Here is a 72089-nt window from a genome sequence, read left to right on the forward strand (position 1 = left end):
TATGTATATAGTGTTCTGTCTGTATGTATCCCTTCAGGCCAGAAGAGAGCACCTTTGGAAGACCAGCTAGTGTTCTTAACCACTGACCCATATCTCCAGCCCCTGGCTCCTTCTTATACCACATTCTACTTACTTTTGTGTGCACAATGTTACAAACATCTCTACTTGATGACTTCTCTGCCATAATCGATTGTGAGCCAAAGGGAAGAAATTCTCCCCCTTAGGTTGTTTGAAGTATTTGACATTAATTAGCAATAAAAAAAAAAAAAAAAAAGAACAGACCCTGTCTTGAAAAACCAAGAAAAAAGAAAAAAGAAAACAATCAGTACAAACATCAAAGATAATCCAGGTATGGTGGCACATGCCTTTAATCCTAGCATTGGGCAGGCAGAGGCAGGTAGATCTCTGAGTTATATGTCAGCCTGGTCTAAGGAGCTAGTCTCAGGACAGCCAGGGCTGCACAGAGAAACCTTGTTTCAAAAAACAAAATCAACCCCAGCACCAACAATATAATAAAAGAGAAAAAACATCAAAGAAGCTGCCACATGATATCAATGGAGAAATTCTAAGAATAAAACTTCATTTTTCAATAGCTCATTAATATTACTCTAAAATACATTAGAAATACATTTGATTTACATATGGATCCACCATGAAAAGAAATATACACAACTTGAGTAAAAAAGACACTATCTTTTAAATTCATTCCCCACTGCTTAAAGAAACCTTAGAGATTAAGTCATCTGAAAGTTTATTTACAAGAGTAAAAAATTAGATACATCCCAGAGACTTATCTTCTGAATTATTGACCAATTAATGCAATATTCTTTCTCAAACTCATTCAAAGGAAGCATAAAAAAATTATCTTTTCACAAAACCTTGGAAACTGTTTTATAGCAGATAACTTTGCTATACAAGTTTTGATACTGAGTACATTCTTAGAGGTCAGCCAACTGAAGACATGTGCACACCCATTTAAGATTATTCACTATGATATATAATATTATGTCTGTGAATACAACCAAGATGACTAAAGGCATTTCCACAGACATGACACTGGTTCTGTTTTATGCATTACCATGTTAAAAATACTTTTTCATGTTTTAAGGTTAGGAATTCCTTCTAGTGTGAATCTTCTCATGTATTTTAAGGGAACTGGAACGAGTAAAGGTTTTCCCACATTGCTTGCAAATGTAAGGCTTCTCACCAGTGTGAATTTGTTCATGTCTCTGACAGTCACTTAAAGTATAAAAGGATTTCCCACACTGTTTACATACAAAAGGTTTCTCTCCAGTGTGAATCCTTTCATGACGTCGAAGGGAACTGTGACCAGTAAAGGCTTTCATACATTGTTTACATTTATATGGTTTCTCTCCAGTATGAATCCGTTCATGTATTCTAAACTTACTAAAAGAAATGAAACCCTTCCCACACTGCTCACATACATAGGGCTTTTCACCACTGTGAATCCTTTCATGATTTCGAAGGGCACTGGGATTAGTGAAGGCTTTCCCACAATTCTTACAGACATAGGGTTTCTCACCAGTGTGAATTTGTTCATGTCTCTGACAACCACTTAAGGAAGAGAAACCTTTTCCACAATGCTTACATACATAGGGTTTTTCTCCACTGTGAATTCTTTCATGTCGTCGAAGTGAACTATGATCAGTAAAGGCTTTACCACATAGTTTACATACACAGAGTTTCTCTCCAGAATGAGTTGATTCATGTTTTCGAAAATTACTGGAAGAAATAAAACCTTTCCCACATTGCTTACAAACATAAGGTTTCTCCCCACAGTGAATCCTTTCATGACATCGAAGGGAGGTGTGACGAGTGAAGGCTTTTCCACACTGCTTACATACATAGGGTTTCTCCCCACTGTGAATCCTTTCGTGGTATCGAAGGGAACTGTCAACACTAAAGACTTTACCACATTGTTTACATTTATAGGGTTTCTCTCCAGTGTGGATCCTTTCATGTATTCGAAGCGTACTGGAAGAATTGAAACCTTTTCCACATTGCAAACATACATGGGGTTTCTCACCACTGTGAATCCTCTCATGATAACGAAGAGAACTGAGAGTAGTAAAGGCTTTATCACACAGCTTACATACATAGGGCTTTTCTCCAGTGTGACATCGTTTATGTGTTTGAATGGAATTGTAATAACTGAAGGCTTTCCCACACTGCTTACAGACATAGGGTTTCTCTCCAGTGTGACATCGTTTATGTGTTTGAAAGGAATAGTAGTAAGTGAAAGCTTTTCCACATTGTGTACACACATATGGTTTTTCTCCAGTGTGAGTTCTTTCATGGTCTTGAAAGTTAGTCAAATAACTGAAAGCCTTACCACATAGATTACACCTGTATGGTTTCTCCCCAGTATGAGTACGTTCATGTCTTCGAATGTTACTCAGAAAAGAAAAAGATTTCCCACATTGTGTACACAAATAGGGTTTCTCTCCAGTGTGAGTTCTTTCATGTTCTTGAAAGTTAGTCAAACAAGTGAAAGTTTTATCACACTTATTACATTTGTATGGTTTCTCTCCACTGTGAGTTCGTTCATGTCTTCTAATGTTACTCAAAAAAGAAAAGGTTTTCCCACATTGTTTACATACATAGGGTTTCTTTCCAGTGTGGATCTTTTCAACATACTGAAGAAAATCAGGATAAGTAAAAGAATTATAATGCTGCTTATCCATACATATTTCCTCTCTAGTTTCATTATTCACATGTATTTGAATGTAACCATTGCTTTTGAAGATTTTCTCACACTGGTTAAAGTCATAGGATCTCTGTCTAGTATCAGTGTCTTCATGCTTCAGAAAGCATTCTGGATAAATGAAGGCTTTCTCACATTCCCCAATCTTATAAAGGCTCTCTCCACATAGCTCATATTGATGAGGTTTTTTTGTAGTCTGAAGAGGCACGGACACATTAAGAGACGAATGACTGATGAGCACGTTGTCTTTATACACATGGCTTTCACAAATCATTGTTCTATGAGACATTTTCCTGTTCAAAAAGGTATTTGGAATCTGTCTGAAGATTTCTTCACATTCATTTCCTTTGTTATGTTCCAACAGTCTTTCCACAACTGCATTTCTATTAAAAAGAAAGAAAGAGAGAAAGAAAGGAAAGTTCACCAATAAAGTTATAAATTCCCTACCAGCAGAATTTCTGAATATGACTGAAGGTTCTACAGGATGAGGAGACATGCAATATCAAGACACTATATTCATATAGGGTTTCTTTTTGTGTTAACTTTTATTTATTTACTATTTGTAAATAGTATACATGTACTATGTACCATGGTACACTATAGTACCATGTACACATGGTATGGTGTACATATGGAAGTTAGAAGACAGCTTGGATGATTTTCTTCTACTATATGGTTCTCAGGGATTGAACTCAGGTCATCAAGCTTGGTAGTGAATACCTTTACCTGGTGAGTCATTTTCCTAGCCCAATCACATGGCACTTCTTAGAAAGTCTAGGTCTTAATTAGTTTTGAGGTCAATCTCTTGCTATGATGCATGGGCTACCTTCAAATTCAACATTCCTTCAGACTCCAAATAGGTGGGAATGAGGGCATGAGTGATCATATTTACTTCTCCATCACAGGTAAATGTACTTGATTATTCCTTATGCAAAATGCTTAAGCAAAACTACTCTCTATCTAAATTTTTTTCATATATATATATCTTGAAGATTGTTCCTAGAGTAAATATAAAATTTCTTTATATTTTCTATATACTGCATACTCAAAGCCTGAAGGAAGGAACACACATTATTTTTCATTAACTTTGTTGCTTGGAAAAAAGATTGTATATATAAAACTATTAGAAAGTATTACTTACATCATCATGGCAAATGTATAAATATTTCTAATCCTATATGCACATTTGGAGATAAATACTTTAGATTACATCACCTTGAAGCTGGGTCTATTTGGATAGTTGTTTTGATTTTAAAAACAAGTGACAATTTCCAGATTATGAGACACATTATCATGGGTTGGCAAAGTTACCTTTGATTTCTTCTAGAATATCTGTGGTCATTGTCTATGTGCTGCTCTTCTGGTGTTCTTCCTAGAATGTAGATCCAGAGATATCTGATTTACTTACGTACGTAGTTATTACAGAAATACCAGATTCTATGTAGATTCATGGTGTAACATGATCATGCCTGATATAGTCAACAAATTTACTCTTTCCATATTCCAAATCATGGAACAACATTTTTGAACAAGACAGACTTATTATAATCTGATTGACAAAGTAAAAGTATGATCTCATTCATACCTATAGCAGTCAGGTTTCTGAAGGTTTCCTCCATAACATCTCTGTGCAGTTTCTTTTGGGAAGGATCTAGTAAAGCCCACTCATCCACAGTGAAGCTTACAGCCACATCTTCAAAGGTCACAGAATCCTAAAATGACCGAGAAGTTTCCAGAAGAAAAGATAAGACACACATCACTGAAAGTCTGAGTGTGCTCTAAATGTTCAATACATATCCTGATCATCATACTTTTATTTTATATCCATATCTGTGCTCTCTAACACAAGAATTCCCACATTAGCTTTGAACTCTTGGTAAAGCACAGCACAGCAATAATAAAATACCAAGTATGCTGCTGAAACTTAAAATTTCTACTGGTGTACAGACCTTTATCATTTCCCCCACAATATTACTACTAGTGAAGACATGTGTTAAGAACCAGCTGCTAGCCAGGTGTTGGTGGCCCACACCTTTAATCCCAACACCCAGGAGGCAGAGGCAGGCTGACCTCTGTGAGTTTGAGGCCAGCCTGGACTACAGAGCTAGTTCCAGGACAGGTTCCAAACAATACAGAGAAACACTGTCTGGAAAAACAAAACAAAAAACAACAAACAAACACACACACACACACACAAAAAAAAACCCCAAACCAAACAGAACCAGCTGCCTTAAAAATCACATATTTTAGGAATAGATTATGAGAGTCAGTGTCCTCATCCAATACTAGTTCCTATGACCATAATTAATGTTCCACCTCATTGTAGACCCAAAGCGATGGACCTAAGTGACAAGATTGAATTATATGAACCTCGCCATAAAATAAACCTTTCAAAAAGTTTAAGTTACTTTTCTCATCACTATGACTAAATAACAATTCATGAAAGGTTTATTTTGAATCATTTCTTAAGAGGGTAGAGTCTGTTGTTGGGGGGGGGGAACAGACATGGCAGAATTCATGGGGATAGGATCATGCACCAGAGATTCCACATCAGTGATAATCAGGAAACATAACAGGGAATGCTGGTTTCTACTTGTATTTTTCCTTTTTCCTCTTTTATTTAGTCTGGCATCTCAACCCATGGTTATGTGTAATTGTTAGTGATGAATAACCTGGGAGATGGGCATCTAGGTACACCTGTAGGGATTTATCATGATTATACTAATTGATGTAAGATAATCCATTTTAATTGTAGGTGACACTATCCCTTGGTCATGAGATTCTGAACTGTATAAAATGAAGAAAGTGAGCTGAACAGTAGCATACATTCATAAATTTCTTCTTCTGACTTCAGATGTAATATGACCAGCCACTTCAAGCTCCTGCTTCTTTGACTTCTCCATCAGGATGAATTACATCTTGAAGTGTGAGTTAAATCCTTCCTTTTTAAAATTGAATTCACTTGGGCACTTTTTCATAACAACACAAAAAGAAAATAAGATAGGCACACAGATTCAGAGTGAGTATTCCGTCCTCAGTTACCTTTTTACAAACATTCTCACAGACCCAAAGGTGTGTCTCCTAGGTGATTCCAAATTATCAAAAAAACCTTCAGTTGCTTTTCTTAGGTATATTGGATAGGAATGCAAAGCTAATTAATACCTCATTATTCAAGATAACATTAACAGACTGATTAATAGCTTATTGGTGCCTAGCCCATTTGTTATCAGGTTTTCTCTGGCAGCTGATGGGAATAGATGCAGAGACCTACAGTCAACATTAGGCAAAAATTGGGTAACCCTATGGAAGAGGGGGAGGAAAGACTGTAGGAATCAGAGGGGTCAATGACACCAGGAGAATGTGACCCACAGTATCAACTAATCAGATCTCAAGGGACTCACAGAGACTTAAGTGGCAATCACAGGGCATGCATGGGTCTGTGCAAGGTTCTCTGCATATATGTCATGGTTGTTAGCTTGGTGTTTTTGTGGGACCCATAACAGTGGGAGCAGGTGTGTGCTCTTGGGACTCCTTTCTCTTACTGGGTTGCCTCACCCAGTCTTGGTATGAGGGTTTGTGCCTAGTATTATTGTATCTTGTTATGTCATGTTTAGCTGATATCCTTGGGAGGCCTGCTCTTTTCTGAAGGGGAATGAAGAAGGAATGGATCTGGGGGTAGGGGAGATGGGAAGGGAACTGGGAAGAGTAGAGGGAGGGGGAATTGTAATAGGGATATATTGTATGAAAGAATTTAAAAAAGGATAGTGGAAGGGTCTAGGCGATGGCTAAATATATAAAGCACTTGTTGTGTAATCCTGAGAGTGAACTCCCAGAACTCAAGTAAAGCCAGACATGGTAAGGCATATTTATAATTTCAACTGTGCAATCCTGTAAAATAAAAAAAATAAGTTAAATATTTTCTTACTGAAACAGAAAGAATTAAGGCATAGTTACAATAAAATCAAAGCAAAAAAAAAAAAAAAAAAAAAAAAACCAAAACAAAACAAAACAACAAAAAAAAAAAAAAAAAAAAAAAAAAAACCCAGCACCCAGAAGTGTAAGTGTAAGTCAAATCTTAGAGTTTAGTGTCAAAGGTCTAGAACTCCTGTGGCTTGATGGTATGTAGAGACAGGAGAATTTTAGGAAGCTGGTTGGTGAGCCAGCTAGCCTGGCATATAAAAGGAAAACATGACTGGGAAACATGTATTGTATTTCCGCTTTCTACCAGTGTATACCAAGCTATTCACTGAAACAGGAAAAAACAATTTCAGTATTTTGAGATCACAGTAAAATTTTAAATTTAAGACTGTAAGAAATGGATGGAAACATTTAAAGCTGTGAATATTGGGTTAAGCTTTAAGATAGGAGGACAGGGATAGTCAGCCCTAGTTTGATTCTGTACAGGATGAAAACAAGGTAACAGATGAAACTGAGTGGCTGTGGGCGATAGCCCAGAAAAAGCAAACTTGGTATATTTAACGGATTAGGGAGAAAAAACAAAGCAGAATTCCCTAACCCAAAGCACTTTTACTTGTGAAAGGAGATGATCCTCTTTGTAGGGGTTAGGTGAAAGAGAATACAGTCTGGTGAAGAAAGATGCAGGCTTGTGAAGAGCACAAATACACAAATATGTGATTGACAGGGAACAATTAACCAAAATGACTTTACAATCCTGAACATATGCAAAGGCTCTGATGCACTTAATTTTATAAAAAGCATAGCAACGGCTGGTTCCCAGAACCCACATGGTGGCTCACAAACATCTATAACTCCAATTCCAGGGTACCTACAATTTCAGGGAATGCTCTTTTCTGACCAGACAAGCATTTGGGGCTTGTGTGCTCACACATGCACATGCGCGTGCACGCATACACACACACACACACACACACACACACACACACACACACACACACACACACAGGCCAAGATATTCATACATATATAATAAACACATTAAAAAGCATACTACTGATGCCGGGCGTTGGTGGTGTACACCTTTAATCACAGCACTTGGGAGGCAGAGGCTGTGAATTTGAGGCCAGCCTGGTCTACAGAGTGCCAGGACAGGCTCCAAAGCAATAAAGAGAAAACCTGCTTCAAAAAAACAAAACAAACAACAACAGCAACAAAATACTACTGGAATTAAAGACAGATTAACACTAATCCAATACTATTAGGTGATTTTAATTCCCCACTGTCTCCAATAGACAGGGCATCTGGACAAGAAATAGAAAAACATCAGAATTAAGTGTTAGAGTTATAAATCAAATCAATGTAACAGATATCTATAGAATATCCTGCCCAAATGTCAAAGAATATATATAATCTACTCAGCAGCCCATGGAAGCTTCTCAAAAATAGACTAATCCTGGGGCACAAAACAAATCTTAACAAATCCTGAAAGACTGAAATAACTCCATGTATCCTACCTGACCACAATGCAATAAAATTAAAATCAACAGTAAACAAATATTTAGTTAGTACACAACTCAAAGAGATTAAACAACTCATTATTGAAGGATGAATGGGCTAAAGAGGAAATCAAGAAAGAAATCAAAATTCCCAGAACTAAATCAAAATGAAAACACAAAACCTGTGCGACACATAAAAAAATAAACAACAAAATAAAACATAACACAACCTTCTTGAATAGGGAATTTATAGCTTCAAGGGCTATAAACTTCCTGGTTAAAAAACAAAACAAAACAAAAAAAAAAAAAAAAAAAAACCAGGAAGCCCGTTTCACTTACAGTTCACAAAGGAACCCAAACTCAGGTTAAACCTGTCTCTGAGCTTTGAGACTCCCTCACCACAGCTCATGATATATCACTGTAGAAACTGGGCAGAGGAACTCTTAAGTGGCCAAGAAATTTCATTTGGGGATCTCCACACATTATTTTCCTTCCTTCCATTTCCCTTTTGGTAAACAGCACCAGCTACAAGCTGTCCATCTCACAACATCTCTCTAGGAACCTTTCCTCCCTGTTCTTAGATGATGACATTTAAAATATCTATCCATTTTAAAACCTATATTCAGTTGATACAAACTAGCCAGAGACCCTCAAAACAACCACCTTAGCAGTAATAACAAAATACGTATGTAATGTTTCCTTTAGTTTCTCTCGTTTCTTCCAATCTTGTCACTTTTCATTTTCATTCACCCTCATCCTGAGACAGAACAGGACACATCATTCTAAAGACAGTGTGACTTCAGAGGAAACTATTTAGAGCTGAAGTTGCTACAGTTCCAGCTTGTCAAAAATTGTCGTCCGTCCCTAAAAACAAAACTCCTTTTCTTCCCAATCCCCGAAGATGCTCGCACATATTATAATTGAGACTTCCCCGCTACTGCCAGTACTCGCTTGAAACAGGTCATGCCCCACCTCGCCTTTCATCCTACTTTGGATCGGGGACAAACTCATGGATTTTAGGATTGCTCCTACAGACCTTCGGAGACTCTCAGCACCCTGGCACCCCCAGAGCCAGGCCCCTCTGCTGCCCGCTCCTGCGCAGTCGGGAGTGCAGTGCACGGCGCAGGGGCCGCCGGGGTGCGACACCCCGGGAGGAGAGGGACTGAGGGCTGCCCGCGCCGTCCGGCTCCCGCCCCCTCACTCGGCGCTCACCATGTCTGCGCCGGGGCCTCCAGCGGGCTCGCAGCGGCGCGTGGGCTCGCCCGTCACACAGCCATTGAGGCCCAGTCCCCCGGGCTCCCAGGGCTGACGTGAAGTCCCAGGGACTTCCGCTCCTCTCGCTGGCGCGCCTGACCGCGACGGCGAACGCACGCATCGGACCCCAAGTCTGCTCCCGCGCCTCAAAACTGTCCCTGCCACTAGGCGTCACTTGGCTGCGGAGGGCGAACCATCCCGATTCCCTCTTCTGTGAGTGCAGAGCGGCGATTATGGCAGCACCAGGAAGAAAGATGGCGGGTGAGAGACTTCCGCCCCACCCACCGGTGCGCCCGTTCCCACAGCTCGCCGTCCACCCCGCGGTCTTCACCATTGCTCCCAAGGTTGGCGGGCCCACAGCAAAGAGGCTGTGACCCCTGCTACCTCAGGGGCCACAGCAATGCAATCCTGCGACTATCCTGGAGCAAGGAAAAAGGATGGCGGGTGAGGAACTTCCGCCCTGCCCCTGGCTATCCTGATTGCACAGCTCACATCGCCTTTTGCCTTTTGATCAGTGCTCATGCTTTGAGTGACAAAAAAAGCGATTCTCTGTCTGACAGGACGGTCGAATCGACGCATTCCAGCCAAGTCCCTTACCAACTCGGTTTCTTTTATCGTTGAAGACCGGCCCAACTTGGTAGAGAAAATTCATTTCCAGCAGAATTTGCTCCTAGCTTTCCCGAGAGAAAATCGGCGCCGGTCTGTACTCATTGGACCTTTCTGGTTGTTGATTCCTGGAGATGATTTGAAGTCGTGGATGGGCACAGGAAATCCCATGTCCACAGAGACACTCAGAGAACAAATGGTTTTTCCGAGGGAAGCAGGAGATTTTTTTTTCAGAGATCTCCAGATCTCTGGCTTCAGGTAAAGCCAGAACACACACACACACACACACACACACACACACACACACACACACACTTCGCTATAGAAAATAAATTTAGGCTCAGTTAAAATGGAGCAAGTTTGAGGTTTAAAATGAAATTTTTAATATAGATTAAACACTGGAGAGATGAATTAGATTACGGAAACGGGCTGATTTTCCAGAGGACTCAGATTCATTTCCCAGCACCCACAGAATGTGTCAACCCTCTTTAGGCCTCCGTGTCGTGTCCCCAGGCAGATATGTGGTGTACAGATGTACATGCAGGTAAAACACCCATAAGCATAAAATACAAAATGTGGCCTTTTCCATCCAGGGTTCTCTCCTACATTCATCACGGTTTCATTTTCTTAGCAGCTGAATAGAATTCCTGTTGTGTTTTGCACCACATTTTGTTATCCACTCATCAGCTGAAAGACATTTGGTTGTTTCTATTTCCTCCCTAATATGAATAGAGCAGCAATGAACATGGCTGGGCAAATGTCTGTGGAAGAGGATGTAGAGTCCTTTGGGCATAAGCCAAGGAGTGGTAGAGCTGGGTCATTTGTCTTCACAAGGTTTTGGTCTCTAGTATACTAAAATACAAATGTATTAAATGAGATTGTTTTAACGATAATGTTCCCCCAGCTGTCAGTTTTCTAACCACTTCCTCATAGCCAACTTGAGGGCCCTGCTGAGTCACCCACTACTGTGAAATAGTTTCCGTCCTACCCATTTATCCTACCCTTTCTATTATTTAATGAGCACATATTAATCTTTTATGAGTCTATTCTAATGCTCCTCCAAGGGGTACATTGTTATAACCTTAACTCTAAAAGTAATTTGGAGATAATGGAAGGGAACATCCTTTCTTACAGACTGCATCTCAAACATTCCACACTCAACAGAAATGAATTCTAACTTTTCCACAAAGTTCTTAAAGACAGATGTTCTATTTATTTTCTACACTACTGCATATTAGAGGGATAAAATAATAACTTTCACTCCATTTGGTCTACTCAGTGTTTTATAGCAGGTTTATGTTAAATAAACAGATGGAGGACAGACAAATAGGAGCGAACATGGACAGTTGGACTGATAATAGTCTTCATATAGCCACACAAATTATAGAACACCTGAGAGTGATTTCTACATGGAAAGAAATAGTGTATTACAACCCTTTTTAAAATAATAATGCAGTGATGTTTTCAAGTTCAGTGGTAAGTTCACATATGAATTGACTTTTAAAATAACCATCAGGATTCATGGCTATGTTTTATCTTTGAACTTATAAAGAGAATTTTTACCTGATGTTAGCAAAATAATGTGACATTTTGGGGAAAATATGCACACTAGCAGCCCCATACTAGATGGATTATAAAGAATACCTCCACAGCACTGTAATGTTCCTCTTAGTGCTGTGGTAGACAGGGAAGAAAGTCACCCAGACATTGCAGAACACCGACATGCAGCACGTCAGGAACTTGAATTCATTGAAGGAGTCAGACAGTTTCCTGGCAAAGAAAGCCATAGTGAAGCTTCCTAGGGCCAGAGAGCCCAGGTATCTGAGAACACTATAGAAGGAAGTGACAAAGTCCTTGTTGCACAGAATGAAGATGTGGCCATGTTGAGAATGTACACCTGTGTCAACAAAAGGAGGAGATATTCCTAATCATTCCACAGATGTTAAGTTGGATCAGCACACTGAAGGAAATGATGAATGTAGGGGCTCTTGGCATATCCCTCATCTTCTTTCCTGGGTGACTGAGATGGGAAGCCAGACCTACAGAATAGTTTTGGCCAACACAGTGGAAAGAACCACAGTGAACAGAACTCCAAAAGCTGTATCCTGAAGGATGCAAGTGACCATGCTGTGATGTTCAATGTAGATCAGAAAGCAAAGTATGAAGGAAATGAATGGAATGTAGCTGAAAGTCCTGCTATTGGCTTTTGTAGTAGGAGTGTCTTAGTGCCCCATACACATCTGCAGAACTATAGCTGTGAGTACAGAGAAGAACAGGGCCTTGCAAGTTAGAGTCATCCCCATAAGCCAGAAATACCACTCTTTTCGGAAGACAGTGATTTTGCTTCATGTTGGCAGACTGATTATTTTTTACACTGCATGCACTGATCCATATCTGGTACAGAAAGGAAAATTATCACCAAAATGATTTTGGATTTCTGTTTGAGAAAGCAAAAAACATCCCACTTTGTTGCTATAGATCACTGTTAAATTGGATTGGTTGACAGCAATTTATAAAGCCCATCATCTTGCCTTGGAGGAAACACTGTACTTATCCTCACATATTGATGAACTTTTTAGTATCCTGAAAGAAGGCAAAAATATGTTGTCTCTTGGAATATAAAGGATGCTGTAATAAAGTAACATTGACTAAATAATAAAAGCCTAAATACTACTCATAGTTCTGTAAACTATGTAAACTATGTAAACTATGTAAAAAAAAATAGATTTAGCCAATTCTTAACCTTCTGAATTCTGCCAACCTGCTTTAGGGATGGTACATATGTCTGTGTCCTCACATGGTATAAAGTGACAAAAATACCCTTCCTGAGGGACTTTAGGAATTATACAGGCAATAACTCTATTACTGAATTTGGAGAGATCATCACATTATAAGTACTAAAAAGCCCTTCATCTTAATATTCTCAGTTTGGGGCTTATGTTTTTACATGTTAAGTGGAATACAGCATATATTGAAAGACCCCCAAGAGACCCCAAGAGTTTGGAGCCTGTCAGGGGGGAAGGCCCTTGCCCCCAAGAGACCAGACCACCTGTGGATGCTTCAGTCTTTCAGGGGACTGAGCGAGCGTGCCTGGTTAAAGCATATGCGGTTTATATAAGGTTGGTGTGGCAAGAAGCAGACTTACAGAAGCAGAAACATGGTTACAGGGATTTCATTGTTTCATCTAAATGTAGCAGTTGTAGTTAACCAAGGACAGTGGGTTATTCGGGTTGGGCACAAAGAATACAAAGAATTCAGTTATGATTATCTCAGCATCCTGGATACTGTACTGCTGACCTTGCTTTAGTCCAAGCTGCAGACCACAGATATCTGGTTGGCGTCGGATGAGAGCAGCACCTGGTTCCCTCCTGTACTTTTCACGTAACTTGACCTTGGCAATTAATGAGAGCAGCTCAAACAGGCAATAAGCATAGTGGGGGGGGTCTTTCAATATCAATTTAAGCTGTATGTGTAAATACCATGATTTAGGTTAATGGACTCAATGGCCAATAATTTCTTGAGAATACAGCAAAATTAAGGTACTTTGCCTTCTTACCATGGGAAACATATAATGAATGGAATGGTTTAAGTGAGAATGGGTCCCATAGGTTTGTGATTTTGAATGCATGGTTAACAGTCGATGAACTGCTTGGGAAAGATTAGGAAGTGTGTGGCCTTTTTAGAGAAGGAAATGTGTCACCAGGAGTAGGGTTTGAGGTCTTAAAAGCCCATTCCATTCCCAGTTAGTGCCCCGACTTGCAGGACCAAGTTATTCGTGGGTAGAGGTGGGCAAGAACCTGAAAATAAATGGGCGAGAAAGAAGGAACGAGACCAAGCAATGGGTTGTCAAGGTCTAACTTTATTAGGCACAAAGAGGGGTTTTTAAAGCAAAGCAGGGAGGAAGTAGGGAGGGGTAACTGTGCTGACTCTGGGCAGTTATCTCAGACCATTGTTATCTGCTTATCTCAGTTCCTGAAGTAAACAGACTGCCGTTGAGCAGTTTCCCATTTTGCCAAGATAAGGCTCAACTAGAGGTATGGCATAAACAACTCTGTGAGAGGATGTGACTCAAGGCTGGCTGCCAACAAGTTAGGTTTCTCTGACTTGGGCTTGTGGATCAAGATGTAAGATCTCAGCTACTGCTCCTGCACAGTGGCTGCTTCTGACTATAACAGTTACGGAATTCAACTCTCTGGTGTAAGACCCTCTGAATGAGGAGTCTCCCAGTTTCAGTCGGTACCCCCAAGAACTCAATGGCCAGTCCAGTTGATGCAACACACAAGAGGCTTTAATGAACAGGAAACCTTTGCGCAAATGGGCTCCCTCAGCACGCAGGCTAGAGAGAAGCATCATTCTCCAGGCACAGCTGTTTTTAAAGGCAAAAAACCTGTTGCCCAGGTTCCCTGTTTTAAATATTCTAACTTTTCTCTCTACTGTCTTTTCCTTCAACCACTGTGGCCAAGATTTTTAAAAATGTTTTTCCTCTCATCTGTCACGCCTTTTTTTTTTTTCCTCTCTTCTCTGTCCCTTCAGTCCACTTTCTCTGTGTCTTCTCTTTCTTGGTCTCCCTTTTGTAATACACTTTCTCTGCTTCTTTTACTAAATCACATAACTCAGCTTCCTGTAACCCTTCCAGTCTCTGGAGTTTCTTTATAATATGTGGGGCCCTATTTCCCCATGAAGGCCAGAGCCACTGAAGCTCTCTGGGCTTCTGAGGTAGGGTCAAAAGGAGTGCTCTCTTTACCTTAGCCAAATTGGTGGGCTGTCTGCGGCACCTCGGAGACCTGCCACCAGAACCTAGTGATAGATCTTTAAGCTCTCCCTACCTTCAGCAGTGTTGAAGTCCCAAATGGGGCAAGTCAAAAGGAATCCCAAGTCAATCTCATTTTTTAGCTGCGTGGGCCGCCCATTGGCCCCAGAGACATTTTTTCTAGCCTCAAGCAGAAGCTGTTGATAATCATCTCAAATAGCCTGGTGAGAGAACATAAGGGACTCCACCAATCCCATAAGGCATTGGGGATTATAAAGATCTGGGGAGAAGGGCCAGTACTGGAGGCTGGCGCTGGGGAGCCAAACATGGGCAGGGGCAGGGCCATAACCTGCATGGCTCCACCCGGACTGACTTGGCCCTGAAGATGGACCCACACAAGTGCTCTCCAGAGGTGGGTCGGGATGAGAACCAGACCGGGATGGGCCCTGTCTAAGACATCCTACCAGTGATCTAAAGTCAAACTTAGCGTTGTTGACCCATGGAGAGAGTAGAAACAGACACAAACAGTAGGAACAGAAGGATGTGACAAACAGAACAAACAAATCTACGTGATAGACAAATGGCACCCAAACCAAAGTTACAAAGCAGGAGGGAAGCTCAGTCTAGGGGCTGGCCATCTCCCGGAGAAGTGAGACCTCATCTCCTCCTCTCCTCCAAACAACCCGGGACTTTCATCCAGGGTGGGACCAAGGGTCTCAGGACACGTCTGTCTCCCCCTGTGGTCCTCTACCAAATACAAGTCCTGTACAGGCACAGATTCAAATCAGACACATCAGACATACATAAAACATATAGGTTGCGAGCTCTATCTTACCTCCAACTGGCAATGGAATTGAGTCTGGGGGTTGACCAGATCTCAGTGGGACCTCGAAAAATGTAAGACCCTCAAAATGAGGAGTCTCTCAGTTTTGGTCGGTACCCCCAAGAACTCAATGGTTAGTCCAGTTGATGCAACATGCAAGAGGCTTTAATGAACAGGAAACCTTTGCGCTAACGGGCTCCCTCAGCACGCAGGCTAGAGAGAAGCGTCATTCTCCAGTCACAGGCGTTTTAAAAGGCAAAACCCACAAGCTTAGGGAGGGAGTGACCCTCTGTCCATTGAATATGTGACCCTTTGAGGCCAGATGGTCTTGCTGTTAGGGTCAGCAGACCTTAGGGCCTCGGGGTGTGCTAATTAATTTTGTGTGGGCAAACCTGAGGTACAGTTATCTCTTTGTTCTTAAGGACACTATTTACCACCTGCTGACTCACGGAAAGGAGGGGTAGTGTGAAATCTTGGTATCCTGCTATCTTAGGGTTGGTGGTTAGCAAATTCTGCCTGGCATTCCAATAATTTGGGGTTCATTACATTTCTTTGCTAGTTTAAGTCTTTCATTACAAGGACTAACATGTCCGAAGACATTCTTGGTGGCCTCACAATACTTGATGGCCTCACAATAACTCCCATTAATTAGATCTTCCTTTTGATCTCTTCAGGTGGTTTCCAGAGTGATGAACCCACAAGCATAGTTTACACCCTTTCATAGCTGTTTCATTAGCCAAAAGTCAGCATGATGAGTTTCTGAAGTGATATATTATTTATGATTTATTAATGCTTGACTGAATAGCAGAAAGCAAAGCAGCATATCACTACAAATGTTACCCATGCAGCTTCTGGGTAACAACTTTTTGTGAAGAAGAAAATATTAGTGAGATTGGTTGTTTAAATAGTATGTCATATAGAGTCATGTCTATTGTTTGTGTAGTGTGATTCCATGGGATTTTTGCCAGTTCTCTTAGTATTTGGTTAAATTTTCCTTCTGAGTGATGAAGACCAAGCAGGTGGCCAAAATTCATTTTCCGTTCTCTGCTGTCAATGCCAGTGGAGCATCTACACCTGCAGGTCACTTGGGCCTTTTTTTTTTTTTTTTTTTTTTTTTTGCAAGACAGGGTTTCTCTGTATTGCTTTGGAGGCTGTCCTGGAACTCGCTCTCAGAGATTTGACTGCCTCTTCCTCCTGAGTGCAGTGATTAAGGGTGTGTGCCACCACCACCCGGCACCTCATATTCTTCTATCCTTTCTTTTACCAGTTGTCCATCAATGTGAGGATAAGTCAAAGTTTTCATTTTATGTACTGTGACTTCCTTTGAAGCCTTGAGGAAATTCTTTCTGCATTGAACCTCCGTTTTTTAGACTGAACAATGTTTCAAATTCATTGAGTGGTATCTATGGCCCCCATGAGCTAGACAACAAGTGAATAGTGGCTTGATCCCCAGGAACCTCATTGACCTTGTAGGCCAAGGGGAGCAATATTCTTCCTTGTAGTTGCTCTAACCAAATTAGAATTGCCTCCAAGTGCTATTATTAAATACTCGGAAGATCAGTGTTATACGGTACTTTTATTACTATATAATACTTCAGCACCCAGACATAATTCATTAAACTTATATTTTACCAGTCTTCGAAATAGTTATCTCTGACATTGTCAACTTTAATACTTTAATATATGTGGTTTCTAAGTCTCATTGTTTATGTTAGTTAGATGGTTAGTCAGATCTTCATTACCTGCCAGAATTTTCCAGTCCTTTTCATTCCAGAGCAACCCAGTCATTATGCTCTTCATACATCTAAGTCCTTTATGAAGTTCATTTACATATTTACATTCCTCTAACATGTTACCTTATGTACTGGTTCCTTTATCTAATCTCCTGAGACTTAAGAACAATAACACATTCTTTTATGATCTGTTGGGAGAATTTTTATTCCAGGTGAAAGGGGAAATTAATGTCTTTCCCATTCAGGTAAGTTCCAATGACAATGCAAAGTGCAATTTCATCACCGTTCACCCTGAGTTTATTGAGCTTACTTATTGAACATGGTTGAGAAGATACTTAGAAGAGTTTGGATACTGTGGTGGTTTGCATCAAAATAGCCCCAATAGTGCTATAAGGAATGATACTATTAGCAGGTGTGGCTTTGTTGAGGTTGGTGTGTTCTTGTAGGAAGTGTGTCAAGTCACTTGTCTGCCTACCAGGATGTAGAAACTCTACCCTCTTTCTCTATCATCATAAAATTTGCCTGTACAGTACCATGCTTCCCACCATGATGATAATGAACTAAACCCTCTGAAATTGTAAGCCAGCTCCAATGAAACATTTTCCTTTATAAGAGTCACTATAGTCATAGTGTCTCTCCACAGCAATAGAAACTCTAACTAAGGCAGCCATACAGGAATGTCTCCACCCCGTGCGTACAATGGCTCTCCCATAGCTGCATATGCGGAGCTCACCTCTCTAATCTTCCACAACATTACATTACATTTTTCAGTATACAAAAGAAGGAAGCCTGATAGTATTCAAGGTAAACTCCCCTTTTAAAAGATGGCTTTCTTATAGGTGCAAATGCAGAGCCCACCTTCTTCCAAGTCTTTTCCAGGTGATACACTCTACCTCCTCCTCAAAACCACAAGGCCACATGTCATTAGAGCTGAACTGCCTACGATTGTCTGGGAGAGAGGCTGTATACTCAGAAGGAGAGGACCCCTTCTTCTATGATGAATATCAACAGTCAGCAAATCTGGTGGCTGTCATCTTTTGTGAGCAGGCACAGCTGATCATAAGAAGTTGTCAATTGTTTGTCCTAAGATAGTGCTGAGCAAAAAGAACTAAATAAAGGAAACTTGAATAGAAATTGTGTATAAAATAATGTAATAAATATTTCTTAGGTATAATCTGTTAAACTAAAGCTTTGAGAAAACATGACAGTCTTCATATAATACACAGAATTACTACTATAACCATGCTTTTGATTTTAATGGGTGCTTGCAGGCTTTATAATGAAAGAGGAAATATATAAGAAAACATCATGAAATTGATATGTGTATAGTATTCAGTACAACACAACTAGGAAATCCCTCTTAAAACTCTGATGCTCCAGTTTACCATAGAGAGATCTTTACACAGTGGATGTCTGTCCTCTCAATGGATGAGCAGCCCATGATCTGTTTTTACCACACTATGTGACTAATTATAGAATACCTAAAACAAACAAACATTTACATTCTATCATCCTAATCTCTAATAGGCCTGGTAGCATACTACTTATTTTGGGGGTGTTTTATAGTCACCCCCTTAGCTAAATTCTACTTTGTGTGACTTACAGTCTCCTAAGCATTGATAAATCCTCTATTACCAATTCTACTCTTCAACATCACAGCTTAGTTTGGAGTGCTACCTGGTACATGAGATGCCATTTATAACCTCCACAAAATTAACTGCGAATGGATGCTGGGAGCTGGTGGTGCACACTTTTAATCCTAGCACAGGGAAGGCAGAGGCAGACTGATCTTTGTGAGTTCCAGGCCAGCCTGGTCTACAGAGTGAGTTCCAGGACAGGCTGTCTCAAAACCCTGTCTCAAAAACAAACAAACCAGAAACAAAACAAACAAAAAATCAAAACCAAAAACAAAACCTGCAAAGGGATCTTACACCTAAATGTCAAATGCCAAGTGTAAAACTTCTAGAAAATACTTGAGAAGCTAGACTTGCCTAAGCTTTGGAACCTTTCTATAAGGCCCTGATGTACAGAGCTAAAACAACTCCTCTAAAACCTGGAATTTGTTTGGGACAGCAAATTGCCAGGATCAGGGAGTGGGTTGCTTCAGATCTGAGTTCCAACTCTTTCCATACATGAGGCTCTGGTTTTCAGTCTCAAGGCTACTGTGGACTTTGTTTATAATTCTTGAGATTCCCCTGTGCTTCTCTTGTGTATTGTCCGATTAGCCTCTTCCTGAATTTTACAGTTCTTTTTAAAACTGAACCTGTTGGTTTACATTAACAAGACATTTGCTGTTGTAATTGGCAGAAATCTTCAACCAGTCCGGGATAAGTTTTTGCTTGGTGTGGAAACCAGGGCTGGGAACCACAGTACTGTGTGCCTTCAGTTCTCCTAGTCCCCAGAAGTACGTCCGTCACTCAGGCCTCACTAGCCAATCAGGGTTTCCGACGGACCTGCCAATCAGATGGGCGGGTTCTTCCGGACACCAGACCTCTGCGAAAGAAGGCGGAAGTTGTCCGTGTGCCGAGGGAGGCGGAAGTTGTAGTTGTCCGGTGTGTTTCGCTGTGCACTCCGCTGCGTTAAGCTGTGGGCGAGTCCGGCAGCAGCACAATGGTGAGTGAGGGGTCGCTGTCCCCAGACTGGGAGGAGCGGCCGGCTGAGCAGCGGAGCCGGTCCGGTGGCTCCTCCCCTGGCTGGGTGGGAGTCAGCGTGGTCCTTCTAATTTTGTGGGCCGGGCGGCAGCCTCTGAATACCTTTGCTCCACCGGGGGCTGAGTTTGCGCGGAGCATTGGGACCAGGACTGTGCTGGGAAGTGTCCTCGTTGTGGACATCACTGTCAAATACCAGCACCTGTCTTGCCTGTGTTGTCGCATATTTACCCAAATCGGAGAGCCCTGGGCTCTCTAGTATGTTCCTGAAGGTCTGCACGTTTAACATTTAACATTTAACATAGGATCCGTCTGGAGTTAATTTTGTGGAGCTTGTAAACAGTATCTTATGTGTAGAGTAGCATTTAACTACTAAACTGATGTGGAAGCGTAGAATTGATGGTATGAGGATTCACCAATTCTTAGGAGACATTAAGTCACATAAAGTAGAATTTAGTTAAGGGAGGGCTGACTCACAAATACCCGCCAAATAAGTAGCTGTTAGAGAGTAGTATGACAAGATGTAAATGTTTGTTCCCCGGGATTAACCAGCCATTAAGCTACATTCCCATAACAAAAACAAAGGAGACAACCCTGATTTACCAGCAGTCCCCCCCCCCCCACCATCAAAGAATAGGCCTCTGACATGCTGCTCAAGAGGGCATTACAGAGTCACAACCAACATTAAGTCCTGGTGTGCCATAAAGGTGCATTAATTCTAGAACAGCTGCATCTCCAGACTTTTTGAAAAGTGGTTTTGAGTCAGGGTCTCCTGTGTTGATTGAGTTGGACTTGAAACCCGTCTGTAGCACCACAGGACATTGCCCTTTTATACCCATGATTGAAGTTTAAGGCAGTGTACTCTAGGGCTCTTTCATAAAGAAAGATGTGATGGGGAGAGTGAGTGACTTTCTGTGTAATTCCCCAGCATGTGTTAATTCCTTCCATGTGGACGAAGACAGACAGAATTGGTGGGTGTACATTTTAGGGAGTTTAGCTTGAACTATTGAGTATTCAGTTTCTAATTCGGGAGTTACCATATGCACATATGTGCAGTCCTGGATGATACAGTTAAAAGTCAGATGAGAGGTTTGAGACATAGGGCATTGGCTGTAAATCCGTGTCAGCTTATAACACTCAGCAGCTAACATTTTACATGGGACAAAGTCATATAATGTCTTATTAATATCATTCTCTCTACCAGGGAAGTGCCTACTCTGTTCAAAGTCAGTATAGCAGAGGGTTCTTCCAATTGTATTTATCATTTTAAGAAGACAGCTATTGATACCACTTTTAAAATTTCATTTTCTTTAAATGAATTACTGGTCTAATGTTTGTTTCCCTTTTCCTATGCTTCTTTGTCATTAAGAATTTCACCCTGTATTAAGTGCTATAAATATACATACATATGCATACATGCATGTATGTATGTATGTATGTATGTATGTATATCACAGTTTAGAGCAGCGGTCCTCAACCTGTGGAGTTAAGGCTTCCTGGGGGGGGGGGTCAAACAACCTTATCTTATCAGGGGGATTGCCCAAGACCATCAGAAAACTCAGATATTTATATTGCAATTCAAAACAGTAACAAAATTATAGAGTAGAAATGAAAATAATTTTGTAACTGTGGGGGGCAGTCACCACAACATGAGGAACTATATTAAAGGGTCACAGCATTAGGAAGGTTGAGAACCACTGCCTTAAATCAATGTCTCCTATAGTAGCCCAGGCTTGCCTCACACTATGTAATTGAGAATTGCTTTGAACAACTAATAATCCTGCCTCTGCTGCCCAGTGCTGGGAAGACAGTCCTGCAGCTGGTTGGACTGGGCCTTGACTGGTCAGTGAGAAGGAAAATTAGGCCAGCTAATGATTGTCCCCCAACTTTCCTGGATTTTATTGGGAGCATACAAATTCTGTGGAACTTGTGTAAGAATTAAGTTCACTGGCCAACTGTAAAGCAGGTGTAGTCTTAGCACAGAAAGGGATGGGCAAGAAGGAGGGTGAAAACTTACCTGCTGTGACAGTAGTTGACATTAGCAATGAATGAGTAGGTGTTCTGACTGGCCATTTCTCTGGTCCACAGACCAGGCAATCATGACTCTTCTCATATAGAACTGAAATTCATGTGAAAAAAAATTACACTAATTTCTCTAGTTCAAGCAAAATAGAAGATCTGGATAAAATGGTGTGCCCTGCCTAACATGACTGTGTTTTCCAGTTTTAAGATGTTCAACCTGAGAGAAATACTTGGTGTGCTCTAATACAAATCCCCAGTCTTTGAAGCACATGACCATAAAGCCTGTTTCAACCTTTTATCATAATTTTTGAGGATTATAATTACATCATTTCCACCATATCTTTCCTGCCTCCAAGTCCTCCCGTGGACTCTCATTGATTTTTAATTCATGGCTTCTTTTTGCTTTAACAATAGTTACTGTTTAAATGTGACCTATTTTGGCTGCAGGACTTTCCTGCTATGAAGCAATGGGGTGGCTATTCTGGACATTGGGTGTATAATTGAATGTGCACACAAAGGACCCTGTGCCTTGGAAGAGGAATAGGAAGTCCTCTGGGAGTATGGGAGATTCTACTAAACTACAAATTTCCCAGATGAGGGCACTGTCTTCTGGGGCGGAAGAGCAGAACTGGGAAGGTCTGTGACTTCTGAGTAATTTTATTTCTGCTCACCCAGTATGGGAGCTGCTACTATTCTAAAACCCAGCTGGGTGGCCCTAGCTATTGAGGGACTCTGGGAAGGCTTAGTTAGCAATCAGGTAGCATGCAGGTTCTTTCCAGGATTCTCCTCTGATTCTGCTCTAGAGAGATGTAAGGGAGACCCCAAGCCATGCTATGGTGAATGTGAGGGCACTGACCCCAGACCAGAAATAGTTGAATTCAATCTCAGCTAGAATGAATTGTGAGCCATACTGTGCTTCTGTTGGTTCATGCTGTACAGTGGCTGTTGGCCTCTGAGCCTTCCTTAGGGATGGAGATGCTCTGCAGCCCTAGTCATGGGAACCTGTGATATTTGTAAAACCACTGTCCAATGTCCACACACAGGTATTACTTTTAATGTGCAGTAGGAAGACAGATTGGAAAACTGAATGTCTGCTTTCTAGGAGTTCTGAATATTGCATTCCACATTCAGTTTTGTGTGATAAATTTTACAAATAGCTTAGACACTGGTAGAAGGGAGATGATGGGGGAATCATCCTTTGGCCGTACTCGATCGGGGAAATTCATTTCCAGGGGGCAGAAGGTGTTTCTGAGCTGCAGAGCTTTTTCATTTGTGCATAGTGTTGCTTTTGTGGATAGGGCAGACTCCTAATCCATGTGACATGAAACAGACTTTCAATTATTCTTGTACATTGTTTTGTGTGTGTGTGTGTGTGTGTGTGTGTGTGTGTGTGTGTACATCAGTGGGGGCAGGGTTTGCCTGAAACCACAAAGGCACAAAAAGGCAGGGGCTACAGAGCCATAGCCCACCTTTCTGAAAAACTTCCTTTCCAGAGAGAGCTCCAGATTGTGAAGCTGTTTGGAAGAGAGACCGCTAGCTGGAAGGTCAGAAATATAAGAGTTTAGGGGCCACTTTGAGTTATTTTTGTGAAGTTTGTGTTTATTTACCTGCAATGGTAGGTAACATTGGTCAGGTTCACACTTTTCTTGGCTGAGTTCTTAGGTCTTTTGAAGAAAGCTTGATTATCTTTTTGTGCTTTTGTTCTTGACTTTTTCTCTCCATCCCTATTCTTTCACAAATAGTACACATTTTAGATTGGTGTAATTTTATGGTAAGTACAGAAGTCATATTGTGTTGATGTGTTTACAATTTCTTCAAAATCCTATTGAGATTTCTCAATTTTCCACATGGAATGTAGCTTTAGATTTAGGTTTCCTATTAAAAGTCTTTGGAAATTTTCTTTGGATTGTATTAAAATTTTGCTTCAGATTGAACTTACCCAGTGACTTTTTTAAAAAAATGTGACATTAATGTCATGGTAATGTTTACAGTAACATAAAAAGGTAAAAGATATTATTCTACTTAATAATTCATTTAGCAAACTACAGTAAATGTGTGAATCTGAAACTGATGTGGAATAATGTACAAAGCCATAGAAAGAGGACTACAGTGTAGAGAGTTTGTTGACGCAGAATTCTTTGTAATTGACAAATAAAAGATATCCCACTAAGTATGATTTAATTGAGAAAAGTAAAAGTGTGAAAATAAAATGTGGTCTAGAATCCAACAATGAGTCTAAATGTGGATGAGATTATGTAGTAACATGCAAAATAAACTCTGAGAGCAATAGGTTCAGATTTCCCACAGATATCAACTAAAATCAGTTAAAGCCATGTTGCCTTGTTATAGTTGATATATATATATATACACACACATATATATATATACATATATATATATATATACACACACACACATACATATATACACACATTTGATCATATTACCTACATCTAAGCAACCTTGTTATCACAAATGAATAAACCATGTTCTCCAGGCATTCTTTTTCTATTCATGTATTTACGTGTGTTTACAGTATACAGAGTTCTCATAAAATGACTGAATTGCTGTGGATCCCAGCAATCTTCTCAGTGTATTGTCCATGTACTTAAAATTCCTATTAAGAAGTGTCAGAACTGTCATGCTCATGGCAGTTACATTCATGGTGGTATAAGTAGGAAAATAACATGAATATTCACTTATTGAGGACAAGATGCATGCCTCAGGGTGCCATTGTGCTAAATGTTATTGTCATAATAACAATGGCTAACACTTAGAAAGGACTCTTACAGCATTTAATTACAGCTGAGGCAGTGTCAACCCACTTCTTTCTCCCATCCTGTTTTAATCAGTAATGCACTCTCATTTGTCAGATGGGTATGAGAACTTCAGCCATCTTGCCTACACTACAGGTAGCAATAGAAAATGAAGAGCAGAAAGAACACAGGATCTAGCTGAAGCAATCATCTTCAAAGGGCTTTTCTGACATAGAAGTCTTTCGTTTGCTTCTTTAAGAGTAACTCCAACACATTTTATATTATTTGAGATTATTGTGATGGGTGTTGTTACTGTGATGTCTTTTTCAGTCTGTTTAATTGTTTGTATATAAGAGGGCTACTGTTTTTTTTTCTTTTTGTTTTGTTTTGTTTTTTTGTTAATCTTGTATCCAGCCACTTTGCTGAAAGTGTTTATTGGCAAGAGTCTAGTAGTGGAATTTTTAGCATCACATATGTACATTATCATTGTTGTTCTTTTGATACAATTATTGCCTAAGAAACACAAACAGGAGACTCAGTGCCCACGTGGAGTTTACTGATAGAGGGGAGAGAAAGGGGGAGTAGTTGGTGGCCAACCGAAAGCAGGGGAGAGAGAGAGAGAGAGAGAGAGAAGGGGGAAGAGAGCAATGGAGAGAGAGAGAGAGAGAGAGAGAGAGAGAGAGAGAGAGAGAGAGAGAGAGAGAGAGAGAGAGAGCAAGCGTGCAAGAGTAAGGTGCACTTACTTTAAAAGGGAAACTTGCACATATGTAACTTGAGTCCCCTGCGCAGCCAAGTAAAGCTTGGGCAGCCAGGTAAGTCATGACAAAGAGAAGACATGGCTATGAGCATCCTGCCCATCATCAGGGCAGGTCAGCAGTGGGGTCAGCAGACATATCTGCAACAGGCATATCATCTGCAAATAATGGTACTTTGATTTCTTCCTTTCCAAATTATATCCCTTTATGATCAGTTGTCTTTTTGCTCTGTTGAGAGCTTCAAGTACTATACTGAATAGATATGGAGAGAGTAGACAGACTTGTCTGTTCCTGTTTTTAGTGGAATTGGTTTGAGTTTCTCTCCATTTAAATTTGATGTTGGCTATAGGCTTGCTGTAAATTTCCTTTATTTTGTTTATGTATGTCCCTTGTATCCTTAATCTCTCCAAGACTTTTATCATGAAGGAACATTGAGTTTTGTCAAAGACTCAGTGTCTAATGAGATGATCCAGTGCTTTTCTTCTTTCAGTTTATTTATATGAATGATTATATTTATTGATTTTCATATATTAAGCCATCTCTGTATCCTTGGGATAAAGCCTACTTGATCACTATGGAATATGTGTGTGTGTGTGTGTGTGTGTGTGTGTGTGTGTGTGCGTGTGTGTTGTATTCTGTTTGCAAGTATTTTATTGAGTGTTTTTGCAACAACGTTCATGAGGAAAAATGGCCTATAATTCTCTTTCTTTGTTGAGTCTTTATGTGGTTTGGGTATCTGGGTAACTGGGGTTTCATAAAATGAATTGGGTAATGCTCCTTCTCTTTGTACTTTGTGGAATAATTTGAGGATTATTGACATTAACTCTTCTTTGAATTCTGCAGTAAAACTTTATGGTCTTCAGCTTTTTTTGGGGGGGGTTTGGGGACTTGTAGTGACTTCTTTTATTCTACTAGGGGTTATAGGTCAGTTTTAATTGTTTACCTGATCTTATTGAACTTTGTTATATCAAGAAAAGTATTCATTTCTTTTAGATTTTCCAATTTGGTGGAGTACATGTTTTTAAAGTATGCCCTTAGGATTCTTTGGATTTCTTTGGTGTCTGTGTTACTACTTTTCATTTTTGTATTTGAATATTTTCTCTGTGTCTCTTAGTTTAGATAAGGGTTTGTTTATCTTGTTGTTTTTTTGTTTTTCTTCAAAGAACCAACTTTGTATTTCATGGATTCTTTGTAGTGTTCTCTTTGTTTCTATTTTGTTGATTTTAGCCCTCAATTGGATAGTTCTTTGCTGTCTACTTTCTGGTTTGCTTACTTTGTGGTGGGGAATATTGTAGAGCCAATACACCTGGTGCAAACTACAGAGTATGGCTCATCTCGGCTTTGAAATAATGTTTTGTAAATAATCAGTAATTGTTATCTGACAGTTATGGAGTTGTTTTTCCTGTAGGAGCTTCAGAGCCTTTGCATGACTTCAGTCGTAAGACATTTTTGATAATGTATTTCTTTAGGCAGCTCCTCGATGAGATCAAAAGTTCTTGTATGTGATGACTGACTTGCTAAAAATACTGTATGTTTAACAGTCAATACAAACGTTTCTGCAAGGATACTTAGGGTTTAGTCTACTGAGGCTGGCCTCCCTGCTTCTTTAAGGTTTCATTACATCCATTCTCCAGGGTCCCTTTCTTCGTTTGTCACATAAAACAGTTTATTAACATACTTTTTTTTCTTGTGCTGTTGTGTGAGATCTCTCCCCCCCCCCCTTTAAAAATTTTATTTATTATGTACACAGGCTTCTGCTGGCATGTATACATGCACAGCAGAAGGGGATACCAGATCTTATTATAGATGGTTGTGAGCCACCATGTGGGTGCTGGGAATTGAATTCAGGTCCTCTGGAAAAGCAGCCAGTGTTCTTAATCTCTGAATCATCTCTCTAGCTACCCCTCCCCCCTTTTAATGTAGGCAATTAGTGCTATCAAGTTTTCTGTTAGCACCACTTTCATTGTGTTCCATAAATTTGGGTATGTTGTGTATTCATTATCATTGAATTCCAGAAAGTCTTTATTTTCTTTGTTGCTGTCATCCTTGTAGCATTCAATAGAGAATTGTTCATTTTCCATGAATTTGTAAGCTTTCTGTTGTTTCTGTCTGGTTTTAATCCATGGTGCAGTTGATTTTTTAAGTTTTATCTAATGAGACTTACATTGTGTTTGAGTATGTCATCAATTTTGGGGACAATTTCATGAGGTACTGAGAAGAATATGCAATATCTTTTTTTTTTTTTTTTTAATGTTTGGGTGGAATGTCCTGTAAATATCAGTTAATTTTATTTGGTTTATAATGTCAGTTAGCTTCAGCATTTCTTTGTTTAATTTTTTTGTCTTAAGGAGCTGTTCATTGGTGAGATTGGGTATTGAACTCTCTCACTATCAGCATGTGAGGGCCAATGCATCATTTAAGATACAGAAGTGTTTCTTTAACAAAGGTGACCTTGGATTTGTGGTGTAGATGTTAAGAATTGAAATGTTATCTTGGTTCCCTTTGATGAAAATGTAGTGTCTTTTCCATCTCTTCTGGTTTTATTTGAATGTTTCTTCCTTCCTTCCTTCCTTCCTTCCTTCCTTCCTTCCTTCCTTCCTTTTTTAGATATTAAAATGGCTACACCTGCTTGCTTCTTAGTTCCATTTTCTTCGAATATCTTTTTCCAGCCCTTTACCTTGTTGTTGTTTACCCTTGATGTTGAAACTGTTTCGTGTGTGCAGTAGAAGGATGGACCCTGTTTTTGCATCCATTCTGTTAATCTGCATCTTTTATTTGGGAATTGAGGTCATTGATCTTGAGAAATATCAATAAATAATGATTGTTAATTCCTGCTGTTTTGTTGTTAGTGTGTGTGTACATGAGGGTTTGTGTTTGTGTGTGTGTATTTCCCTTCTTTTGGTTTTGCCAATACGAGAATATTTTCCAGTGTGTTGTTAACCTCCTTGGGTTGGACTTTTCCTTCTAGTACCTTCTTTAGTGTTGGGTTTGTAGATGTTGTTACCATTTGACTTTGTCATGGAATATCTTATTTTCTTCATTAAAGGTGAAATGAAAATTTTCGGGATATAGTAATATGTGATTTCTTGGAGTCTCCAGGACTTTTAGAGTCTCCATTGAGAAGTTGGGTGTAATTCTTATAAGTCTGTCTTTGTATGTTACTTGGTCTTTTTTCTGCAGGTTTTAATCTTCCTTTGTTCTCTTTGTTCAATGTTTTGGTTATTTATGTGACAAGAGGACTTTCTTTTCTGGTCCAATATATTTGGTGTTTTGTATGCTTCTGGTACCTGGTATTTTCTTTATGATTTTGTTGAAAATATTTTCTGGGCCTTTGATGTTCTTCTGGCTTGGTCTTTTCATAGTTTCTCAGATTTTCTGGTATATTTTGTATATTATATTTTTTAGATTTAATTATTTCTTTGACTGATTTATTGATTTCTTCTATTGTATTTTCAATGTTTGCGTTTTCCTCTTTCATCTTCATATTTTGTTGGTGAAACTTGTCTCTGCAGTTCCTCTTTGCAGTCCTAAATATTTCATTTCCAGAACTCCCTCAGTTTGTGTTTTCTTTATTGTTTTTATTTCCATTTTCAGGTCTTGTAGAGTTATATTTTTTCTTTGAATTGTGTGTTTTTTCTTTAAGGGATTTATTATTTTCCCTCCAGTTGTTTGTGTTTTCCTGGATTTCCTTAAGCCATCTTTTTTATTTCTTCTTTAAGAACCTCAATCACCTTCATATAGTTGGTTTTTAGTTCTTTTTCTTGTGCTTTAGCTATGTTTCAATATTCAGGACCTGTTGTGGTAGGATAGCAGGTTAATTGTTGGCGACTTATTGCCTTGGCTGTTATGATTATGTGTATAAGCTGGCATCTAGGCATTTGAGTTTGGGTTGATTATAGGTCCACATGCTGATTTCTGGGTTTGTCAGTGGCAGTTTTATGGGTATCTGTTTTCTCTCTTGATTTTCAGAGAATGTTTTGACTGAGCCTTGCCTTCTGTATAGGCATGCTAGGCTGGTTGCTTGCTGCTGTTGGAGGCTGGGGGAAGGGGCAGCCAGGGAGAGAAGATCTTAGGGATCCACAAAAGGAGTAGAGAGGGGGGAGGGAAAGCTGCCTTTAGTATTCTATTCCTGTGCTAGGGGCAACTGAAGTATGGTAGATCTCCAGACAACCTACCTGATCTGGTCTTCTCGAAGCCATGGCATGTGGCTGAGCAGGGGGTGTCCGCCTGAGTTGGAGTCTGGGACACAGAGATGAAGCAAGTGGGCATGGTCTGAGGGTCTGAGGGTATGGTATCTTGGTTACCAGAGACTTAATACTCAGGATTGCCACTAGCACAACACCACCTGCAGATTTTCCTCACTCTTGTTCATGCCTCCTATAGATCCAACAGACCATTCCTACCTGCCCTTCTCTTCTTTCCTCATCTCTCTGTGGATAGGTGGTGTGGACAGAGAGAGGCAGGTACCCTCCAATTCTGTTCCAGTTCTGTGGGCAACCATGAGAATTGGGTCTGTAATAACAGATAGTGGAATAGGTCTTTGGGCAGCCTACCTAATCTTCTGGCAGGCATGGTCTGTTGTTGAGCAGGGAGTGTCTGCCCAATTTGGGGCTCAGGACACAAGGATGTGGCAGGAAGGGAGGAATGGGTAGGGATGGTCTGTTGGATCTATAGGAGGTGTGAACAGGGGAGAGGGAAAGCAGCAGGTGGTGTTGTGTTTTGGGCCTCTTTTAACTGAGAGTGGTGAATGCTCATGGACAGCCCACCTCATCCCACACCCAACATCTTAATACTGAGGCATCAGATTTATAGGGCTCATTTACATACTTCTTTACTTATTTAGGGCTTTTTTGTTGTTAAAACTGTGGAAGACTTCCAGTTTATTGGATAAAATGTAATATGTGGACTTGGTGGGTCACTTAGCAAGTATTCTTGGGGTTGACCTGAGTTGGTATCTGAATTCAGATAACAACACCCAAGTTGGGAGGCTTTTATCCACTTGCTATTCTAAATCTAGGGTATCTTAAAACCTCTTTTTTGATGTGTCATCTCTATACACATGGAAGACATTATTTTTTACACACAGGAACATACACATAAAGATGATAATAGACTTGTTTTCAAATGTGCTTATGACTTAAAAAGCAATTAGACCAAAACAATTTGCTTTAAGTGTATAATACAAATCATACATTTTTTTATTTAATGTTTATCTTGCATTGGATTTTTAAAAGTTTACATTTCCTCACTCTGGTGCAGACTTACATCTAATCTTCAACCATAGGAAATGAAATAGTTCCAATGTGACCCTAACAGACACCCTGGCTTTATCATAAGATACTTTTAGTAGTCAAAACTATTTTCTACAATGTTGAAACATCAGGAGGTTTCAAGTGAATCCAGTTTTGCTGGGACAGCCCTCCCGAGTTCACAGGGTAAGTGCTGGATTGTGATTTTTGTTTTTATTTTTATTTTGGTTAGACTCTTACATTTCTTGTTTAAGGGAGTGTGTTAAATTTGTAGTTCTGTCTTTGCCTCTCCTTTTATTAGTGATACCATCTATGTTGTCTGAGTTTATTAGTTATAGTCTAATTATATTGTTCTTCTGGAAAATATTTGATGAATCTTCACCAATTTTTTTTTTTTTCAGAGAGTTTACTATATTATGTTATGAGTTCCTTGAGTTTTTGTTGGTTTGGAGCCTTCTATGGTTTTAATTTCTTCTTGATGCTGAAGGCCCCCCTCTCCTCATTTCTTGGCCCATCCATCTTTTCCAGGTGTTGAAATTGTCAGTGGTTGGAATTTTGCTACTTTAAGTTATGATATAGTTGACATATTGGGCTGTGTCCTAATTAGGTTCAGTTGTCAACATTTCAGAGCCTACAATTTGAGTGAGCCTCAGTTGAGAGCATGGCCTTATCATAATGACTGGTTGCTATGTCTGTGAGAAATTGTGTTGATTGAAGATTGATATGGGAAGGTTCTTCCACTGAGGGTAACAGTATCCCTGGGCAAGTGGGCCTGGGCTAGATGTGAGAACTAGCTGAGCATGAGACTGACCAAGTAAGAGAGAAAAGGCAGGAAACAATGTTTGCCCATGTGTTTTGTCTTCATCTTCTAGCTTGATTTTCTATTTTGAGCTCCCACAATGATGGAGTGTGATCTGGCAGAATCAGCCAAATAAACCCAATCCATTACCTGAGGTGCTGTTAGAGGATTTAATCACAGAAGCAGTGTAACAAATTAGAAAAAAAGATGCTACAACGAAGTGATTTTGTTGCTGGATGGAAGCTGGGATTGTTCTCTTTTGGAGGAATGTGGACTTTAGATGACAAAAACCATAGAAAGCTGTAGGTAGAGTTTAATTGTCTGTTTTTGTAGTATCATATTGGGAGCCAGCAGAGTCCAGCTCTGCTGATTTCCTCCCAGGGTTTGAGTAGGTTGCCACAATGTAGCAAAAGGACTTAGGAAATTTCCTGTCTAGGAGGTACAGAATGTACTCACACATGTGTTGTTTGAATCATGTTCTTTATTCTCCTTTCGGGTACCAAAAGTCTACAGCTTTTACACACATACTATCAGAAGTTCTGTGGCAATAGAAAGGTTGCAAAGCCATTTTCTCAGGGTCACAAAAGCATTCTTTGTGGACAGATAAGAATCAAACAAAGCAGTAACTTGTCAGAATTTTTTATGGCTCAGGGAGGCAGGTGCAGTAGTAGGTTTTGACTTATCTCTTAAAGTGAAAGGGGGTCATAAAATGGAAAGTCTGAACCAAGGAAAATGTAAGGAGGAAAAAGGGAATGCATGCTACATTTTAATAGTGTGGTTAAATATATAAGCTAAAAGTCTATGATTAATGAAGGTGACAAAAATGAGGCACAGCTAGCTTTTAACAACCTGTGTAAGGCCGGAGGGAGCATATAGCAGTGATTTGTATCAGTACATTTGCCAAATGTAAACTGGCAATAAAATTCTTTTAAGTCTAAAGATATGTCTTCTACCCATATGGTTAGAATAATGAAAAGGGCCTGTAATCCATTGTGCAAAATGTGGAGCCTGACCAGCCACACTGGCCCCTGGTAGTGCTCACTTGGAGGTTTTGTGATGATGTTTAATAACCTCTGTTAGTTACATAGATCTTAAGGCTAAAACAGTCTCCTAAGCTAAGAAACTAGTATCAATAAACTGAGCTGAAAGTGTATATGAAGTGTTAATAGCCTTCCTGGCCAGGGCAGGAGAGTGCAGCGTTTCCCATAGTGATAGGCAGGGTGAGTTCAGGGCACTACTCAGGAAGACTTTGATACAGCAAATCACACTGCCACTCTGTCCTTGAGCATTGTCTGTGAAAGTCTTGCTTGTTCTATCTGTACAAGGACACCCCATCTGGACAAATCATCCTGTCAGGGAGTTAATTATAGAGAAGAGGCTTCTAGGTTTTCTTACAGTAGTATGGAGACAAAAGGTTTAATTGTCTTATTTGCCAGAATTACACAGTTTGGTGAAAAGTCATCCTGCTATCAGAACATAGGAGTAATTGTGTCAGACATAGGAGTACACTGCTTAGGATTCAGTCCCAAAGCTGAGTTAGAAGGGGAGCATGTTATCACACAAGAGAATTTGCAGTTAGAGACAGCCAGTTATCCAAAAGGCAGTATTCCCCCCCCCCCCCGCGCCCACAGGCCATGCCTGTGTGAGTTTATCCTCCATTAGATGTATAACTCTCTGGTGGGTTGGCCTTCTAAATGTCAGCTTATCTACCGTGTAACCTTATGGATCCTATGACAACCAGGAACATGGGAATGTTGAAAATAATACAGAGGAGGTCAAGGTCGTAGAATTTTAGTGTGAAATAGACTCCATAAAAAGTTAAACATGAGGTCATGAATCTTTTTTACTGTGCTCATGCCCTGAGAAATTGAGCATGGTAGAATTAAAAAATAATGGGCTGATTTCTTAGACAGAATATTGAGTCTGTTGGATAGTTATTACTGATGATTCATTCAGGACTATAGTAAAAAAAAAAAAGAAGCAACAAGTGGTAGAAATAAGTGAATAATCTGTGGGTTGTAGAGAAAAATAGCTCTAGGAAGTTTCAGGTGTTAGTCATATGCTGAAACAGGCAGGAATTTTCAAGGAGATTGTCACCATTAAGGAATAGACCCTTGCTCTACAGTGGAAGCCTAGCAAGGAGCCCTAATGGTAACATCCCATCCTGCTAAGACTTTAAAAAATAGAAGGAGTAGGCAAAGTGATTCCTAGCCCTAGGAAACAACTTCATACAGATCCTGCTGCAGCTGTGGTTGAAGTATATTGTGGTCCATCGTAATTTAGAAGCCACGTTTGGCAGGATCTCTCATGTTGTGCTGGTTGTGGAAACAAGAAAGATGCAAAAGTTAAGGTCATGGATTCTTTGTCTGTGGTTTCCATTTAGCACTGTTAGAGGCATCTGTGTTTGGCAGTCCTAGTCCCAGTGAAGAGACTGTGAGAGTTCATTGCATGAAGGTCTGAAGATGAAGCTTCGGTTGCATTTGGGGGCACTTATGTAATCTTTTGTAGGAGGAGCCTTTCTGAATGCAGTTACTCACTGGGAATGGGATTAGAGTGTGTGTAGCCTCAACCCATTTCTGTTCCTTGTGTTACTGTGTCCTTCTTGTTCTGTCATGTCTTTTCCACCATTTGAGCCTCTGTTCCTAAATCACAAAGGGGATACATTAGAAGTAATTGCTATTTAATGCTAAAACATTTTGCTGCCCTGCTGTTCTTATATTTTTGTTTGTTTTTGCTTTTGATTTTGAAGACATGCTATCTCTGTGTAGTTCTGGCTGTCCTGTATGTAGAGATATAGACCATGCTGGCCTCCAGCTTGTAGTTCCACCTGACTCAGGCTCCCAAGTGCTGGGATTAAAGGTGGGCCAACATGCCTGGCTCTTTTTGTTTTCTTACTATTTGCTGATGGGCCTGGAATGTAGGTTTTTGTACGTGTCAAATATATACTGCTGTGGTGATCTTTACCCACATCTTGAATTTTGAAATTTGGCAAAGGGTGTCTTTCTGTTTCCCAGGATAGCATGTATTCATGACATTAATACTTCCTGAGCCTTCTGAGTGACTGGATTGCAGTTGTCACATTCTTCATACCTGTTTGGAAATTATTTTAGATGAATATGAGTATTTTGCTTGTATGCATGGACATGTACCACATGTATCTTGTCCACATAGTAGTCAGAAGATGGCCTCAGAACTACTGAACTTGGAGTAATGAATGGTTGAGTCCCCACATATGGCAATTGAGCCCACTTGTAGTGTCAGGTGTTCAGTGGAAGAACAGGGGTCACTTTAGGATGAATGTTTGCTTTTGCCACAGGTAGAAAATCCAGCTTTTGGTGAACTGACTGCCTGTTGTTTCACAAAAGATTTTTTTTTTAATTTTTACATAATATAACCCTTTGCCAGTCAATTTCTGCACACCAAAACCTCTTATCTCAGACCCATTGTAACTGTTTCCCTGATTTCCATTCTGATGTTAAGGCATTCTTATAATACACAGGCTGACTTGATTCAGCAATTTTGTCCACAGTCCAATGCCTTTCAGCAGGTATTGTCTCTCATTAGCATTTAAAAGAAAATTAAAGTTAATAAAGCATTATGTAATCTATCCCCGGGGGATTCTCACATCCCCGTCTGTTTAAAAAGCTTTTCTTTAAGAATGTGATTAGATCTTTTAACAGTTGCTTGTTTTGTAGGATTGTACAGTATCTAAGTAATGTGTTTTATGTGTAACATGCAAAAAATAGTTTCATTTTAATGGAAACATAAGCTGGGGAATTATTACTTTTAATTTGTATTGGTATGCCCATTATAGTTATTGTCTCTAATAAATGTGTAATTATAGAATCAGCTTCTTTTTTTTTAAGAACTTAAAGCAGATTCCCATTGAAATCTAGATTATTTATCAATGGTATGATAAATAAATTTTAATTTTCCAGGTTCTGCTAAATGAAATACATCCATTTGCCAAATTTCATTTCTTTATGTACCTCTGTTACTTTCTATAGGCAAAGGAACTTGATTATACAAAGAACAAGCAGGACAGTTTTTTTTTTTTTAAATAATTTTCTTAGTTTGTTGCCAGATAATAGAAAATATTTTTAAGTCTTTATTATCAACATGATATTTCTTATGAAATTTTTCCAACACATTTTCTATCAGTAACTGACCATTTTCATCATTTCCTTTTGGTAGTGGTCAGGCAGTCTAGTGTGAGACCAAATATGAGTGATATATAGTAGATAATTTCTGTCCTAGATTGTTTGTTGCAGTTCCATGAATAACAACGTTAATTCTGAATTATCAGGAATAAATCCATCATTCAGAATCAATAATCATATTAAGAGATCCAGACATTCTAAGATTTAGTCTCCAGCCACGCTGGAGAGGCAGCTGTCTGAGGCTTGGTTGAGAGCTCTTGGAGACAGGATCACCCCATTCAGTCTGAGTTAGAGGGGTAAGACCTTGTAAATATGTTGAAACAGCCAGTTTCCAACATCAGAGTCATCCAGGCAAATATCAGTATTTCAACGGAAGCCTTTTGGCCAGGAGCTGGCAGCCTCCTAGTAGGAAAGAGTGTACTACTGAGGCAGAGGAGGGAGCTCCTCCCACTTCGGATGAAGAGAAGAAGCCAATTCTTGGAGCAAAGAAGCCCCCAGGACCTGCTGTCAACCTATTGGAGATCCAGAATATTAAAAGCAAACTGAAATATGTCCCCAAAGCAGAACAGTATTTCAAAGGGAGAAAAAAGGGTTGATGTGAAAGGAGAAAAAAAAAATTGATTAAATTAAACATACTCGTAAAAAAAAAAAAAAGAAATTCATTGAAGTCTAATAAAACCATTAGAATGACATGTAACTGATTTTTGAACAGAAGTGTATGGATTTTTACTTACATTTCCTGCTTTATAGCCAGACATTCGTAATTCATTTGCATCAATATAAAATATTAATTCCCCATAAGTGCTTTTGTCACTTCAGGGAAGAATCCATTCAGGTTTTTTGGTTTTCTTTTTTGTAAATTGAAGGTGCTTCCTTTTTGGATATTTGTTGTTAATATCTCATAAGAAATTGTTACAAACTCTTTGGTAGTCATCATAAATCACCCACTATTGCATAGTTTCAGCATTAGTATAGGCTACTGCAATCTCGGCTGGATCCATTCCTGACAATACTTGAAGTCTTACTCTTCGTTTATAAGTATTTCAGAAACCTTTTTTTTTTTTTTTAAATACAGATTTTTAACTTTTTACTCTGAGCTAGGAAGATCCATTCTAAAATATTATCCTCTCTTTGTATAATTTGCCCAGTAGAGGAATGGCTAGAAGGTAAAACAACTAAAATACATTCAGTTGTGAGATCTGATCTATCCACATTGGCATTTTGTAATTCTTGTTCCACTTGGGCCAATTTCTTTTCTGCTATATATATTAATTACATTGAACTACTTGAGTCTGAGTCATCTTGCAAAATTTGAAATACTTAATTATTGAATAGTCAGTCAGTTAATATCACCCAATAATTTAGAAAATCTTTCAGAGTGAGCAATTGATGTCTTTTAATCTGTACCTTTTGTGGCTGTATTCTCTGTTTATTTAATTTAAATACTAAATAAGAGAATCTCAATCTTTTTTTTTTTTTTTTTAGGAGAAATGTGTATTCCCCCCAAAAGGCAAAAAATTCTTGTATTATATTAAACCTTCTTTCTAAGGTATCTGTATCAGAAGCGCCCAGTACAGTATCCATATAATGCTAAATAATAGATTTAGGAAATTGTTTATGAGCCATTTCCAGTAGTTGCTGCATAAAATATTGACACACAATTGGACTGATTCCTTAAGGAATTACCTTCTATTGATATCTTTTTACAGGCTGGGCATTACTATAAGTAGGCACTGTAAAAGCAAAATTTTCTCTATCTTGTTCTTGTAAAGGGATAGTAAACAATCTTGAAAATCAATTATTGTAACAGGCCAAACTCTGGGTAATAAAGAAAGTAAAGGAATTCCAGGCTGTAAAGATCTCATAGGTTGAATTACTTTATTTATAGCTCTCAAAACTGTTTACATTATCTATTTTCCAGATTTCTTTTTTATTACAAATATAGAAATCCAAGGGCTAGTAGTTTCCTCAAATGTGCTTAGCATCTAACTTTTTTTTTTTTTAACTAGTTTTTCAAGTATCTGCAATTTTTCTTTAGTCAAGGGTTCCTCATGCTCTACTCCTGCTTATTACTTAGACATTTTAAAGGCAGAACAGTTGGGTTACTGTAGTGGCCTTATTCCAAATTTGAATAGCCAATTCCTATTTTGTCCTGCTATTTGACAACCTCTATTGCCTGTGATTTTCCTTGATAATTCTTCCTAATACCTTTTCCAGGAACATATCTCATTTTAAGCATCATTTTATAAGCTGTTTCTGAAATTGTAGAAATACTAATTTGAGTACCCCATTGTTGTAATACATCGTTACCCATAAATTCATGGCTTTCTCAGCCCCACAGGGCTTTAATATTCCTATTTGTCCTTCAGGTCATATACATTTGATCCACTCTAGGTTTTGTTTCACTTGACATAATGTTCCAGTGCCTAAAAACTAATTGGAAACTTCTAGTAAAGGCTGGTTGGGATTCTAAGATTTTTCCAAAATTATAGATACATCAGCTTTACTGTAGACTAAAAACTTTTATCTCAGTGTCTTCTATTTGTAACTTTAGGCTGTCATCATTAATAACAGTTTGCCAAATACTTCTTTTCTAGTACTTAAAAAACTACTGACCTATATATTGGGGCTGTTTTACCTTTAAAATATGGGAGTAATAACAATTGAGCAAGTCTGTCATCAGCTTTATTTGTATAGTTCTTTTTTACATAAGGCATCTATAAAGTATTAAAAGCAATCTCTGTAGGATTTTAAGAGGTAACTTTGGGCAATAGCCATGGGGTATTTTTATAAAATTTTTAAAAAAGAATTTGTTTTTATAGATCCCAAGTAACATATTAATGCAACTCGTCAATTATTAAAAGTAACAACCATTTACCTTTATTTAGTGGAAAAATAATTTTTGTAGGCTCTCTACCAGTAAGAGATTATTTTTATGAGCTTTTGTCATAGCAGCCGTAGTATTTAATAAGCTAGCAACCCACTCTGTTTCAGGTGTTACATTTTTATAGAGTTTAACCAAAAAATTTCAGGAAGAAAGTAATGATAAACAGACAAGAGCATACCCAATAATATCATTCAAAATCATGGGCTTTCCTCTTTTAGTTTATTTACTATGAATGTTAAACATTGGTTTAAACATTAATCAGATGATCAAGAGAAGAGAATATCCTCTATATAGTAGATGGCTAATACCTCTGGAAATTCAAACAACATTGGCTTAGTACTCTGTGCCTTGACTGCAATTGTCTTTACCAAAAATTGGGCCTGTTAATTTTTTTCTCCCATGAAGGAAGCATTGATAATGAGTTAGTTCCATTACTAAGGGAAAATAAAAAACATTTCTAATGAAGGAACCTTTAGTATAGAGTTATTTCCATTCTGATAGAAAAACAAGAAAAACATTTAAACCAAAATTAGCAAACAAGAAAATTCTAAAGTTCTGGACAGGCTGTGCTAGCTCAGTCTGTAGCCATGGAGCCCCACCCATCATTCTTTGAAATTCAAATGCAGACACTCTGTAGTCATGGGCTCATGGCTGACAGCATGGAGTCAGAAAGCTCTGAGTCCCAGTTATCTTTAATTTTTTTTCTTTTATTGAAAAGAACCCTTTTCCTTCCTCTGTTTCCACTGGGAGGAGGCCTTCTTTATTTTCTTGTTCATAGGGCCTTTTAATTTTTAGATCTTGATTTAACATTTTCCCTTCTACCAGGAAAATACCTTTTTCTCATTTAAAATCTTCCCTTTTCCATCAAGAAATTTTCATTTTATAATTTCTTTTTCTTTCCCGAGAGGGCCATTTTCCTTGATTTATTCTTCATCTCTGGATCCATTCTATTTTATCTTTAATATTTACAATAATTTTCCAGTTAACACTTTTTCTGATAACAAGTGCTTTAGCAACTGTACATTTTGTTGCTCCTGAGATAGGGAATTTAAACTCCTTGTGATCCTGTCCAGAACCTGAAGTTCTCTTACCCTGAGTGTGCACTTTTTGTTTTTTTAAACCCCTGATCCTAGAACATCCATATCCACCCTTTTTTTCAAGATTTGTGATATGGGTACCCAGAATGTCCCATGTTCAGTTTTGCATCGGTTTGTGGAAGAAAACGGGCACTCCCTCATGAATTTTGGCTTTTGTCATAGGCAAGGGCCCAGCTCCTGGTGAACTAACTTGCCTGTTGCTTCTTAAAAGGCTTTTTTTTATTATTATACAATTTACACATTTGAAAGTCAATTTCCACACACCAAAACCTCTTATCTGAAGCTTGCCAAAGCAAGTTTTAGTTACAGAATCTTTCAGTTTTCTGAGTTCTTCTACAACCAAGTTTTTCATAGGCTTTGAATTATTGCCAGACTTTCTTTGGACCACCAGCTTTCGAATAATGTCACAGAGACTTCTTATTAATTATGAAAGCTTGTCTTTAATTTAGGCTTGTTCCCAGCTAGCTCTTAAAACTCAAATTAATCTGTTTCTATTAATCTCTGTTTTGCTATGTGGCTTGTTACCTTTCCGTCATACTGTACATCTGCATCTTGCTAGTAAATGTTCACTTCTCTGATTCTGTCCTAGAGTTCCTATCTCTGCCCGGAAGTCCCACCTATCTTCTCCTACCTACCTATGGGCTGTTTATCTCTTTATTAAACAAATGAAAAGTTGTCTTGGCAGAGACATATCTTCACACTGTACAAAAAGATTTTCCCACAACACTGAACCTTTTAGGAAGAACTCAGATAAGATTTACATACTTCAAAAGAAAGATAGCTAACACAAAAGGTCACAAAAGGGAGATCAAGGCCCAGGGGCTAACACTCCAAAATCAAGCCAGCTGCCATGATGTGCAGGAATTCTGGCTATACCCATCCATTTGCAAGATCAGCAAGAACTCTTTACTACTAGACATCTGTCCTATCCTGTTGTTTATTTTTTATCAGCATTTACATTGCTACTGATTCATCTGTCCATTTGTAACTGTTTAATCATGCATTCCCTTTTAATTAAGATGTTATTAATGTTTCATTTTAAACTGAGGTACTTCAGATTTCTAGAAAATGAATACAAAACTGCATAAACATTTTAGGAACGACAATAAAAACTCTGAGTTCTTTCTTTTTTTGTTTGATTGATTTTTGCAGATGACAGGGTCTTAATATATAACTTTTGCTGTCCTGGGTTTGTTTAGACCATGCTGGCATTCAACTCAATGAGATTACCTTCTTCTGCCTGCTGAGTGTTGGGATTGACCCATTACACCCAGCTTGTCCATCTTTTTTTGTAGTTAGTAATTGTTCATACAATATCTCTGGTATGTATTTAGTACTGTTGATTTGTTTGCCTCTCTCTTTTTAAGTCTGTTAATTAGCATTTCTCTTGCAAGGCTATGTATCATTCAAAGGGTGCAGGAATGACAAAGATGGACCTTCTATTCAGTTTCCTTCTAAAGTGGCTTGGTGATTACAGTCAAAATTCTGTGTTATGGAATAAGTGTGGGAAACACCAGAATTATAGGAATATATTGTCAAGGATGTATGCATTTACAATTCTGTTTGTGTCATGCTTTCTGTTGTACACATGTATGGGGTAATTTAGAGTGCAGTGTCCTATGATGATGTGCATGTCGACTTCACTCGGGAAGAGTGGGCTTTGCTGGATCTTTCACAGAAGAATCTCTACAAAGATGTGATGCTGGAGACCTACAGGAACCTCACTGCTGTAGGTAAGATTGTGAATTTTACTTCACTTTTTAAAATAATGGGCAATTGCTTCTTGGTTATTGATGCTCTTCTGCATTTTGATTGAGAAAGAGGAAGAATGAGGTGAATAAATCAAGTAGAATTCTAAGTTCACTGAAGGTAATAAATTTTGCATAATTTCATATAACACATCATATATTGTTTGGTTCTACATTATAGGCTACAATTTGGGAGACCATAATATTGAAGAACATTGTCAAACTTCTAGAAGACATGGAAGGTAATTTTCATGTACAAGTGGATAGAAGTGTGGCTCTTAGGAAATTTTAATGTGAACTGGAAGTTTCAAGGCAAAGCTACAGTGTAAATAATCACAGCCTTCAGTGTAGTGATGATTATTAAATTCTCACAAAGTTATGTGCCTCAATGTCAGAAAACTGATTTGTATTTGAAAGGCATTCTTATATGAAAGAAGATAAGGAAAAAAGTGCCTTAACAGATTATCACCTTTTGAATCATAGCCCCATGACAGCTATGCTGTCATGTAGCAATCCATTTAATTTCATACCACTCAGCTATTTCAAAAGGTATGTCTGATGAAGAGGTGATATTTATATGTCCAAAATCTTCTAATAAGTAAGCAGTTCATGATAAAGTTGATGTTGCTCATGTACTTTTTGGTACTTTGCAGAGTTTAGTGAGAGGGTCAGTTTATGAGACTCTAGAAGATTGTTGTGGTGAAAACTTAACCTCTATACCACAGGACTACAAGGAACCAAAAGACCAAATGGTGTGAATGCAATGTGGAAACCTTACGTTAACTATTTTTTCTTTTTCTTTACTAGTTAGTTCATATGTCACTCAATACAAGCCATATGGGCATGGAAAGAAGCAATATGACCTGATTTGTGTTTATAATTAGATTAAATTGTAGAATTAATTTATTCAGATGAAAAGATTATGTGTGTAATGTATTTGTTAAAGCTTTTACATGTGTCAATTATCTTTGCAGGCACGAAAGAAATCATACTGGAGTGAATTCCTGTGAATATACTCAAAGTGGTAAAGCCCTTGCATATGAAAGTCTTCTTCAAAGGAACGAAATAATTCCTACTGGAGAGAAACGCAATCAATGTAGTCAGTGTGGTAAAGCTTTTGCACATCACAGTTATCTCCGAATACATAAAAGAACACATACTGGAGAGAAACCCTGTGAGTGTAAGCAATGTGGTAAAGCCTTTGCACATCTCAGTAGTCTCCGAAGACATAAAATAACACATACTGGAGAGAAACCCTACAGATGTAATCAATGTGATAAAGCGTTTTCACAACCCACTAGTCTCCAAATACACATCAGAACACATACTGGAGAGAAACCCTACGTATGTTATCAGTGTGGTAAAGCCTTTTCACAACACAATAGTCTCCGAGTTCATAAAAGAACACATACAGGAGAGAAACCCTACAAATGTAATGAATGTGGTGAAGGCTTTGCACGCCACAGTCACCTTCAAAGGCATGAAAGAATTCATACTGGAGAGAAACCCTATGAATGTCTTCAACATGATGAAGCCTATGCACACTTCTATACTCTTCAGCATCATGAAAGAATTCATACTGGAGAAAAACCCTATGAATGCACTCAGTGTGGTAAAACCTTTGCACATAACAGGCATCTCCGAATGCATAAAAGAACACATACTGGAGAGAAAGCCTGCAAATGTAATCAATGTGGTAAAGCCTTTGCACATAAGAGTTATCTCCGAATGCATAAAAGAATACATTCTGGAGAGAAACCTTATGAATGTAGTGAATGTGGTAAAACCTTTGCATACCACAGTTATCTTCGAATACATAAAAGAACACATACTGGAGAGAAACCCTATGAATGTGCTCAATGTGGCAAAGCCTTTGCACGTCATACTAGTCTCCAAATACATAAAAAAACACATACTGGAGAGAAACCATATGCTTGTAATCAGTGTGATAAAACTTTTGCACATCACAATTACCTCCGAATACATAAAAGAACACATACTGGAGAGAAACCATATGAATGTACTCAATGTGGTAAAACCTTTGCACATCACAGTAGCCTTCAGATACATAAAAGAACACATACTGCAGGAAACCCTATGAATACAAGCACTGTGGTTAAACCTTTGCAAGTAACAGTAGTTTTCGAAGTCATGAGAGAAAATCGTACTGGAGAGAATCCCTAAACATGTAGTCAGTGTGGTAAAGTCTTTGCACTTCAAGGTAGTGTTCATAAAAGAGAAAAACCTTTAGTGTGTAATCAATCTGTTAAAGCTTTTGGATATCATATTAGTCTTTGAGAACCTGAAAGGAGTCATACCAAAGGGGAAGTGACTATAAAGAACTTAGTAAAATCTTCAGCCAACATACTTATGTTCAATTACACAAGATTATTGTGGAAGAAAATCTGACAAGTGTCAACAGCTTATCCAAGCGTTAATGATGTCCCTTTTTATTTTGTTTTCATTGTAAACTCATATGGAGAAAAGTCCTATGAATTTATACAATGAGATAACTCTTTTAGATTTCATACTTCTCTTCAGTAAGATGAAATAGCTCATGTAGGTGTAAGGCTTCATGGGTGTGGTTGGTCTGCACCCTCCAAGTCTTCCACTCTTGCCTTTTTTTTGGCAACTACTTGTAGCTGTCAGTGACAGCACTCTGCAGGCTCCCACTTGGTGGTCTCCACATGGACATTAGCTCTTCTGTCCCCACCTGGTCATCCCTGTCACCTGCCTGCCTAGTAGGATTAAGGATATCCTAAAGAGACATTTAGATCTGGCTAGTGAAATAGTGGACCCCCATGAAATTCTGATTTCCCAGGAATCTCATTCTGGGCAAAGACTGAGTTTTCCAGAAGAAAACTTCTCTGCTGAAGAAGCATTTACTTCTTAGCTGAATACCTTGCACTGGAGAAAGCTGAGAATTGGGAGGAATTTGGGGATGAGAAGATTTCATTATATGGCTTTGTGAGATTTCTCAGTTGGATTGATTACCTTATATCTTCATAACTGTTCCAAATTAGTCATATTGAATAAATATCATGTTTTAATTTTTATTAGTAGTCTTTTTATTCTTTTTGTTTTTGTTTTTGTTTTTTTATTAACAATTAGCCTCACTATGATTCCCTGTCTGGCCTGGAAGTGACTCTGTAAACTAGGCTGTCCTAGGAAATCTGAGAGATCTGCCCACATTGCCTCCAGAGTGTCTGCATTATAGGTGGGCACATCACAACTTGATAACTTAGTTCTTTTAATTGGCTTAATAAGAATGAGTGGCTGAGCCTGGATGGTTCTAACTCCAGTAACAGAAGAAGGCTCCCTTCAAATGCAGTCCTCCTACCTTAAGTCCACTGTCTTGGAACTGTGAGCAATATTGTTTGTGTTTATCATTGAGTCTGTTACAACTCATCAAGGGACTGGGGCAGAGTTCTGACATTATAATACAAATGATGAACCCAGGCTCACAGAGATATGGGGTTTCTGAATGTAGTTAAGTGTAACTGCTCATCTTACCCATCCTGTCATTCTAATGATTCACTAAACAAAGTTGAAGCCACCTAAGCAGGCATGGTGGCTTATAACCATGGACATAAAAAGTGGAGGCAGGAAGCCACACAATGGTGGTGTACGCCTTTAATCCTAGCACTTGGGGGCCAGAGGCAGTTGGATCTCTGTGAGTTCGTGGCCAGCCTGGTCTACAAAGCTAGCAAGTTCATACACGACAGGCTCCAAAGCTACACAGAGAAATCCTCTCTGGAAAGACAAAACAACAACAAAAAAAGATTTTAAGCTGGGCAGTGGTGGTGTATGCCTTTAATTCCAGCATTTGGGAGACAGAGGCAGGCCTGGTCTAAAAAGTGAGTTCCAGAACAGCCAGGACTATTGCACAGAGAATTGTCTTGGGGGGGGGGGAGGAAAGAAGGGAGGGGAGAGAGAGAGAGAAAGAGGGAGAGGGAAAGGGAGGAGGTGGGAATTTCAGGATTTCAAAGTCATCTAAAGTGAGAATAGTCAATGGGGCATGGTGGGAGGCCCAAAGAACCAAGACCAAGATTGGCTTTGGCTAGTGTCCATAGTCTTCCCTTGCAGCTCCTTCAGGGCCATGACACCAGCAAGTGTTAGCTGAGCTATTATACCCCAGGTTTCCTAATTTTGAAAATGTTTCCTGTCCAAAGCAGCTTGGTCACTTCAGGGTCAGACTCCTTTTTCTCATTAAACACTGGAATTTTTCTCCAAGCGTTAGGCAGGGATGAACTCGCTAATTGCATATCCAAAGCGATGTGTTGAGCCCTGAAACCATATATACACAACCAACAGAAATGGACTCAGAAGGTATTATTCATGCATTAAGTTGTGCAAATTGAAGCACACATGCTTAACAAGGATGAAATTGGAAGGGAAGAATTTGGGAAGGGACAGACAGAGGACAAGGAAGGAGGAAAGTGATATACTGTATTTTAAAGTATATAAAAATGCATCTGTAATGAAAAAGTGGCTAGAGAGACAGCTTAGCAGTTAAGAGCCATGGGCGGTGTTATGGAGGACACATGTTCCATTCCCAGAAACCACTTGGTTGCTAACAGTTTCCCATAACTTCATTCCTAAGAGACCTGATTCCCTCTTCTGGCCTCTGCAGATACTGTGTAGACACTTTTAGGCAAATGCATGTATACAAAACACAAAAATAAAGCTTAAAAATTGAATTCCTTACAGAGATATCACAGCTCAGAGACAGAGCAGACAGAGCTAGTTAAAATGAACTTCCGTTACTGCATGAAAGCAGCTGTGGCCTTCCTCTGACAAAACCTGCTCAGAAGCAAAAGCAATCTTACTGTGAGACTAGAGTTGCTCAGCAGGACCTCATCTAAGAACAGCATGCACAGTGTCAATAAGTGACTTTTCCTTGATGTTTTCTGTATTTGTGTTCTTTGCCGTTTGTATGTGTAAGAATTAAAGGCAGTGTTACATCTTTTTTAAAAAATTCTATTGGTAACATCTTTTAAATGTAGATCATATTGCATGATCCAAAAGATAGATTTCCTCTGTAAATCTCCATCCATGCAGGTAGCTAACATTGCCACCTTCTGTCCCTATTTATTTATTTATTTATTTTGATTTAATAAAGTTTTATTTTTTCAAATGTACAGCTGATTGAACCTGTTTATGCATCTTCACCAGCAGCTGGGGCATCTCCACCCTTTGTGTTTCTGGTATAAATTACTTGGGCTCTGTGTTTTGAAACCAGCTTGATAAGTCCTTTACTAAGTAGTTCCTGAAGGGCAGCTCTGGCCAAGGAACCTCAAATCTTCAGTCTCTCAGAGACCACAGTCGGAGTAATAAGCTTATAATTGGGCACTTCCTTACAGAGTTTGTCGTATGTAGCTTTGTCAAACAGGACTAGATTGTTGAGCTTCTCCTGAACTTTGCTTTTGGGCCACTTCTTTTTGTCCTTGCCACCAGACTTATTTACTGGGTCTTTGTCTTTCTTGGCCGACTTTCCGGCATCTTTCTTCTTTTCATCCTTAGGCGGCATGATGAAGCTCGGAGAGTGGCGACAACCACTGTAGCCTCCCTAAGATGTCGGGGAAAAAAAGCTTCTGTCCCTATTTAAATTGTTCCATGTATAACCTGAGGCCCGAACCTAAAAGAGACTTAAGGATGACAGCATAAGAGGAATACAAAATCTATTCTAGTCTGGCTCCTCTTAGCATTAGCTACATGCACAGTGTTGTTAGAGAAATTTTTGTTTATTAATCTTTTAAGAGTGTGGACTGATTTCTATCTGGGGAGACATACTAATTCTGGAACAACTACCTGTTTCTGTTGTGGGACATTTTGATTGCACTCTGTCAACTCTGGAGACTTGTCAATAAAGTTAAACCTTGAATCATGATGGAGCCAGTAACTAGCTGACTGGAATTAGCCAGAGAGAAGCCAGAAATTTGGGCAGAGAGGATGCACAGGAAGGAAAGGGCAAGGAATGGAGTTTGAACTTCCTCCTGGTTCTGGGACAAGGAAAGAGATGTGTCTCATGCAGTGCATCTGACCAAAAAGAAATGTCAGTTCCTACTCAGCATCTCTGAGCTATAGGTTTTTACCTCAGCCTTCAACTGCTGAGTTTTATTAATAAATAGAATTATAGATACTTAAACCTACATGTGATCGCTGCAACAGGACCAGAAACTTCACGAGGCCATGATTTGAGTAGCCAGTGGGATGCTGACTGAGGGGCCATAGGGCTGAAGACAATAATTAAAATACCAGCTGATATTTGCCTCTAAGCTGGTATAGAAACATCACAGGGTGCTCCAATGCATGCCACGGACATATGGACAGAGAAATCTTGCTAGCTGGTGCCGCCGAAGTCCTCCCACCCCCCAAATCTGGGTCCCTCTGAGACATCAGGACTCTAGAACATGGATGGACTCATGCTTGGAAATCATGGGAGGGGAAGGCTGGAGCTCTCCAATGTTGGTGCTGTTGCTATGAACAAACTGAGAAGTCAGCAGATATGGTTAGACACTTGAGATGTCCTTAAGGAGAGAGTAAATAATATAAAAATGAAAAAAAAATCCCATATTAAGAATAACAGTGTTACAATGCATGGAGTTGACTCTGTATAGTGCTACTATGGATGGCTTGCAAATTGAAAAAAATGAGGGATAAACCAGTTAGCTGGCATTGATTATAACTTCTTTCAGTTTGGTAATTGAGGCGGTTTGAAAGAAAATGGCTCCCAAGGGGAGTGGCACTACTAGTAGGTGTTGCCTTGTTGGAAGAAGTGTGTCACTGTGGGGTGGGCTTTGAGGTCTCTTTTTCTCTAGCTTCCCTCAGTGTGACTGTCAGTCGACTTCCTGTTGCCTGCAAGATGTCGCACTCTTGGCCCTGCACCATGTCTGCCTGCATGCTGCCATGCTCACCTTCATGACAAACCACTGAAAATTGTAAGCTAGCCACCCTCAATTAAATGTTTTCTATATAAGCATGGCCATAGTCATGGGGACTCTTCATAGTAATAATACGTTATAATTAAGGTATTAAGTCATATTTTATCCTTAAAAAGGTGGTTTGATAACTGCTAAAAAATGAAAATTTGGCTGATATAAGCTAAGGTAACTTACTGCTGAAGAAATATTTGACTGATAAAATACAACCCTTAGAAAGACTTACAAATGAAAATAAAAATTTGACTGATAACATAAAAGTCTTAGAAGGGCTTACTATTGATATACAAGCTTTAGAAAGACCTACTAATGAAAATAAGAAAAATACTCTTATGCAGACAGGGGAATTTAGAGCAAAACCCACCATACCATTACATTATGAAACTGAAGAGGGGCAGCCTAAGGTTATTAGAAAACCAGCCTATAAGAAGGACCACCATATAATAGGCACCCCCCCCAAAGCTATGCAGAATTTAATGGGAATCCTGTAGAAATGTTAGATTTTAAGAGATTTAAAGAAGCAGTAATTTCTTATGGTATGCATTCAATTTTTATGAAACAGATGTTAAATTCATGGGAAACTAGATCAGAATTATTCCACAAAACTGGAAAGGTTTAGCTATAGCAACATTGGAAGCTGGTCTTCAGTTATAATGGGAAACATGGTAGAGGGAGGAAGCTAGGGTCATAAAACAAGTAGGACTAGAGGTATTGAAATTTCCCAAGACCACTGGGAATTTTCTTGGTGAGGGCAATACTGATTTGTAAAGATAATTTACAGTTGATGATCACATCTTGGTTCCATGCCATATAGCAGTTTTGAATGCTTGCAACAGGGTTTAAGAACCAGGAAAGAGGACTGGGTCATTTACTAAAATTATATAAGGCCCAAAAGGAGTCTTCATTAATTTTTTTACAAAGATTGAATGATATTAGATCCAGAAGTTAGAAGTTAGACAATATTAATTGAATCTTTGGCTTTTGAGAGTGCTAATTTATAATGCAAGGGTGTGATTAGGCCTTTAAAGTTAAGATCAGCACCCATAAATGAATGGATCTAAAGTACACAGCTGACAGTGGATCTCATGATACTTAAATAGGAGAAGTGATTTCTAGAAAAGTCAAGAAAGATCAAAATGTCAGATGTTTTAATTGTAGTAAACAAGGTCATTTGAAAAGGGTTTATAAGCAAGGTGTTTCTAGAAACAATATTTTCTAGAGTTAATACCAACAGAAGGCCTCAGCATTCTGGAGTGTGCAGAAGGTGTGACAAAGACTGGCATTGGACTAATTAATTCAGATCAACAAGGGATAGACAAGGGAATTCTTTGCCATCAGGAAACATCCTGAGTGACCTGATGCAGGCCCCAATATCAAATCTGGTTCAATCATTCCCTGTCATTATCAGAGAAACTCATCCACAGAGCAATTAAAAGACTCAGTGCCCATGGCTCTAGATGTGATAAAAGACAGAACAGTTTTAATGGTTGCAACAAAAAGCTCAGCAAAGACCAGAAAACAAGTATTTTTGGAAATTGGTATAATTAATCAGAGAGGCCAAAGCTGAAAATACAAACAAATGGTATTACAATTGAGGGTTTATTAGACATAGAGGGAAATGTAATAATAATTTCAACAAAACCTTGGCATCCAAATTTGCCTCTTCAACAGGTAAATGTTAAGCTTCTAGGAATTGGAACTTTATCTCAGGTAAAACAAAATGCAAGATGGGTTGAGTAGATAGGGCCAGAAAGACAGAAAATTAGAACTATATGTGGCTAACATAACAATGAATTTATGGAGATGTGATTTGTTGCAACAATGAAAAACACAGATTAACATTCCTCCAATCTTAGAAACAAACCATGAAATAAAGAGTGCTCCTGAGAGAAATATTAGAAGCTATCATCAAGAATGGTCACAGACTATGCAGGTTGAACATAAGTAGAGCACAGCAGCTGTTGGTCTTTCAAAGATGCCAATGACCCTACCTTTAAAATAGTTAACTGACAATCCTGTGTGGGTGAAACAATGACCTTTGACATCAGAGACATCATAGGGTCTAAAACAGCTGGTTCAGGAACAGCTAAATGCTTAACATATTGAGGAATTGACCTGTCCTTGAAATTTTTCTGTATTTGTCATGAAAAAGAAGTCTGGGAAATGGAGACTATCAACAGGTTTAAGAGCCATAAATAACGTGATTAATTTACAGCCTGGAATTCCCTGATAAATGATAAAAAAAAAAAAATCTTAAAACCTTTGCTGTCAACATGATGTTTCTTGTGAAATTCTGAGGCTCCTAGTATATATCCTACTAATAGCTGATCAATTTCATCATTTCCTTGTGCTAGAGGTTCTGGTAGACCTGTATGTGATGTGATACATGCTATATACAAGGGATGATTTCTATTTCTGATTGCTTGTAGTTGATAAATGACAAAATTCAGGGTCATTTGGAATAAGTTCAGCAGTTTCAATATGTAAAACAACTTTCTGTATATTGGGAGACAGTAACTGTATTAAGAGGTTCTAGAAAATATAATAATACCATGAGAATAGTATATACTTCTGAATTCTAAACTGAATCATAAGGGCTTTGAGCTAGTTTACTTAATTTTCCTGACTTATAACCATCCCTTAGTGGTTTATTTGTATGAGTATACAATGCAAGGTCTCAAGAAATTGGTGTTCCCTTTATTTTTTGAGGGAGAATCCAGTTACATCTTTTTGTAGACTGATGTCTCTTGCTTTAGGGAGGTTTATTACTAATCTCTCCCAACAAGGACCTTTTTCTCTTAACAGGACCTTCATTACTACCTTTTACCCTAAACTGCCTAGTCAGTTTCTACTTCCAGTTCCTAGCCCACCTCCGTCTGAAGAAGTAACCTTATCAGGCATTATGGAATTGGAGCAATAACTAATTTATCTCCTTGCAGCTGAATTTGGAGTATTAGGGACTCTAAAAAAAGTTCAGAGGAATTCCTTTCCTAATGTCTGAAAGGACTAAAATGTCTGAGGTTCACAAGACATCCTTTTAAATTTTATTTTATTTTTTTACATACCAACCACAATCTCCCCTCCCTTCTCTCTTCCTATCTCCTTCCCCAAATCCCTTCTTATCCCCTTCCTTATCTACTCCTCCTCTGTTTACATTCAGAAGGGGTAAGGCCTCCCATGGGAGTCAACAAAGTATGACATATCAAGTTGAGGCAGGACCAAGCTCCTCCTCCATGCATCAAAAATGGGCAAGGCATCCTACCATAGGGAATAGGTTCCAGAGAGCTAGGGGTACCACAAAAGTCAAGCTATACAACTGTCACCCACAAGAAAAGGGCCTAGTTTGGTCCCATGCAGACTCCCCAGTTGTTGCTCCAGAATCTACGAGCTCCCACAAGCTCATGTCAGCTCTCCTTGGGTTCTCCTATTATCTGCACTTCCCTTGCTCATATAATCCGTGATTCCTCTCTTCACCCGGACTCCTGGAGCTTGGCCCAGTGCTTGGCTATGGATCTCTGCATCTGCTTCCATTGAGCAAAGGCTCTGTGATGACAATTAGGGTAGTCACCAATCTGATTACAGGGGAAGGCCAGCTTAGTAACCCTCTCTAGTATTGCTAGGAGTCTTAGCTGGGGTTCCTGGGAGTTTCCCTGGTACCAGATTTCTCCCTAACTCTCTATTAAGATATCTCTTTCAGGGGACTGGAGAGATGCCTCAGCGGTTAAGAGCACTGGCTTCTCTTCCTGAGGCCCTGGGTTCAATTCCCAGCAATGACATGGTGCCTCATCACCATCTATAATGAGATCTGGTGCCTTCATCTCATCTGGCACTCAGGAAACATGCAGGGAGAACACTGTACATGTAATAAATCTCTTTTAAAAAGATATCTCTTTCATTACTCTCCCCTCTATTCCACTTCCAACTCAATCATTCTAATCCCTTATGTTTCCATCCTCCTCCCCTTCCTCTTCTCTTTCCCCTTCCCCACCTCCTGTTTACCTAGGACATCTCATCTGTTTCCTCCTCCCTGGTAGATCCGGGAGTCCCTCTTAGGGTCATCCTTATTACCTAGGTTCTCTGGGGCTGATGACTGTAACTTGGTTGTCCTATGGTTTACATCTAATATCCACTTAGGAGTGAGTACATACCATGTTTGTCTTTTTGGGTCTGAGTTACCTCACTCGGGATGATTTTTTTTTTCTAGTTCCATCCATTTGCCTGCAAATTTCATGTTTTCATTATTTTTTCTGCTGAATATTACTTCATAGTGTAGATGTACCACATTTTCTTTATCCATTTTTTGGTTGAGGGGCATCTAGGTTGTTTCCAGGTCCTGGCTATTACAAATAATGCTGCTGTGAACATAGTTGAGCATGTGTCCTTGTGGTATAATTGAGCATCCTTTGGGTATATGCCCAAGAGTGGTATTGATGGGTTTTGAAGTAGAGTGATTCCCAATTTTCTGAGAAACCGCTATATATGTAGGGTACATGAGATAGTCAAAGATGGCGCTGAGAAGTCAGATGGGCAAGTCCTGAGTTGTTTACAAAAAGAGTTATTAGTTGCCTAGATCAACCCAGATGAGGTCACTGCATGAACAGCTCATGTTCACTAGGTAAAGAGTAGGGTACCTAGACATGTGCTAGGCTGACCTTTAAAACCATCGGTTGGCCTAAAGAAAGAAAGGTCTAGAGACCTACAAGACTGACTCCAACTATTTGAGTAACCGTGGAAAGGCTACCATAAATGCCCTTTGTGGATAGTGAGATCAACAACTAACTTATCCACCATCATGGAGCCCTCATCTAGTACCTGTTGGAAACAGAAGTAAACACCCATAACTAAACACTGAGTTGAACTAGAACCCAGATACAGATGGAGAGGACAAGAACAGGCGGCAGAAATACATAGAGACAGCTGACCTGAACAAGGAGGACCTGAACAGGCTGATAGCTGGGAATCCAGCATGGGACTGACTCAGGCCCCCCTGAATATGGGTCTCAGCCAGAAGGACTGAGCAGTCTAAGGGACCTCAGACAGTGGAACCAAGATATATTCCTGGTGCACAAAAGGACCTTGTGGACACATCCCTCATGGAGGGATACTCCATTAACCTTGAGACAGGAGAGAAGTCCTAGTCCCTACTTCAAATGACTTGACAGATCTACATAACCCCGCCTGGATAGCATAGCCCTACATGTGGAATTGGTGTGGGGGGATGGGAGGGGAGGGTGGTCAGGGTGCATGTGAGGGGGGAGAGAAGGTAACAGGGAGAGACGAAGGGAGGGAAGGATGGAGAGGGAACTTGGATCGACATGTAAAATAAAAAAAATAATTAAAAAAAATATTGGTTGGCTATTTTACCAGTCTGCATGTCTGCATTTTTTTTTTTTTTCCTTTAAAAGATGCTTGCTATGGGACAATAAATGAGTTCTTGCTTGAGTAGACTCCCTGCTGTGTCTGATTGTCTTCAGGATTCTGGGAGGCTGGGAAACAGGCAAGCAGAATATGCATCTTTCCTAGGACCTAGCTCAACCTTCTATTGTTAGGCTAAGGCCCCTGCAATACTGATTTCCAAAGTAGCTGTACAAGTTTGCACTCCCACCTGCAGTGGAGGAGTGTTCCCCTCTCTCCACATCCTCTCCAACATAGGCTGTCATTAGTGTTTTTGATCTTAGCTATTCTGATAGGTGAAAAAGATGGTATCTTAGAGTCATTTTGATTTGCATTTCCCCAATAGCTAAGGATGTTGAACAATTCTTTAAGTGTATCTTGGCCATTTGATATTCTTCTGGTGAAAATTCTCTGTTTAGCTCTCCACTCTATTTTCAATTGGGTTATTTTGTATTTTGATGTCAAGTTTCTTGAATTCTTTATAAATTTTGGGTTGGTGAAGACATTTCCCCATTATATAGACTGATGTTTTGTCTTATGCACAGTATCCTTTGCCTTACAGGAACTTTTTCACTTCAGGAGGTCTCATTTATTGTTGATTTCACTGTCAGTGCTGCTGGTGTTATGTTCAGGAAGTAGTCTCCTATGCTCATACATTCAAGGCTACTTCCCACTTTCTCTTTTATCAGCTTCAGTGTAACTGGGTTTATGTTGTTGTCTTTGACCCACTTGGACTTGAGTTTTGTTCAGGGTGATGGATATGGATCTATTTGCATTCTTCTACATGCCATCATCCAGTTATACTAGCACCATTTATTGAAGATGCTTTCTTTCATCCATCGTATGTTTTTTTTTTTTTTTTTTTTGCTGCTTTGCCAAAAATCAGGTGTTCATAGGTGTGTAGATGTATGTCAGGGTCTTAGATTCAACTCAGTTTATCCATGTGGCTGCTTTTATGTTAATATCAAACTTTTTATTACTATAGCTCTATAGTAGAGCTTGAAGTCAGAAAAGGTGATATCTCCAGAAGTTCCTTTATTGTATGGGATTATTTTAGATACACTGGGGGTTTTGTTTTTTCCTTGGGATCTATTATTAAGTACCCCCTTTTTATTTCTGATTTTGTTAATTTTGATATTCTCTATCTGCCTTTTGGTTAGTTTGGATAAGGATCCATCTGTCTTACTGATTTTTTCAAAGAACCAACTCTTTTTGATTTTTTTTGTATTGTTTTTTTTCTCTCTCTCTCTCTCTAATATTATTGATTACAGTCCTGAGTTTAATTATTTCCTGTTATCTATTCTTCCTCAGTGAGTTTGCTTCTTTTTGTTTTAGAGCTTTCAGGTATGCTGTTAAATTCTTTATCTAGGTGCTATGAACTTTCCGAAAAAGCACTGCTTTCATGTGCACCATAATTTTGGGTATGTCTTGGATTAATTTTCATTGAATTCTAGGATGTCTTTAATATCTTTCTTTATTTCTTCCTTGACCCAGTGGTGGTTCAGTTGAGAGTTGTTCAGTTTCCATGAGTTTGTAGGCTTTCTGTGGTTGGTGTTATTGTTGAACTCCAACTTTAACCCGTGGTAGTCCAATAAGATACAAGGTATTATTCCAATTATTTATGTATCTCTTGATGTTTGTTTTATGATCCCAGGATGTGATCGATTTTAGAGAAGGTTTCATGAGGTGCTGAGAAGAAGATTTGTTATTTTGTGTTTGGGTGCATGTTCTATATATGTCTAGTAAGTTCACTTGAGTCGTAACATCTGTTAGTTCCTTGGTGTCTCTGGTAACTTTCTGTCAGACCTGTCCATTGGTGAGAGTGGGGTATTGAAGTCTTTCACTATTCATGTGTTGGGTTTGATGTGTGATTTAAGCTTTAGTAATGTTTCTTTTACAAATGTAGGTGCCCTTGTATTGGGGCATAGGTGTTTAGGATTGAGATTTCATCCTTATGTTTTTTTTTTTTCCTTTGATGAGTATGAAATATCTTTCTCCATCTCTTTTGATTAATTTTAGTTTGAAGTCTATTTTGTTATCTTTTAGGATAGCTATACCAGCTTGCCTCTTAGGTCCATTTGATTGGAAAATCTTTTCCCAACCCTTTACTCTGAGGTAATGCCTATCTTTGAAGTTGAGGTTTGGATCCTGTTTTGGTATCCATTCTGTTAGTCTGTGCCTTTTTATTGGTGAATTGAGTCCATTGATATTAAGAAATATTGTTGATCAGTGATTGTTATTCCTGTTTTTTGTTTGTTTTGGTGGTGGTGGTGATGATGGTGTGGTGGTGGTAGTGGTGGTGGTGGTGGTGTTGTGTGTGTGTGTGTGTGTGTGTGTGTGTGTGTTTGTTTCCCTTCTTTGGCTTTGGCTATTATGAGATTATCTATTATCTGTGTTTTCATGGCTATAACTGAGTTCCTTGGGTTGGAGTTTTTCTTCTAGTACTTTCTGTAATGCTGGATTTGTGGATAGGTATTTTTTTCAAATTCTTTTTTTAATTTATCATATTTTTTTATTTTACATGTCGATCCCAGTTCCTTCTCCCTCCCATACTCCCACCCCCCCCATCCAATCCCCCATCCACTCCCCAGGGAGGGTGAGGCTATCCATGAGGGGGTCATCAAAATCTGTCAAATAATTTGGGGTAGGGCCTAGGCCCTCCTCTATGTCTCTAGGCTAAGAGAGTATCCCTCCATGGGGAATGGGCTACCGAAGTCCATTCGTACACTAGGGATACATCCTGGTTCCATTGTCAGAGGTCCCATAGACTGCCCAGTCCTCCTGAGACCCACATTCAGGGGGACTGGGTCAGTCCTACACTGGTTTCCCAGCTATCAGTCCGGGGTCCATGAGCTTCCCCTTGTTCAGAACAGCTGTTTCTGTGGGTTTCTCCTGTCTATTCTTGACCCCTTTGCTCATTACTTCTCCCTATCTACAACTGGATTCCACTGAGTAGTACTCCATTGTGTAAATGTACCATATTTTCTTTGTCATTCTTCAATTGAGAGGCATCTAGGTTGCTTCCAGGTTGTGGCTATTACAAATAATGCTGCTATGAACATAGTTGAGCAGATGTCTTTGATGCATGAATGTGCATCTTTTGGGTATATGCCAAAGAGTGGAATTGCTGGATCTTGTGGTAGACTGATTCCCATTTTCCTGAGGAACAGCCATACTGATTTCCAAAGTGGCTGTACAAGTTTGCACTCCCACCAGCAGTGGAGGAGTGTTCCCCTTTCACCACATCTTCTCCAACATAAACTGTCATTGATGTTTTTGATTTTAGTCATTCTGACAGGAGTAAGATGGTATCTCAGAGTTGTTTTGATTTGCATTTTCCTGATGACTAAGGACGTTGAACACTTTCTTAAGTGTCTTTCAGCCACTTTAGATTACTCTTTTGAGAATTCTCTGTTTAGTTCTACTAAATTGGTGTTTTATTTGGTGTTTTCATGACTAGCTTCTTGAGTTTTTATATGTATACATATTTTGGAGATCAGCCCTCTGTCAGATGTAGGGTTGGTGAAGATATTTTCCCATTCCACTGGCTGCTGTTTTGTCTTGTTGACTGTATACTTTGTCTTACAGAAGCATCTCAGTTTCAGGAGGTCTCATTTATTAATTATCAATCTCAGTGTCTGTACTACTGATGTTATGTTTGGGAATTGGTCTTCTGTACCAATTCATTCAAGGCTACTTTCCACTTTCTCTTCTACAGAGACTCAGTGTAATGGGATTTATATCTAGGTCTTTGATGTATTTGGACTTATGTTTTGTGCATGGCGATAGATATGGATCTATCTGCAGTCTTCTACTCACGAGTGTCCAGTTATGTCAGCACCATTTGTTGGAGATGATGCTTTTTTTCATTGTATAATTTTAGCTTCATGGTCAAAAATCAGGTATTTGTATGTGTGTGGGTTAATATCAGGGTGTTTAATTTGATTCCATTGGTCTACCTGTCTGTTTTTCTGCCAATACCAAGCTGTTTTCAGTACTATAGCTCTATAATTGAGCTTGAAGTCGGGGTGGTGATGCCCCCAGAAGTTCCTTTATTTTGTTTTGGCTATCGTGGGTCTTTTGTTTTTCTATGTAAAGTTGAGTATTGGCCTTTCAAGATCTGTGAAGAATTGTGCTGGGATTTTGAATGGGATTACATTGGATCTGTAGATTGCTTTTTGGTAACATTTCTATTTTTACTATGTTGATCCTACCTATCAAAGAGCATGGGAGATCTTTCCATTTTCTGGTATCTTTTTAATTTCTTTCTTGAAAGATTCAAAGCTCTTGTTATACAGGTCATTTATTTGTTTGGTTAGCATTACCTCAAGATATTTTATGTTGTTTGTGTCTATTGTAAAGGGTGTTGTTTCTCTGATTTCTTTCTCAGCCCATTTATCGTTTATATATAGTAGGGCTACTGATTCTACTGAATTTTGTTGTTGTTGTTAATCTTGTATCCTGCCACTTTGCTGAAGGTGTTATCAGCTGTAGGAGTTCCCTGGTAGTTTTTAGGTTTACTTATGTAAACTATCATCTGCAAATAGAGACTTCTTCCTTTCCAATTTGTATCCCCTTGATCTCCTTTTGTTGTTTTATTGCTCTAGTTAGAACTTCAAGTACAGTATTGAAGAGATATAGAGAGAGTCGACAGCCTTGTCTTATTCCTGATTTTAGAGAAATCACATTTAGTTTCTCTCCATTTAGTTTGATGTTGGCTGTTGGTTTACTGTATATTGCTTCTATTATGTTTAGATATGTTCCTGTTATTCATGGTCTCTCCAAGACCTTTATCATGAAGGGGTGTTGGATTTTGTCAAAGGCTTTTTCAGCATCTAGCGAGATGATCATATGGTTTTTCTTTTTCATTTTGTTTATATGGTGGATTACATTGATCGATTTTCGCATGTTGAACCATCCCTGCATCCTTGGAATGAAGCCTGCTTGGTTATGGTGGATGATTTCTCTGATGTGTTCTTGGATTTGATTTGCCAGTATTTTACTGAGTATTTTTACATCAATGTCCATGAGGGATATTGGTATTTAGTTCTCTTTCTTAGTTATGTCTTTGTGTGGCTTGGGTACCAACGTAATTTCAGCCTTGTAAAAAGAGTTTGGCAATGACCCTTCTGCTTCTATTGTGTGGAACAGTTTGAAGAGTATTGGTATTAATTCTTCTTTGAATTTCTGGTAGAATTCTCACTGAAGCCATCTGTCCCTAGGCTTTTTTTGGTTGGGAGGCTTTTGATGACTGCTTCTATTTCGTTAGGGGTTATAGGTCTATTCAAGTTGCTTATCTGTTCTTGATTTAATTTTGGTAAGTGATATCTATCCATAAAATTGTCCTTTTTCTTTAAATTTTTGAATTTAAAGAAGAGTCTCTGGGTTTCCTCAGTGTCTGTTGTTAGGACTCCTTTTCATTTGTGATTTTGTTAATTTGCATGTTCTCTCTCTGCCTTTTGGTTAGTTTGGATAAAGGTTTGTCTGTCTTATTGATTTTCTCCAACCAACTCTTTGTTACATTGATTCTCTTTATTGTTTTCTTTGTTTCTACTTTATTGATTTCAGCCCTCAATTTGATTATTTCCTGGCTTCTACTCCTTCTAGGTGAGTTTGCTTCCTTTTGTTCTAGAGCTTTCAGCTGTGCTATTAGTTCTCTAATATGACTGTTCTCCATTTTCTTCATGTAGGTGCTTCAAACTTTCTTCTTAGTACTGCTTTCAAAGTGTCCCATAAGTTAAGGTATGTTGTGTCTTATTCTCATTGAATTCTAGGAATTCTTTAATTTCTTTCTTCCTTAACCCAGAAATGGTAAAATTGCACATTGTTTAATTCCATGACTTTGTATGGTTTCTCAATTTGTGTTGAGGTGTTAGATTTGGCAGATTAGGGGAATTGGGGTGTTGAGTTCTTGAGACTACTTCCTTCTGATCTAGGGGCATCAGCCTCTTGAGAGACCTGAGAAAATGGATGAGCTGGCCTCATCCTGGACTAGCTGGTTGCTTTACTGTCCATGCTTTATGAAACTGTGGGGCATCTCTTAGACCTGGCCAGACACTGACAGAGCAGAGGACAAAGTCAAGTTTAGGAATTTTTTTTCTTAGATTCTGGTTATTGACAGAGGGCTGTGTCAAGTGTCAAAGCTGTCTTTGTGGGGCTGCAATCAGAACCAGCCAAGCAGCCCCATGTTTGTACCTGAGTGGGGAGTATGGATGAGGGAAATCTAGCTATAGACAATAAAGAAAAGACATAGACACAGAATAAAATCAGGAAGGCCGATCACTCAAAGCTGAAATGCCAGGAGTTTATTTTTTTACCACTGTTATATACCTTAACCAAAAGGGGGAACGTGGTGTCATGTATACAGAACAAACAGACTTTTCTTCCTCTTTATTCTAAGGGTTCAGTAACCATACCTCAGATTCAACTTCTTGTTCCATACCTAGCCTTGAGGATCTGGAGTAGCCATGCCTCAGACCAGTTCTGTTGTTATTTAGAATAAGACAGCCAAATACCCTTCTGTAACCACATTTTGACCTTTAGGTTTCATGACTTGCTGAGGACAGTTTTGAATTCTCTGTCCTTGTGCCAAGATAGAGTGTAGCCATCTGTATGGGTACCACCACTCAAGACCAGGGAAAGGTAGGGACTCTCAGACTATTTAGGTCCTGGTAATTGGGGAGTGCATCTGATCTGTTCAAGGTGAACCCAAGTTGACTTGCAGGAATTTACAAGAACTCTTTGAGTTTGTGAAAACATTAAGTTTTAGACACATTAGAAACAACAGTATACTTATGCTTTTAAGTCTAATAGTTACGAAACAACCAAAGGGAATTTGATATCTTAAGCTTGTAGTTATGATCATATAGTGATAGTATGGTATTTAGTACTCTGCCCGAGCTAGACTAATAAATAGCTTATCAGAATTTTATCAATTACTGTTAAGATTATGAACCTTTGGGGTCTTGATATAACAGTAGCACAATGAAAGACACAAGTCTGGAACATGTTTCATTTTTTTAAATGTCTCAAGTCACTTTCTCTTTATCACCACTTAAGCCTTTTCAACCCCAGACCTTCATAACTTGCATTTGCACACCTTAAAATACCCTCTTAGTCCCTAAAACACTTTTAGATACCCCATTCTGGGACAGGTTTTTTCTGTGTAGCATTAAAGCCTGTCCTGGTCCTTGCACTCACTCTGTAGACCAGACTGGCCTTGAGCTCATAGAGATTTGCCTGCCTCTGCCTCCTGAGTGCTAGGATTAAAGGTGTGTGCCATCACCATCTGGCTAGATCCTCACATCTTAAGCTTTGTATGTTAAAACACCTTTTATAAATGAGTTTCTTTAAGCAAATGAATGATAATAAGTTATATTTCAATCTGTCTTGTGAGGTTTATCTCTTTTCTGAGTCTGGTAAGGAAGTAGATTGTGTCTAGATTTAGTATTGGCTCTAGGACAGTGGGGTCTGTGACTTAAATTTTATACAGAGAACTGAGAAGGCAACTGAAGTATTGGTTCCTGCTGTAAAAAGGTACCAGTTGTCTGCTGGATGTTGGTGGCTCATGCCTTTTATCCCTGCACTCGGGAGGTACAGGCAGGTAGATTTCTGCAAGTTTGAGGCCAGCCTGTCTACAGAACTAGTTCCAGGATAGGCCTCAAAGTAACACAGAGAATCCCTGTCTCAAAAAACAAAAAACAAAACAAACAAACAAAGGCACCAGTTGTCAAACAGCATCAGAGTCCTGAGAGGGCTAAAATCTTTACCTGATTTAATGATAAAAAAAAATGACAGAGACTTACTTGCTGGCTGCCCAGATGTCAACCCTAGAGTCCTCCATGTTTGTTGAGGGCAACATCAGTCTTCTGCTGTTAGGTGCAGGCCTGCTAGGCTTTGGAAGATCCTGTGGATGAGGAAATTGTAGGAAGACCAGTACCTTTGCCTGGGCAACTCGAGGCAGTCAGTTCCCCAGTTTCCTGTTTTTTCCATGGTCTGAAGAGGGTCTTTCAGCAGTTGAGATGAAAGGCTGGTTTTTTTCAGTGGCTAGTGCTGCTACTTATGAAGCCAGTTAAGTTTGGAGGTTCTTTTGTGCCCATGCATCTTTGGAGGAAATAGGAGTTCTCTCAGGAGCTGGCATGTCTTTCCATTACAAAATGCTTTTTAATAAAACATTTAAATGCCATATTCTTCAGATCTCTGAGAATTTGAGGACTCTCTGTTCATTGGATATATTTGAGTAGACAAACTTTGTCTCCAGTTATTTGTCTTAAGCACACAGGTGACTAGGTAAGGCTTATACCTGTAATTAACCACATCAGCGCTTAGCATGACTATAATTAAAGAGCTTGATCATTTATAATGTGACTCTTAACTAGTATTCCTCAACAGTCCACAATAGGTTTGCAGCTTCCATAAGACTAGGACTTTATATTACATTCCTGTCATGTTTAGTCTTAAAAATAGTAATTTCAAATTGAAACTCTTTTAGTATCAAAATAAAACCTTTTAATCACAGTTAAGAAGCCCAGTTAATAAGCCAAGATAGACATTCTGTGGGTAATAACAGAACAAGTGTGTGCCAATACATATCTTATTTATTAAATACCTTATTTATCAAACATATGTTGCTACTTATTGAAATTCTCTAGAAGCTTGGTGACAAACATTTGGCAAAGACATAAGATGAAAGGTACAGCCATCAGTGAACTGGAAACCATATTGGTTGAAAGTAGGAAAGGGAAGGTCTATTGCAGGCTGAGTGGGTGGGTAGGATTTCTGTGTGAAGCGGGTACCTTTCTTGGGCCCTGCCACAGCATGCCACTAAGCAAACATGCCATCAGCAACAGAGTCAGTATAAGAAGGAATGAGAGACAATAAGTAAAAGCCAAGAGATGAGGGAAAGAGAATGAATGAGTTCTGCCTGGGGGGCATGTTTAAAGGTAGAGGGTGGGCTCATTAGGACTAAGAAGTGTAGTGTTTAACTTTAGTAAACCCTGTTTTCCTAAACAATAGTTACCTGCACATATATGGACAGTTGATTTTAAATTATATTCATATATGCACAGTGTTAGAGCTAGCTTACACTTACACATACAAAGTTAAGTTCAAGTCACATATGTGTACACATCCACACACACACATATATTTTAAACAGGAGTTGAATAAAATATGTTAGGTCAGGTAAATGTTTAGTTTTATGTTTGCCCTTACTAAAAATGGCAGTTGTCCACATGGTTATCCTTAGTAAAAATGTCAATTAGGTCATCTGACCTGTCTGTCTTTGCCCTTAGCCAAGATGGCACCTGCCCACAAACCATGTCCAGTTAGCAAGACACACATACAGAATACTTAAAACTCAGGCATTCAAAGCATTCAGAAGCACACATGTGTGGCCACACATTTCATACATATAAAACAGACAAGAAACAAAATCAGGGAGAAGAACAGAGGGAGCATGGGGTAGAGAAAATTGAAAGCATGGATAGAGGGAAAGGGGGAATCTCTTTTCATCTATTTGATCACTGGCAGAAGTTGTGAAGGCCCCATGAAACATCGGGATCTAAAGAGCTGTTAGGTAGCCAATTTGAGTTTTTATCTAGGGGATATTTGGGCCATTTTTTAGTATAGAGGGTGTGAGTCTAGAGGCCTTTACATATGGCATTAAGTATAAATGTTTGTATAAAAGGTTTGTTAAAAGGCATCCCAAAGAAGTAGATGAGCTTATAATTTTTTATTGGTTTGTTTGCCATGAGTGAGGCAGAAAGATCCAATGGCTTTTTAGGTGAGGGTAAATGATCATCCCCAAACCACTTAATTGCTCATCAGAAAAAAATAATTGGGGACCAGGGCACTGAGCCTGAATGAAGGATGTGAGTCCAAATAACAAGACATGAAGGCTGAAGGGCTGGAGGACCCTTAGGTGTGAAAAATGAAGGGGCAAACTGCTCAGTGAAGGCACGGCTGGAGTACTGGACCCAAAGGAGAAGTCCTAGAAACAAACAAACAAACAAACAAAAAAATTTACTCAGTTGACAATGGAGATTGTTGGCAAGAGCTTATTTGGAGGAGGTTATCTCATCTATTGTAGCTGATGTTGTGTGGAATATCCCAGGGGACGAGTAGTTGAAAAGTGGGTTGTCATTAAAGGTTGTTCAGGGTCCCCGAGTGGAGAGATCATGGGGAGAGCCTGGCAGAGTCTTGGAACTAAATGTAGTTGATACAACACAAAATTGGACCTTAGTGGGTGGGTCCAATCCACAGCAGGTGAGGGATAAACATGTCATGTAGACAGAGCTTATATGGGAAATTTTATTGGGGAAAAGGAAGTGAATGGGGAAAAGGAAGGGAGGAAGAGGGGGAGGGAGAATGAGAGAGAGAGGGAGAGGGGAGGAGGCAAAGACCCATTTGCCTCTTTAGAGAAGCAGCAGGAAAGAAAGTGAGAATGGGTGCAGTTTTCTTATAAAGGGACCCTTTGCACTTTCATGCAGAGCCAGGGTACTGCTTTCCATGTGCACAGGGTGACACACTCTCCTCTCAGGTCTCTAAGGGGTGCCTGGATGCTAACAAAGAGAACTATTTTTTTTTTTTTTGGTCCAGTCTATTTGGTGCTCTGTAAGCTTCTTGTACCTTTATAAGCATGTCCTTCTTCTTTAGGTTTGGAAAATTTTCTTCTATGATTTTGTTGAATATTTTTTCTGTGCCTTTGAGCTGGAATTCTTCTCCTTCTTCTATCCCTATTCTTAGGTTTGGCCTCTTCATGGTATCCCAGATTTCTTGGATATTTTGTGTTAGGAATTTATTGGACTTAACATATTCTTTGACTGATGAATCTATTTTCAATGCCTGAGATTCTCTCTTCCATCTCTTGCATCCTGTTGGTGATGCTTGCATCTGTAGTTCCTGTTTGCTTCCCCAGGTTTTCCATTCCCAGAATTACTTTGTGCTTTCTTTATTATTTCTATTTCAGTTTTCAAATCTTGACCCATTTCCTTCACCTGTTTCATTGTTTTATCTTGGCTTTCTCCTTCCAATTTTTTATCTTTTCAACTACTTTAAGGGGATTTTTTGTTTCCTCTTTAAGAGCCCATATCATCTTCAGAAAGTAATTTTCAAATTCATTTTCTTGTGTTTCAACTGTCTTAGAATGTTCAGGTCTCACTGTTTTAGGATCATTGAGTTCTGGTGGTGCCACATTGCTCTTTCTGTTGTTAAGTGTATTCTTACAGTGGTGTTTACTCACATTTGCTTACAATTAGTGTGGTTTATGTCTGTGCCTGTTTTTCTAATTGTTATTGTTTACACCTATGCCTATATAGTCTGTTCTTTTTCCAACTGCTGTGGTTTGAGCCTGTCCTGGGTTTGCTGGGGAGGAGTTCAGGTGTGTGGGATTGGGTGGCAGAGTGGATCTTAGAGGGGCAGAGTCCTTGTATGGTTGGGGTGGGGGCACAGCCTGGAGGCAGGTTTATCACCTGCTGGTAGGCTGGTGGAGACTGCACCAGAGGAGTAGATTTCCACTAGAGGTGGGGGCCAGTGCCCAGCAGGGGGGCATGGGATGTGCAATGGAGTTTCTTTAGGGTCTGGACTTTGGGACAGTCCAGTTGAGAGGCCAGTCCCTCACCTGTTTTTCCAACTCATGTGGTTTGCACCTGTGCCTGTGTAGTCTGCTGTGGTTGCTGGGGTAGAGCACGGGGAGGATGTTCAGGTATGTAGGGTTGGGACAGAGTTCAGTGCCTGGTGGAAGTTGGGGCACAGCGTTGAGGCCCATAAGACATTCTTGATGGGCTCACAATAGCCCCTCTCTGTTAGATGTTTCCCTTTGACCTCTAGGTTTGGTCTTCAGAGTGATGAACCTGCAATAGTTTTCACATCCTTTCATATGTTATCATGGATGAACTTCCCATGTGGCTTCTGGTTAGGGAGAAAGTAAGTATTTAGTCATCACTTAGTTTGGGAGTTAAAGCAATCATAGGCCTGTCTTCATGGGCTGTGTGGGCACGTGCTCAGGGAGCCAATGTCTGATGTCTCATCTGGGTAACATCTTTTTTTTTTTTTTTGGTTTTGCAAGACAGGTTTTCTCTATATTGCTTTGGAGACTGTCCTGGAACTAGCTCTGTAGACCAGGCTGGCCTTGAACTCACAAAGATCTCACTGCCTCTGCCTCCTGAGTGCTGGGATTAAAGGCGCGCACCACCAACACCCAGCCTGGGCAACATCTTTTTATGAAGAAGAAAATATTAATGAGATTGGTTGTCTAAATAACATGTCATATATCATCTTGTTAAATGTCTGTGGAGTGTGATCCCATGGTTTTTATCAGTTCTCTTAATCCTTGGGTAAACTATTCTTGCTGAGTGCCAAATGCAGATGGCCAAATTAATCTGTCTTTCTGTCCTATTAAGGCAAGTTGAGGGGCAAGTTAAGCAACTAGTCCTCAGGAGTCACTTGGACTTGAGAGGAACCTCAAACTCTTACCAGTTGTCCATAATTGTGAGGACAAGTCAAAGGCTTTTCTCTGTGTCCTGTAGCTTCCTTTGAAGCCTTGAGTAAATATTTCCCATGTTGAACCTCCTTTTTGTAGACTGGACAGTATTTCAAATTCATTCAGTGGTATCCCCATAGTCTTTATGAATGAGACAACAAATGATCAATGGCCTTTGTGCCCAGGGACCTGACGTTGTAGGGCAAGGAAAGAAATAGTCTCCCTTTATTCCCTCTAACCAAATTAGAATTGCCTCCAAGAGTGATGATTAAACACCCAGATCAGCTTTACACAAGTTTGGTACTTTTAGCTACTGTGTGATACTTTGATAGCCAGACATAATCCAATAAACTTTTGTTTGACATACATTTTAGCCAGACATTGAAATAGTTGATATCTGACCTTGGCAACTTTAATACAGTGTATGATCTCTAAACCTCATCCTTTATGTACCTTAAATAATTACTCAAACCATGATGAACATTGAAAACTTTCTAGTCTTTTAAAATCTGAAGCCATCCAGTCATTAGCTTCTTCATATATCTAAGTTGTTCTTTACTAAGTCTATTTCCATAATTACATTCTTCTAACATGTTCTTTTATGTACTGGTTCCTTTTCCTAATACCATGAGGTACAGTAACATTAAGAAATAGATTTAGGATCTGTTGTGAGAATTTTTTCCCTGGTGGAGGGGAAAAAGAATTATCTAACAAATCCCATTAAGTCTCAATGACAATGCAAGTACAGTTTCACCAGAGTCCACCCTGGGAACCAATGAGTTTATTGAGCTTACTTACTGAACATGGTTGAGAAGATTCTTACAGGAGTTTGGATATTGTGATGGTTTGAATCAAAATGGCCCCCCTATTCCTATAATGAGTGACACTATTAAAAAGGTGTGGTCTTGTTGGAAGAAGTATGTCATAGTCACTTTCTGTTGCCTGCTGATCTGAATATAGAACTCTCAGCTCTTTCTCCAGCACCACATCTGCCTGCATGTCCCCATGCTTCTTACCATGATGGTAATGGACTAAACCCTCTGAAATTGTAACACATTCCCCATTAAAAGTTTTCATTTTAAGTTTCTATACTCATGGTGTCTTTTCACAGCAATAGAAACTCTAGCTATGACAGATATGCAAAAACAGCCACACAGCATTGTGTCATATGTGAATCCCACATCTCCCCTACTCTTCCACTGCCCATATACTATAGCATTACATTTCTCAGTGTACATAGGAGGTAATCCAGAGAGCACTCAAGGTAAATCCCCACATTTAAAGATGGCTTTCTCAAAGGTGCAAATGCAGAATCCATCTCCTCCCAGGTCTTTCCTAGGCTGTGTACTCTAGCTCTTCCCCCACACCACAAGGCCACATTTCATCAGGACTGAATTGCTTAAAGTTGCCTGGGACACCTCCTTCTATGATGGAATATCAATAGTCAGCAGACCTGGTGGTTGTCATCCTTTGTGAACAGGCACAGCTGATCATAGGAAGATGCCAATTGTTTGTCTTTAGATAGTGCTGAGCAACAATAATTAAATAAAAGAAAGCTGAATAGTAACTCTGAAGAAGATATTGTAATAGATTAATATTTCATAAGTACAAACTGTTAAACTAAACTTTTGAGAAAATACAAGGCAGTCGTCATATAATACATGGGATCACTACTAAAACCATGCCTTTTGTTTGTAATGGGTGCATGTAGGTGATACAATAAAATAGGAAATGCATAACAAAACTTTGCCATACTAACCCCAGTGGAATCTGTGTGACATGTTTCACAGACTGAGGTGAAAACTTCAAAAGAAGGAGGCCTTCTGGAACCAGTTGTGGAATTCTTGGCTAGAACAAATTATTGAGTCATAGTTCTCATGGCAATTTATCTGTTTTATCTGTTATCCACTTTCTGTATTTACTAGATGTTCCAGATAGCCTAGGCTGAGATTTTAAGCAAGAAATTTAGATAAGAAATCCTCCCTTGTGATGGGGACACTAGCCATGACCTTATCTCTGGGAAAACCAGCACTTTATAATCATTACAAAATAGTATTATAATAAAAACTTCCCTAACAATAAAATTTCATATGATTGTACGTGTGTCATCAGAAGTGGGCTTAGGTGTTTGGTAAAGAAAGCCTTAAATAGAAAATAATTAAAATAGTTTAAGTCTACACCCTGAAGATTCACAAGAGTTAGATATTAGATGTTAAACAATATGTGACCATAAAAACTTTTTAACATTTTCTTGGAAATATGCCATTAGCCTTGGATGATTTTGTGCTTTACTGTGCCAAATGACAATGATGTTAAATGTTCTATCTGTGATTGCTTCACTAAACACATCTTCTAAGAATTTTAATATCTGTTTCATTATGTATAAAAATGATTGCTTGAAATCTGAAAAATACACTCAGATTCAAACAGCCTTAGTGTTTGTTTCTGTTTGTCACTGTTGAATCCTTCCCTACCTAGCCTTTGAGGATCCTTGTTCCAGGAATTCCCATACCCGACTGGGGTGGTCTGTGGCAAAACCTCATGAAATTGATGTGTACAGCATCCAGTATAACACAACTAAGAAATCCCTCTTCATACTGTGATGCCCCAGCTTACTACAGAGAAAGCATCCAATTAGCACTTTCTACTACAGATCTGTGACCAATAACAGTGTACATAAAAGGTAAGCAAACTTTTACATCCCAGCATCATAAGTTCCTGGTTAGCATACTACTTATCTTTCTATTTTAGAGGCAGTCCTCCCTTAGCTAAATGCTACTTTGTTGACTTATTATCTCCTAATCATTGGCAAACCCTTTATATAACCAATGCTACTCTTCTATACCACAGCTTACTAGTGGAATGTTACCCAGTACCCGAGATGCCATTTATAACCTCCACAAAATGAACTGCAACTATTACTTACACCTAAGTGAGAAATGCAGAACTTCCAGAAGATACTTGATAAACCGAGTTTGGAAACGTCCCTAGGTCTTGGGAGGTTTCTCTAAGGCTCTGATGTATAGAGAAAGAAATAGAGCTACTTCTCTAAATCTGGGAATATGCTTTGGAGAGCTGGGGCGAGGGCCTTTGTGAAGGGGTTTCTTCACATTCTGAGATCCCAAGTGTTTCTATGAATGATGCTGTGGTCATCAGTCTCTCGGCCATTGTGGAGTTTTGTTTGTGATGCTCTTGAGGTATCCTGTGTTCCTCTTGTGCAACATTTTCTGTTTAGCCTCCTCTGGAATTTGTACACTTATTTTAAAACTGAACGCATTGGTTTTTTAACAAGAGACTTGCTGCTGAACTTGGCACAAATCTACATCCAATCTGGGATAGATCTGCACTTGGGGTAGAAGCCAGAGCTGAGAACCACAGTGCTGTGTTCTTTCTGCTCACTCGTTCCTGTCACTCAGGCCTCCCCAGCCAATCATAGTTCCAGCGGACTCGCCAGAGAGATGGGCGGGCTTTTCTCCTTGCCAGTCTCCTGGCTAAGCTTCTGTATTGAGGAAGGCGGAAGTTGTCACGTGTGATGTGCTGGAGCTCCGGCTGCGGGCAGTTGTGCTGAGAGCACCGGCAAGCTGGGTGTGAGTTAGGGGCTGCTGTCCACAGGCTGGGAGGAGCAGCGGCTATGGTGAGTGTTGGGTGTCTGTCTCCAGACTGGGCTCATCCGCCCACTGAGCTGTGGGAGCAGGTGTATTGGGACCTTCCAGGGGGTGGGTAGGAGCCAGCGGGCAGATGCAGAGTTCAGCCTGGTCCTGCCTGGTCCTGCCTGTCCCGTGTGGCCCTGACTGGTCCTGCCTGGTCCTTGCAGCTCCCCGGACAGGTGCTGCGGCCTCTGAATAACTACTCTCTGGGCTGTGTCTGTGCATAGCATTGGGAGTGGGAATGCTTTGAAATTTCCCTGTTGTTGACGTCATTGTAGAATGAGGGCACCTGCAGAGCTTGTATTGTCGCTATGGAAGGCAGATTTGCCAAACTCGGAGAGCCGTCTCTAGATGTTTCCGAAGTTCTGCACTTTTAACATTTAGGTGTAGGATCCATCTGGAGTTAATTTTGTGGAGCTTGCAAACGGTGTCTCCTGTGTAGAGAGTAGCATTCCACTGCCAAACTGTGATGTAGAAGAGTAGAGTTGATGATAATAGAATTGGTGGTATGAGGATTTACCAATTTTGTGTGTGTGTGTGTGTGTGTGTGTGTGTTTTGACACAGGGTTTCTCTGTGTAGCTCTGGCTGGTCCCGAACTCACAGAGATCCACCTACCTCTGCCTCCGTGTGTTGGGATTAAAGGTATTAAAATTGTGCACCACCACTGCGGGCTGGATTTCTCAGTTCTTAGGAGACATTGAGTTATGCAAAGTAGAATTTGGTATGGGGGAGGGTGACCCCCAAATACCCCAAAAGTAAATAGTATGCTAACCATGCCTGTTAAGAGATTATGATAAGATGTAAATGTCTTTTCCCGAGGATTAATCAGCCATTAAGCTACATTCTCAAGACAAAGGAGACAACTCTGATTTACAAGCAGCCACCCTTTCCCCCCCTTCAAAGAACAGGCCTCTGACATGCTGCTCAAGAGGGCATTACAGAGTCACAACCAACATTAAGCCTTGGTGTGCCATAAAGGTGCATTAATTCTAGAACAGCTTTTTGAAAGGCTGTTTTGAGTCAAGGTTTCCTGTGTTGATAGAGGTGAACTTGAACCCTGTTTGTAGCCCCACAGGACATTGCCCTTGGTATACCCCTGACTAGCCACACTAAATTCCTAGATTACAAGTCTGTAGCACCACAGAGTTCTAAAATGACCAGTCTGAGTCTCACAGTGGACTGTCCATTGCAGTAACAGGAAAAGGGTTTGTGTGTGGAACATGGCTTCTCCCTTCAGACCAGAAGAGGAGGAACAGTGTACTGTGTACACTTCAGGGGAAACAGACTAGACAATAGCTAGATCAGAGACTGAAGTTTGAGCCAGTGAGCTGCAGGGGTGTCCATTACAAAGAAGGACTTGATGGGACAGAGTAGTGACTTCCTGAGTAATTTCTATCATATCCTTCAATGTAAATTAAAACAGACAGAATTGAGGAGTATACAGTTTAGGGATTGTAGTTTGAACTACTGAGTATTCAGTTTCCAGTTAGTGAACTCTCCTATGCAGATATGTGTAATCCTGGTTGGCACAGTTAAGTCAGCTCATATGTTTGAGACACTGGCCATTGGCTGTAAATCTGTGTCACAGCTCTCAGCAGCTGACATTTGAAGTGGGATAATGTCTTATTAATGGCATACTCTCTATCAGGGAAGTGCCAACTCTGTTTCAAAGTCAGTATAGAGTTCTTCCAATTATTTTTATCATTTAAAAAAGTCTATTATTGGTATTTTAAAGTCTTTTGTTTATTTTACATACAAACCAGTTTCCCCTCCCACTTCTCCTATTCTTTCCCCTCTCTTCTACCCTCCCCATCCATTCCTCAGAAAAGGTAAGGCCTTCCATGGGTCTCTTTGAGTTAATTTTGTGGGAGTTGTGAAGTCTTTACACATAGTATCATGGGTAGTAGGGTAGCATTGATCAAGACCATTTCCTGGATGAGTTTCCTTTGGTGTTTTGATTAAAAGTTGGTTTTATTTTCCTGCTTTTGTTCTTGGCTTTTTCTGTCCAACCCCTTTATTCCTTTATAAACATTGTACACATTCATGATTATTGTGGTAAATATAGATGTCACATTGTGTCAATGGCATCTAGGTATCTGGGTTTGGGGTGATTATGGTTCTATGTGCCTACTTCTTAGTTTATCTTTGTTGGATTGGTGTTTTGTTCCTTGGTTTATATGTACTCTCTGGTCTTCTGGT

At 39.4% G+C, this 72089-nt stretch overlaps 2 protein-coding genes and 2 pseudogenes across 2 annotated transcripts; 2 read left to right on the forward strand and 2 right to left on the reverse strand.

Moving 5' to 3' along the window:
- Positions 1–612: 612 nt before the first annotated feature.
- LOC127217269 (zinc finger protein 14) lies at positions 613–9553 on the reverse strand. Its single transcript, XM_051178207.1, has 4 exons — positions 9352–9553; positions 4311–4437; positions 4037–4097; positions 613–3108 (listed from the first exon to the last, which is right to left on the reverse strand). The coding sequence occupies exons 1-4, from the start codon at positions 9352–9354 to the stop codon at positions 1110–1112; spliced, it is 2190 nt and encodes a 729-aa protein (XP_051034164.1). The 5' UTR covers positions 9355–9553; the 3' UTR covers positions 613–1109.
- Positions 9554–19795: 10242 nt separating this feature from the next.
- LOC127217270 (zinc finger protein 431-like) lies at positions 19796–44482 on the forward strand. Its single transcript, XM_051178208.1, has 4 exons — positions 19796–19918; positions 41285–41411; positions 41608–41668; positions 42401–44482. The coding sequence occupies exons 1-4, from the start codon at positions 19916–19918 to the stop codon at positions 43608–43610; spliced, it is 1401 nt and encodes a 466-aa protein (XP_051034165.1). The 5' UTR covers positions 19796–19915; the 3' UTR covers positions 43611–44482.
- Positions 44483–46534: 2052 nt separating this feature from the next.
- On the reverse strand, positions 46535–46987 carry LOC127217271 (40S ribosomal protein S25-like; annotated as a pseudogene).
- Positions 46988–69834: 22847 nt separating this feature from the next.
- Positions 69835–72089, forward strand: part of LOC127217272 (zinc finger protein 431-like) — a 6587-nt pseudogene continuing 4332 nt past the window's right edge.

The sequence above is a fragment of the Phodopus roborovskii genome, unplaced genomic scaffold, assembly GCF_943737965.1.
Source record: "Phodopus roborovskii unplaced genomic scaffold, PHOROB, whole genome shotgun sequence".
Classification (NCBI taxonomy): Eukaryota; Metazoa; Chordata; class Mammalia; order Rodentia; family Cricetidae; genus Phodopus; species Phodopus roborovskii.

Coding starts and splice junctions, on each gene's coding strand:
- LOC127217269 (XM_051178207.1), bottom strand. Junction 4,098..4,310: donor CAGAAACCTGACTGCTATAG/GTATGAATGAGA, acceptor TCTACATTCTAG/GAAGAACACCAGAAGAGCAG. Junction 3,109..4,036: donor TATTCTAGAAGAAATCAAAG/GTAACTTTGCCA, acceptor TCTTTTTAATAG/AAATGCAGTTGTGGAAAGAC.
- LOC127217270 (XM_051178208.1), top strand. Junction 41,412..41,607: donor CAGGAACCTCACTGCTGTAG/GTAAGATTGTGA, acceptor TCTACATTATAG/GCTACAATTTGGGAGACCAT. Junction 41,669..42,400: donor ACTTCTAGAAGACATGGAAG/GTAATTTTCATG, acceptor TTATCTTTGCAG/GCACGAAAGAAATCATACTG.